The sequence below is a fragment of the Ranitomeya imitator genome, chromosome 1 (genome assembly GCF_032444005.1).
Source record: "Ranitomeya imitator isolate aRanImi1 chromosome 1, aRanImi1.pri, whole genome shotgun sequence".
NCBI classification, from domain to species: Eukaryota; Metazoa; Chordata; class Amphibia; order Anura; family Dendrobatidae; genus Ranitomeya; species Ranitomeya imitator.
Window position 1 is genome coordinate 13,270,086 of NC_091282.1, and position 72,089 is coordinate 13,342,174.

Here is a 72,089-nt window from a genome sequence, read left to right on the forward strand (position 1 = left end):
AGTCTTGGGAAACTTCAACGTCTATCCTTAAGGCCAATGTCGCTTCCACTTGTGTTGCCAGGGCCCTCTCCTGCTGGTTGGAGAAATTAGAGTCTCATATATCTCAGGGTACCCCGAGAGGTGAATTATTAGATTCACTTCCCATCCTGCATAGAGCCTCTGGGTTTCTGGCTGACGCTTCTCTGGAATCTGTTAGAGTGGCCGCCAGATCTCTCGTACTCTCCAACTCTGCTAGAAGAGCCCTCTGGCTTAAAATATGGAGCGGTGATATCACTTCAAAAGCCAAGTTGTGTGCTATACCTTTTAAGGGAGATTATGTTTTCGGTCCAGCCTTAGACGATATTCTTGACAAGGCTACTGACAAGAAAAAGGCACTCCCGGAGCAAAAACAACCGAGAAAACGGTTTTTTCGTGCCCCACAGTCTCAGCCCCCTCAAAGAGGGAAAGGCAAAACCGGCAGGTGGAGTTACGCCAAAGGTAGAGGGAAAAATATTTTTGTCCCCCAGCAGCAGCAGCAACAGTCCCAACAGGACAAGCAATGACTCCGACCCGGTAGGGGGGAGACTCTCAAAATATGTGGGTCAGTGGGAAAATATCACCAGTTCCCACTGGGTCCTCAATGTCATCAAGGAGGGCCTATTAATAGAGTTAATTTCTTCCCCCCCTCAGGGTCTGAAAGTTACTACCCTTACGTCTTCAAGAGATCACAATTTGTTGACATTGGGTCTCAGAGATCTTATGAAATCAAATGTGATCTCACCAGTTCCACATCTGGAACAAGGAAAAGGACATTATTCCCGTCTATTCTTAGTACCCAAACCCTCAGGGGACGTAAGAATTATTATAAACCTAAAAGGTCTAAACCGACATGTGAAATATCGCAAGTTCAAGATGGAGTCTGTAAGATCTGCAATTCCTCTGATAGGACATCAGTCCTTTATGGCAACCATCGACCTAAGGGATGCATATTTTCACATTCCTATCCACCCGAGACACAGAAAATACCTCAGGTTTGCGATACGGGGGAGTCATCGAGTGGAGCACTATCAGTATGGAGTCCTTCCCTTCGGCATTTCCTCAGCACCAAGGGTATTCTCCAAGATCATGGCAGAGGCAGTGTCATTTATCCGGAGTCAAGGTGTCTGTATAGTGCCCTACTTGGACGATCTACTGGTAGTTGCCCCCACCGAGATGACCCTGATAGCCCATGTGTCAACCACTTTGGAGATATTGAAGTCTCTGGGTTGGATTCCAAACATGAAGAAGTCTCAGCTTCAACCCTCAAGAACCAGAAAGTTCTTGGGGGTGGTTCTGGACTCAACAAAACAGATGTCCTTTCTCCCAGACGATCACAGGCTACCATTAGTAGCAAAAGTCAGAAAATTCAAGGAGGTGAGATGTCCTACTCTTCGAGAAGGAATGTCTCTCTTAGGCTCCATGACAGCCTGTATACAATCAGTGGCTTGGGCTCAAGCTCACTCCAGAATTCTCCAAACCCACATTTTAGACAGGTGGGATGGTCAACCTGGCACTCTAACAAGAAGGATTCACACACCAGGTCGAGTGAAAGCATCCTTAACATGGTGGATGAATTCCAGAAACCTCCTGAAGGGGGTGAGCTGGATTCAGCTCCCGATAACTACGATCAAGACAGATGCCAGCAGGAGAGGCTGGGGAGCCATAGTAAATCATGTTCCTTACCAAGGTCTTTGGAACCAGTCGATCAGCGAGAAATCGTCAAATTTCAGAGAACTCAAAGCTGTGGAAGAGGCCCTGTTAGCAGCAAGCCGTCAGATTTCCGGTCAACATGTCCAGATCTATTCAGACAACATGACCACGGTGGCGCATATCAGGCGTCAGGGCGGCACAAAATTCCTCAGTTTGAAAAAGATCTCCGCTCGAATTTTTTATTGGGCCGAGAAACACTTACTGTCACTGACAGCAATTCATCTAAAAGGGACTGCAAATATTCAAGCAGACTACCTGAGTCGCCAGGACATTCATCCTGGCGAGTGGAGCCTGGACCTTCAAACGTTCAATATGCTAGTACAAAAGTGGGGTCTTCCAGAAGTCGACCTCTTTGCCTCTCACCAGAACGCAAAAGTCAAAACCTTTTTTTCCTTGAACCCAAGAGGCAATCCCAGAGGAGTGGATGCCCTAGTCCAAGATTGGCACTTCCAGCTTGTCTACGCATTTCCACCAATCCCAATCCTGGCAAAGGTTCTAAGGAAGATACGAATAGAAGGAACTCCGACTATCCTGATAGCCCCTTTTTGGCCCAAAAGAAGTTGGTTCAACTTGATCATCCAACTACAAGTGGATGGACCAGTAATGTTACCTCTAAAAAACGATCTCCTCTCTCAGGGTCCTATTCTCCATGCAGACCCTCAGAAATGGAATTTAGCGGCGTGGTTACTGAAGCCCAAGTCTTGAAAGCAAAAGGACTATCGGACTCTGTCATAGCTACTCTCCAAAAATCGAGAAAGCCAGTAACCAACGCCATCTACAACAAAATCTGGAAAAAGTTTTCGTCTTTTTGTCTACCTAACCTTCCAGACCCTCTCAAGCCTAATATACCTAACATCTTAGATTTTTTGCAAAAAGGCTTAGGAATGGGTCTTAGGCCCAGTACTCTCAGAGTCCAGGTCTCGGCACTTAGCTCCTTTTTTGATCAAGATCTAGCAGGCCATCGCTGGATCAAAAGATTTTTAACATCAGCAACTAGGATGAATCCTAGAAAACAGATAATAGTTCCCCCATGGGATCTGAATGTGGTGCTTCAAGGTCTTACAGGCCCGCCTTTTGAACCTTTTTCCTCCTGCTCTCTTCAAAATCTTGCATACAAAACTGTGTTTTTGGTAGCCATAACTTCGGCTAGAAGAGTGGGTGAACTACAAGCCTTATCTATAAGAAAGCCGTATCTTCTAGTGAGAGATAACTCAATAGTACTTCGTCTAGATCCTTCTTTTCTTCCAAAGGTAGTCTCTGATTTTCATCGTTCCCAAGAGATTGTTCTACCAACCTTTTGCCATAGTCCTGCAAATTCGGAAGAAAGAAGATTCAACACTCTGGACGTCCGACGTATTGTGCTGCAATACTTAGATCAGACCCGTGCTTTCAGAATCGATCATAACCTCTTTGTCCATCCCTCTGGGCAAAATAAGGGTAAAAAAGTAGCTAAAAGTACCATTGCTACATGGATCAAAAAGGCTATAACGGAAGCCTACCTTGCTCAAAACAAAATACCTCCAGTAGGGATCAAGGCCCATTCAACAAGATCTACGTCAGTCTCCTGGGCAGAAAGAGCAGGTGCATCCCCAGAGCAGATCTGCAGGGCAGCAACGTGGTCTTCACTTCATACTTTCTCTAAACATTACAGATTAGATGTATTGTCCAATAAGGACTTAGTCTTCGGCCGTAAAGTTCTGCAGGCCGTTGTCCCTCCCTAGTGCCAAATTAGTTGGTATTCCTCCATATGCCGTCGTGGAAGGTGACTAGAGAAAATAGAATTATTCTTACCGTTAATTCGGTTTCTAGGAACCTTCCACGACGGCACTAATTTCCCACCCGATATATATTCCTGGATTAGTTCTGGGATTCGGAAGGTAAACCGGTGCTATGGGTTCAGTTGTAAGTCACTGGCAGGTGGGAGGTGGGAGGTCCTTTTAAACCTCTCTGTGTTTCCTGTTCCCCATTAGGGCAAAGAGACAACCTCCATATGCCGTCGTGGAAGGTTCCTAGAAACCGAATTAACGGTAAGAATAATTCTATTATTCTGAAAATAAAAATCTGAGATTAAAAATACCTTTCTTAAGAAAATTAGATTAAGAAATGAGAATAAAAAGGGCATATCAATAAAAACATGAAGGGGGGGAGGGAAAATGTATAAGGAAAAAATGTATAAGGAAAAAACTAATAAAAGTTTTCTGTAGTATGTATATGGATCGCCCCTGTAGGGCAGTGGGGTACTCGGATCCGGGCCCTTCGGTTCTCAAGGGGGATGTCACGGTGGCTGACCCGGTCTGTGGCCCGAGAGGACGTCCGTTAATAAATGGGGGGATAGGTCTTTAAAGGGATAGTGTTCGTGACGCCACCTGTGGTATTCGGACAGGGTGACCAACGCTGCTTAGGGGTCCACTGGGGTGATGTTATGGCAGCTAGATGGCATACCTTCCCACAGGTGAAGTGTGTCCCCAGGGCTTCCCAGAGTGTAGATGGTAGATGGTGTGAGGTGCAGTGAAGAACGAGGACACAAGGGTGCAGTCTCTTTACCTTTTTACTGAAGGCTTCAATGTCCTCAGTCCAGAGCACCAGATCACAGGGCAGGCAGAGTCCGGCCGGTCCAAAGGCAAATCCAGAGTCCCCTTATCCAGGTGGAAATCAGTAGCCTTCCTCTAGCGCCTGAGTGTTGTAGTCCCTCCCTGCTGAGCTTCTCGGTGAGGTCCTCACAACTATTGTAGATGTTAAGTCTCTTTCTCTCTGTCCCCCTGATGGATAGGACAAACCCGTATGACTGATGGCCTGAGACTTTTTACAGGGACCCTATCACGCCCCGACCCCCACAAGTTGCCACCGTGCCTTCTGGGTTTAAGGTCGGGCAGCCAACATGGAATTAACTGTCCTGCCAGTCTCTAAAGTAAAGCGTAGATATCCTTACTCCCCTGGTGTTCTGGCTACCGGAATCCTGCGCCTCAGAAAGGAGGCAGCCTTTTACAGGGCAGAACTCCTTCTGGTTTCCTCTCCTTTTGCTATGTCTTTGTTTCTCACTCACTACAAGACAATTCCCTTCTGATGTCTCTTTCTTAGGATGCTGCCGCCTGTGGGGCAGGCGCAGCTCCGTGGACCCTCTGTCTAGGCCTCTGACAGGATCCCACCCCTGTCATGGACCCACTACCCGAGAGGAGCTCAGATGGCAGTTAACTGGGTGAAGCCCAGCTCACTTCTGCCTCTCTTCCTGTCCAAACCACCAGTTTTACCTAATTGTGAGGAGTGCCTTAATAAATAGAAGCATGGCTCCCCCTGGCGGCCTGGAGTGTGAAGTGTGTTGTGTTGTTTGTGATACCTGGTAAAGAGATCTCCTTTATTGCCTTCAGATGTAATATCACTCCCCCTGGTGGATGAACGACATTACTGCAACGACCAGGACCCTGGGGCGCTGCATATAAAGTTGGGTCATTCTATGGGGGTGGCAGTAACGGTGCTTACTTGCTACTTGGAATAGTGTGCCCCCGGAAAAATACATGTATTAAGAAATGTATCGCCCGAATGTTTAAATATGTAGTTGCACTCCCCATTTATTTGTTTAGTTACTTTAGAACAGAAGAAACATAAAACTAAAACATGTCTGACCTTTTTGAAAAAAAGGTTGATAAAATTAATAAAGTTAATACTCAAAAATAAATAAATATTAAGTAGAAGCACCAAATAAGTGTATATTAAAAACGGGGGCCAAAAATGGTGGAATACAAGGGGCTCAAAATTGAAAATAAAGTGGTTTAAAATGCGTACAATTCGATTTCTTGATTGAATCCGTGTGGGGCTAGGGTGTCGAGGGTGAATATCCACTTGGATTCCACCCTCGACATGGCCTTAAGATAGTCGCCTCCTCTAGGGTTCTTTCTAACCGTCTGAATGCCCAGAAAAATGACACCCTTACATGATTTATTATGTTTACCTCGGAAATGTTTAGATAGCGGGTGTCCTTTAAATTAGTGTACAGCTCCTTCTGTATATGAGTTCGTGTACAGCATGGGCATCTCCCACAAGGGGAGAAGCCTGGTGATGGTGTTTTAAAAAAAAGTTTGTTTCATAGAGACAGTAGTATTTGACTTATTTGATTTTGTTGTTGGGGCCAGTAGAAGTCCCAGATTTTGGGCTCTGGTGTAGACAATCCTGTGTTTTTTTGGGAGCAGGTTGCCTACACTTATCGCCCTGTAAGGTAGACCAATGTTTGTGTATGATTTTAATAAATTGTTTGTAACCTGCATGAAATTGGGTAACTATTGGTAGTTGTGAAATTTGTTCCTGCAGAGTGTGTTGAGTGTACTCTTTTTTTGTGGTTTATATATGAGAGCTTCTCTAGATATAGTTTCTACCTCCTGTTTGGTTCCATCCAGGAATTGGGGGGTTATACCCCTTTTCCACAACTTTATCTATTAAATGTCCCGTTTCCTCATGATAATCCTCTAGATTAGTGCAATTTCTTCTTATTTGCGTATACTGACTTTTAGGGATATTGTTGAGCCAAATCGGAAGATGGCAGCTGCTTAGATGAATAAAACTGTTAGATTCTACATCTTTATGATACCCTTTGGTGATTAATCTGTTATCATCTACACAAATAGTAAGAACCAGGAAATTGACACTGATTCTACTGTAGGTTGGTGTGAACTCCAAACCGTAGTTATTATTAAGGCTAGATATGAAGGATTGCAGCTCTGATAGAGGTCCTTCCCATACGAAGAGGATATCGTCTATGAATCGACGCCAAAGTTTGAGGCCTTTGTATAAACGATTTTCCTTGTAAATGTTGCTTTGTTCCCACATGCCAACATACACATTTGCAAAACTTGGTGCGAACCGTGTGCCCATGGCGGTGCCATATGTCTGGAGGTATGTTGTGAATTCTGTGGTCGAGCTCCCTCCTGTGGTCACAAGTGGTACTTTGGCTGATTCTGTCTATGGGCTTCCGTTGGTGGAGGTGAGTGGTACTGCGGCTTCTGAGCTTCCTTCCTCAGGTGATGAGGTTAAGTCGTTAGGTGCCGCTCTACTTAACTCCACCTAGTGCTTTCATCCTGGCCTCCAGTCAATGTTCTTATGTTGGTCTGCTTCCTCCTGGATCGTTCCTGTGGCCAGTCTCTCCTGCATGAGCTAAGTTTGCTTGTGTTGTTTTTTGCTATTTTATCTGTCCAGCTTGCTATATTTGTTTTTCTTGCTTGCTGGAAGCTCTGGGACGCAGAGGGAGTACCTCCGTACCGTTAGTCGGTGCGGAGGGTCTTTTTGCCCCCTCTGCGTGGTTGTTTGTAGGGTTTTGTGTTGACCGCAAAGCAATCTTTCCTATCCTCGGTCTATTCAGAAAGTTGGGCCTCACTTTGCTAAATCTATTTCATCTCTGCGTTTGTACTTTCATCTCTACTCACAGTCATTATATGTGGGGGGCTGCCTTTACCTTTGGGGAATTTCTCTGAGGCAAGGTAGGCTTATTTTCCTCTTAGGGCTAGCTAGTTTCTCAGGCTGTGCCGAGTTGCATAGGGAGCGTTAGGCGCAATCCACGGCTGCCTCTAGTGTGGTTGGATAGGATTAGGGATTGCGGTCAGCAGAGTTTCCACGTCTCAGAGCTCGTCATATGTTTTTGGTTATGGTCAGGTCACTTTGTGTGCTCTGAACTTCAAGGTCCATTGCGGTTCTGAATTACCTTATCATAACAGAGGTAGTACTGACCATCATACATAATGTAGTTATGCTTGAGTATGAAGTTTCTGCTTTCAACAATAAATTGTATCATTGGAAATTTTTAGAGCATTGAGAAAAGTTTGTGCTGCTTGGCAGCCCTTTTGATGGTCAATGACTGTGTATAGGGACTTGATGTCCAGGGTACTTGGTTAAAAGAATTGTTCCATTCCAAGAAATCTAGAATTTGAAAGGTGTGGGCAGTGTCCTTAAGATGGCTGGGATTAACGTCATGCATTTCTGCAGGTGTGTGTCTATATAGTGTGATAGGTTTGCCGTAAGACAATTTATGCCGGATATGATTGGTCTACCCGGAGGTTTATGCACATTCTTGTGAATTTTAGGGATGTGGTAAAAAATAGCTATAGAAGGAGTTTTGTTGTAAATAAATTGGTATTCTTTCTTGTTAACAATCCCTGATGTTTTGCCTTTGGGGGCTGGTATTTGAAGTCATTTCATAAATCTCAACGTGGGGGTCAGAGGTTATTCGTTTGTATGTGACCGCATCATTGAAGAGACGTAATGATTTGCCATGATACATTGTGTTGTCCATTATTACAATTCCCCCGACTTTATCTGCCGGACGGATAACAATATTATTGTTATCTTGGAGTTGGATGATGAATTTCTTTTCCCCTTGATTGAGGTTATGCGTCATGAATCTGTAATTTTTTGGGGATTTTGTGTATATTTTTTTAATGTCATTAGTTACTATTGTCTCGAAGGTACGGAATGCATTTGAGTATTCATTAAAAGGATTGAATGTTGATGGTTGGGATAAATTAGTTTGTATGAACCCTTCTCGGTGTGGGATCGTAGTTGTATTATAGTCAAGTCGTTGATTGGCACCTTTTTTCAAAAAATACTTTCTTAGCGTAAGTATGTTTTTATACTAATATAAATTTTGAAGGGTTCGGTCTGACTGTGGGTGCAAACTTGAGACCTTTTTGAAGGAGAGCCTGATCGTAGGGTGTTAATTGGTAGGAGCTTAAATTAAAGTTTTTTTGTGAGTTAGAAGTTGGTGGAGATTGTGTTTCTAATTGCTTGTTTAATTTCTTTTTGGTGCGTGTCCCACCCCTTTTGCCTCTTTTGGTTTTATAGGTTTTATATATAACACACACTACTGAGCATCATTTCCTTGTCGTGAGGCATTTCCACTGAAGTTGAATCAGCCTGTTATTTGATTTTCCACTTTGATTTTGGGTATCATTCCAAATTCAGACCTCCATGGGATATTAATTTTGATTTACTGTACAGACCAAAAGTTTGGACACATCTTCTCATTTAAATTTTTTTTCTGTGTTTTCATGACTATGAAAATTGTACATTCACACTGAAGGCATCAAAACTATGTGGAATTATATACTTAACAAAAAAGTGTGAAACAACTGAAATTATGTCTTATATTTTAGGTTCTTCAAAGTAGCCACCTTTTGCTTTGATGACTGATTTGCACACTCTTAGCTGTAAGGATTAGCGGAACTCCTAGGGTGAACCTGGTAGACCACGCAATGAACCTCCTCAGGGTGAGCTGACCTGGTAGACCATCCCCTATACAGGGAGTGTCAGGGGCATGCCCAAAGGAGACTATCGCCATGGATGCTGATACCCAGGGAAAGGACGGAGAACACACTGGAGAGGATGGGAGAAACGGAATAAAGTGGGAATAGACACGGTAGGACTGAGGGCAAAAAGGGACGAAAGAGAGGAAACCTAGGAAGGAGAGCACAGGGCAGAGAGTGAGGAAGTATACAGAACAGACTGATGGAGAACCATGCAAGCTCAGAGAGGAGAGGGACCCGAGTCTAACGTGAAGTACAATAGACAAGCAGACAAAGGTCAGAGGAAGAGGCAAGCTAATAAAGGAAGCGTGCCTTAAATTTCCGGGTCAGGAAGCCACCGGCATTAAGAAAAGGAGGAACGGAGGGAGAGAAGGCCAACCAGTGGAAGTACGCGTGCGCTGCTGGAGCCGGAGGAAGGAGTGCGCATGCGCCACCGGGAACCAAGAGTCGGCGAGGAGACCAGAAGTGAGAAGTTCCGGCAGCAAGTAGACGGACCAGGAGCACGCAGGAGCGGACGGACACGTCGGGAGCCAGAGTAGGGACCAGCCGAAGCAGCAGCAAAAGAAGAAGCGCGCCGGGACTGGTAAGTAAGCTGCGAAGGAGATGGAGGTGCGGCAGGCGTAACATTGGCATTCTCTTGATGAGCTTCAAGAAATACTCACCGGGAATGGTTTTCACTTCACAGGTGGGCCCTGTCAGTTTTAATAAGTGGGATTTCTTGCCTTATAAATGGGGTTGGGACCATCAGTTGCCTTGTGCAGAAGTCTGGTGGACACACAGCTGATAGTCCCACTGAATAGACTGTTAGAATTTGTATTATGGCAAGAAAAAAGCAGCTAAGTCAAGAAAAACGAGTGGTCATCATTACTTTAAGAAATGAAGGTCAGTCAGTCCGAAAAATTGGGAAAACTTTGAAAGAGTCCCCAAGTGCAGTGGAAAAAACCATCAAGCGCTACAAAGAAACTGGCTCACATGAGGACCGTCCCAGGAAAGGAAGACCAAGAGTCACCTCTGCAGGTTAACAGCAGCTCAGATTAGAAACCAGGTCAATGCCACACAGAGTTCTAGCAGCAGACACATCTCCACAACAACTGTTAAGAGGAGACATTGTGCAGCAGGCCTTCATGGTAAAATAGCTGCCAGGAAACCACTGCCTGTCCTAGGCAACAAACAGAATAGACTCATTTGGGCTAAAGAACACAAGGAATGGACATTAGACCAGTGGAAATCTGTGCTTTTGTCTGATGAGTCCAAATTTGAGATCTTTGGTTCCAACCACCGTGTCTTTGTGTGATGCAGAAAAGGTGTGTCCAAACTTTTGGTCTGTACTGTATTTACATACAGCTGTAGCTTTGTCACCATAAAAGGAGGGGGGCCCAGACACATTTCCTGCACAGAGGCCCCAAGCTGTTTGTGTCTGCTCCTGTCCAAGAGGTCCCTTCCAACTATACCATTGTATGATTCTATGAAATATATTTAATAAATTAATAATTTTAGAGGAAATCTATGTTTTACAGAATTATAATCCCTCTTGGGTATCAGTTACGCCAAATACTTTATCTCCAGAAGTTACTTTTTTTATTGCGGCGACATTGCATCAAAATACAATAACGGGCGATCAAAAGAACGTATGTGCACCAAAATAGTATCATTAACCCCTTCATGACCCTGGGTATTTCCATTTTTCGCTCCCCTCCTTCCCAGAGCTATAACTTTTTATTTTTCCGTCACTATGGCCATGTGAGGGCTTATTTTTGCGGGACGAGTTGTACTTTTGACCGACACCATTGGTTTTACCATGTCATGTACTAGAAAACGGGAAAAAAATTCCAAGTGTGGTGAAATTGCAAACAAAGTGCAATCCCACACTTGTTTTTTGTTTGGCTTTTTTGCTAGGTTCACTAAATGCTATAACTGACCCGATATTATGATTCTCCAGGTCAGTACGAGTTCATAGACACCAAACATGTCTAGGTTCTTTCTTATCTAAGTGGTGTAAAAAAATTCCAAACTTTGCTAAAGAAAAAAAGTGTCATTTTCCGATACCTGTAGCGTCTCTATTTTTCGTGATCTGGGGTCAGGTGAGGGCTTATGTTTTGCCTGCTGAGCTGGCGTTTTTAATGATACCATTCTGGTGCAGATACGTTCTTTTGATCACCGGTTATTGCATTTTAATGCAATGTCGCGGCGACCAAAAAAATGAAATTCTGGAGTTTCAAATTTTTTTCTTGCTACGCCATTTAACGATCAGGTTAATCCTTTTTTTATTGATAGATCGGACGAGTCTGAATGCGCCGATACCAAATATGTGTAGGTTTGATTTTTTTTTATTATTGTTTTATTTTGAATGGGGCGAAAGGGGGGTGATTTAAACTTTTATATATTTTTTATTTTTTAAAACATTTTTTTTTTTACTTTTGCCATGCTTCAATAATCTCCATGGGAAGCTAGAAGCTGGCACAACTCGATCGGCTCTGCTACATACAGGTGATGCTCAGACGGCTCCTATTTAGTAGATTTACTGCATTGCTCTGAGCGCAGACCACAGGGTGGCGCTCACAGCAATACGGCATCAACAACCATAGAGATCTCAAGGAGACCTCTGGTTGTCATGTCGATGCATCGCTGACCCCTGATCCCTGATCATGTGGGCAGCACGGTGGCGCAGTGGTTAGCACTGCAGCCTTGCAGCACTGGGGTCCTGGGTTCTAATCCCACCCAGGACAACATCTGCAAAGAGTTTGTATGTTCTCTCCGTGTTTGCGTGGGTTTCCTCCGGGCACTCCGGTTTCCTCCCACATTCCAAAGACATACTGATAGGGATTCTAGATTGTGAGCCCCATCAGGGACAGTGATGATAATGTGTGCAAAACTGTAAAGCGCTGCGGAATATGTTAGCGCTATATAAAAATAAAGATTATTATTATTATGTGACGGGGGTCAGCGATGCGCTCATTTCCGGCCCAATGGCCGGAAAAGGTAGTTAAATGCCACTGTCTGCGGCATTTAACTAGTTAATAGCGGCGGGAGGATCACGATTCTACCCGCTGCTATTGGAGGCACATGTCAGCTGTTCAAAACAGCCGATATGTCACGGCTTTGATGCGGGCTCCGGCGCCCGCATCAAAGCAGGGGATCTGACCTTGGATGTACTATCCCGTCCGAGGTCAGAAAGGGGTTAAAAATGTCAGCTCGGCAAGCAAAAAATAATCCCTCACCCGACCCGAGATCCTGAAAATGGAGACGCTACGGGTATCGGAAAATGGCGCAATTTTTTTTTTAGCAAAGTTTTGAATTTTTTTTCTCCACTTAGATAAAAAAGAAACTAGACATATTTGGTGTCTATGAACTCGTAATGACCTGGAGAATCATAATGGCATGTACGTTTTCTAGTACATGACATGCTAAAACCAATGATGTTGTTCAAAAGTACAACTTGTCCAACAACAACAAAAAAGCCCTCGCATGGCCATATTGACGGAAAAATAAAAAAGTTATGGCTCTGGGAAGGGAGCGAAAAACGAAAACTGAAAAAAGCTTAAGTCGTGAAGGGGTTAATGAAGGAAGAAAAACCTAAAAACTCCAGAAGTGCGATGATTCGGCCTTTGCTGCTTCCCGGAGAACAAGCGATGAAAACCTGCGGATAAGAAAAGTAAAACCGCACAAAAGCTGCGGCTCAACGAGTGGAGACAACGCGGCTACGGGCGTCACCGGGGGATGATACCGCACCGCGAGGGCTGGGAGAACGGCGGTAATAAACCACGACAGCGCGGTGGAGGCGCTCACCAACGCTCCTCGTGTGACCGGCGTCATTCACAACTAAAAACAAGCGGAAAAGGCGATGGTGGAGGAGAAAGAAGGAAGAGATGGCTCCTGGAAGAAGGAAACATAAAACCTCGCCACGGAGGGAAGGGTTAATGGGGTTTATGGCCTCCCCTCAGACACAGGTGACGCAGAGCAGTTAGAGCCCCTCCCCCGCGACCTCTGAGGCAGCGCTGTGTCGGCAGAGTCTGAGGAGACGCACTCAGCACCTCACAGATTGTAACAAAAAGCTTTATTAACAAATATGTGTCAGACAAGAGCAGGACTATAATCACAGACACAACAAGGACACTGAGAGCAAAAGGACCTGCAGTGACGTCACCGTCATGTGATCAGTACAGAAGGGGGAGGGACAGGGAGAAGAGGACAATGTTAAGCTCCGCCTCTCTGATCACATGGTGCGATGACATCATCACAGGTCCTTCAGCGCTTGCAGTGTAGCAGGTCCTGGTTTTATTTGGCTACAGATCTCTGGTTCTCTCTGTTATCAGCCACTTTCCACAAAGCTGCAAACAACAAAGAACTACAGAGAAAGAAAACAGAAAACAATCACCTGAAACACGTGACGTCATCAGTGAGGTGAGAGACCAGAGCCTTAGTTACAGGATCCATCGGTCGTGGTCGGTGACGTCTTGTAGATGTGATCGGAGCCTTAGTTACAGGATCCATCGGTCGTGGTTGGTGACGTCTTGTAGATGTGATCGGAGCCTTAGTTACAGGATCCATCGGTCGTGGTCGGTGACGTCTTGTAGATGTGATCGGAGCCTTAGTTACAGGATCCATCGGTCGTGGTCGGTGATGTCTTGTAGATGTGATCGGAGCCTTAGTTACAGGATCCATCGGTCGTGGTCGGTGACGTCTTGTAGATGTGATCGGAGCCTTAGTTACAGGATCCATCAGTCACTGACGTCTTGTAGATGTGATCGGGGCCTTAGTTACAGGATCCATCGGTCGTGGTCGGTGACGTCTTGTAGATGTGATCGGAGCCTTAGTTACAGGATCCATCGGTCGTGGTCGGTGACGTCTTGTAGATGTGATCGGAGCCTTAGTTACAGGATCCATCGGTCGTGGTCGGTGACGCCTTGTAGATGTGATCGGAGCCTTAGTTACAGGATCTATCGGTCGTGGTCGGTGACGTCTTGTAGATGTGATCGGAGCCTTAGTTACAGGATCAATCGGTCGTGGTCGGTGACGTCTTGTAGATGTGATCGGAGCCTTAGTTACAGGATCAATCGGTCGTGGTCGGTGACGTCTTGTAGATGTGATCGGAGCCTTAGTTACAGGATCTATCGGTCGTGGTCGGTGACGTCTTGTAGATGTGATCGGAGCCTTAGTTACAGGAACCATTGGTCGTGCTCGGTGACGTCTTGTAGATGTGATCGGAGCCTTAGTTACAGGATACATCGGTCGTGGTCGGTGACGTCTTGTAGATGTGATCGGAGCCTTAGTTACAGGATCCATCGGTCGTGGTCACTGACGTCTTGTAGATGTGATCGGAGCCTTAGTTACAGGATCCATCGGTCGTGGTCGGTGACGTCTTGTAGATGTGATCGGAGCCTTAGTTACAGGATCCATCGGTCGTGGTCGGTGACGTCTTGTAGATGTGATCGGAGCCTTAGTTACAGGATCCATCGGTCGTGGTCGGTGACGTCTTGTAGATGTGATCGGAGCCTTAGTTACAGGATCCATCGGTCGTGGTCGGTGTCGTCTTGTAGATACCCAGATAGATTAGCGAAATTAAGATTATTTAGTCTAGAAAAAAGACGACTGAGGGGCGATCTAATAACCATGTATAAGTATATAAGGGGACAATACAAATATCTCGCTGAGGATCTGTTTATACCAAGGAAGGTGACGGGCACAAGGGGGCATTCTTTGCGTCTGGAGGAGAGAAGGTTTTTCCACCAACATAGAAGAGGATTCTTTACTGTTAGGGCAGTGAGAATCTGGAATTGCTTGCCTGAGGAGGTGGTGATGGCGAACTCAGTCGAGGGGTTCAAGAGAGGCCTGGATGTCTTCCTGGAGCAGAACAATATTGTATCATACAATTATTAGGTTCTGTAGAAGGACGTAGATCTGGGTATTTATTATGATGGAATATAGGCTGAACTGGATGGACAAATGTCTTTTTTCGGCCTTACTAACTATGTTACTATGTTACTATGTGATCGAAGCCTTAGTTACAGGATCCATCGGTCGTGGTCGATAACTTCTCGTAGATGTGATCGGAGCCTTAGTTACAGGATCCATCGGTCGTGGTTGGTGACGTCGTGTAGATGTGATCGGAGCCTTAGTTACAGGATCCATCGGTCGTGGTCGGTGACGTCTTGTAGATGTGATCGGAGTCTTAGTTACAGGATTCATCGGTCGTGGTCGGTGACGGTTTGTAGATGTGATCGGAGCCTTAGTTACAGGATCCATCGGTCGCGGTCTGTGACGTCTTGTAGATGTGATCGGAGCCTTAGTTACAGGATCCATCGGTCGTGGTCGGTGACGTCTTGTAGATGTGATCGGAGCCTTAGTTACAGGATCCATCGGTCGTGGTCGGTGACGTGTTGTAGATGTGATCGGAGCCTTAGTTACAGGATTCATCGGTCGTGGTCGGTGACGTCTTGTAGATGAGATCGGAGCCTTAGTTACAAGATCCATCGGTCGTGGTCGCTGACGTCTTGTAGATGTGATCGGAGCCTTAGTTACAGAATCCATCGGTCGTGGTCGGTGACGTCTTGTAGATGTGATCGGAGCCTTAGTTACAGGATCCATCGGTCGTGGTCGGTGACGTCTTGTAGATGTGATCGGAGCCTTAGTTACAGGATCCATCGGTCGTGGTCGGTGACGTCTTGTAGATGTGATCGGAGCCTTAGTTACAGGATCCATCGGTCGTGGTCGGTGACGTGTTGTAGATGTGATCGGAGCCTTAGTTACAGGATCCATCGGTCGTGGTCGGTGACGTCTTGTAGATGTGATCGGAGCCTTAGTTACAGGATCCATCGGTCGTGGTCGGTGACGTCTTGTAGATGTGATCGGAGCCTTAGTTACAGGATCCATCGGTCGTGGTCGGTGACGTCTTGTAGATGTGATCGGAGCCTTAGTTACAGGATCCATCGGTCGTGGTCGGTGACGTCTTGTAGATGTGATTGGAGCCTTAGTTACTGGATCCATCGGTCGTGGTCGGTGACGTCTTGTAGATGTGATCGGAGCCTTAGTTACAGGATCCATCGGTCGTGGTCATTGACGTCTTGTGGATGTGATCGGAAGTCATTTCTAGTGTCCTTCCCTTCAGCCACACTGATCCTGTGGCCCATATATTGCCTTTTTACTTTGCGGGTACTAGTGATATAAATACAACCCATTAAAAGTACCAAGGATCATCTTTGGAAAGGTACTTCTCAGGGCTGCAATCAAGAAATCGGAAAGATCAAGGAGAGCCAGAATTTGGTACCATCCATAATATTTGGGGTCATCTTGGGATGCTCACTGTGTGTTATCAGCATCATGTAAAAATCTAAGGATCAACCTTTAACATGCACCAGGACCATCAGGATGAGGTGTCAGACATCCATGTCCCCTTAGGCCCTAATTTCTTTGATAAACTGTAATTAATACAAGACATTACGATTTTGCAATCCCCACTGCGCCTACTGGGGTGAGAACTTCGACTCCCCTGCTGAATGTTACCTATGAGGTTACTAAGAATTTAATTTTGGAATAACAATTACATACTTACAGAGAATTTGTCACAAGGTGCTTACCCCCTAAGAGTAGAAAATGTAGACAAGCCCCTGATTCCAGCGATGTGTCACTTACTGGGCTGCTTATTGTAGTTTTGATGAACTCACTGTTTTGTCAGCAGAAGATTATCACGGGAGGACTAGTAATCCTGCTGACAGGTGGTCGTCCATATATATGAGGTCTGTAGAATGCTGCCCCCAAAACTGGCAGCTTTCTGCCTGAGCGCAGTGTACAGAGAGCTGCCAATCAGTGGTGTGGATGGGATTATACAGAGCTCAGCAGTCAGAGAACTGCTAGATCTGCAGCCCTGAAAACAGGGATTTTATCAAATAGGCAGCAAAGCAACCCAGTAAGTGACACATCAGAGTCTCTGTCCCAACATCATGCTGCTCTCAGATTCTATAGCAAAAACCTGCCAACAGATTCCCTTTAATGGGAAGTACTAGATAATCTCTACTACTGATATGGTTTACGTTGATCGCTGGTTTTGACAGGATTATGATGGTTCTGGTAATAGGTAGAGTTTTTAAATATCACATAATCTCTTTGATCTGCACAAAAACAGCCATGGTCACTGAATGACTCCACCTACTGGACTCCTAGACTTGGAAAAACTAGAGATTTAACCCCTTATGCCGAGTCTCTCGCCTCAATTCCCGGCACTGCCGCTGGGACAGGAGTGTGCGGATGCATGTATTTCTATGTAGCTGAACGCAACGTTCCTGAGAGCCGGTGGCAGTGACGGGAATTGAGGCGAGAGACTCGTGCGAGTTTCTCGCATTGCACTCGCAAGTGTGACCCCGGCCTTAAAGTTTGTATTGTCTCTATGATTTGTATCTTCTCCTTCATCATGAAGACGCCGGCAGGACGAGATCCCTCCAGCTGATCCAGTGCTCATCCCTCCTCCTCCTGAATGACCCCGAGGATGGACGAGGACAGGGATGAGACCACCAGAAGATTATTCCACTTCGCCCTGGAGATCATCTCCCTGCTGAGCGGAGAGGTAACTCCTCTACATTTCTATCAGCTTTATTGTGTTCTGTGACAAGTCCGACATCCAGAATAGAGAGAAGGATTCTTTACTGTAAGAGCAGTGATTGTGTGGAGCTCTCTGCCCGGAGGAGTTGTCATGGGGATTCCCTATAAGAGCTGTAGAGGGGCCGGGATGTCTGTCCGGAGGGGAATAATATTCCCGGTTATGGCCCCAGATTACTGGAGACGGTTATTGATCCCGGGATTTCTACTGATTGTCAGATCTGGAGTCGGGAAGGAATCTTCTCCCTAAGTGTCTCTCTCCATACACAGGATTACACCATAGTGAGGAAGACACCGGGGGACGGTGTGACTCCCATCATCCATCTCCAGGAGTCAGGAGGGCGGAGCCCGGGCCCCATCACAGAGCCTCCCCCGCACTCCCTGCTACATGAGAGGAACAAGAAGATCCTGGAGCTCAGCAACAAGATGATTGAGCTGCTGAGCGGAGAGGTGACTGCTGGGAGATTATACAGGACTGGAGGATTCTGGGTGATGAGCGGAGAGGTGACTGCTGGGACATTATACAGCACTGGAGGATTCTGGGTGATGAGCGGAGAGGTGACTGCTGGGAGATTATACAGGACAGCACTGGAGGATTCTGGGTGATGAGCGGAGAGGTGACTGCTGGGAGATTATACAGGACTGGAGGATTCTGGGTGATGAGTGGAGAGGTGACTGCTGGGACATTGTACAGCACTGGAGGATTCTGGGTGATGAGCGGAGAGGTGACTGCTGGGAGATTATACAGCACTGGAGGATTCTGGGTGATGACTGGAGAGGTGACTGCTGGGACATTATACAGCACTGGAGGATTCTGGGTGATGAGCGGAGAGGTGACTGCTGGGACATTATACAGGACTGGAGGATTCTGGGTGATGAGCGGAGAGGTGACTGCTGGGACATTATACAGCACTGGAGGATTCTGGGTGATGAGCGGAGAGGTGACTGCTGGGACATTATACAGCACTGGAGGATTCTGGGTGATGACCGGAGAGGTGACTGCTGGGACATTATACAGGACTGGAGGATTCTGGGTGATGACCGGAGAGGTGACTGCTGGGACATTATACAGCACTGGAGGATTCTGGGTGATGACCGGAGAGGTGACTGCTGGGACATTATACAGCACTGGAGGATTCTGGGTGATGACCGGAGAGGTGACTGCTGGGACATTATACAGCACTGGAGGATTCTGGGTGATGAGTGGAGAGGTGACTGCTGGGACATTATACAGGACTGGAGGATTCTGGGTGATGAGCGGAGAGGTGACTGCTGGGAGATTATACAGCACTGGAGGATTCTGGGTGATGAGCGGAGAGGTGACTGCTGGGACATTATACAGCACTGGAGGATTCTGGGTGATGAGCGGAGAGGTGACTGCTGGGAGATTATACAGGACTGGAGGATTCTGGGTGATGAGCAGAGAGGTGACTGCTGGGACATTATACAGCACTGGAGGATTCTGGGTGATGAGTGGAGAGGTGACTGCTGGGACATTATACAGGACTGAAGGATTCTGGGTGATGAGCAGAGAGGTGACTGCTGGGACATTATACAGCACTGGAGGATTCTGGGTGATGACCGGAGAGGTGACTGCTGGGACATTATACAGCACTGGAGGATTCTGGGTGATGAGTGGAGAGGTGACTGCTGGGACATTATACAGCACTGGAGGATTCTGGGTGATGAGCGGAGAGGGGACTGCTGGGACATTATACAGCACTGGAGGATTCTGGGTGATGAGCGGAGAGGTGACTGCTGGGACATTATACAGGACGGCACTGGAGCATTCTGGGTGATGAGCGGAGAGGTGACTGCTGGGACATTATACAGCACTGGAGGATTCTGGATGATGAGCGGAGAGGTGACTGCTGGGACATTATACAGCACTGGAGGATTCTGGGTGATGAGCGGAGAGGTGACTGCTGGGACATTATACAGGACTGGAGGATTCTGGGTGATGAGCGGAGAGGTGACTGCTGGGACATTATACAGCACTGGAGGATTCTGGATGATGAGCGGAGAGGTGACTGCTGGGATATTATACAGCACTGGAGGATTCTGGGTGATGAGTGGAGAGGTGACTGCTGGGACATTATACAGGACTGGAGGATTCTGGGTGATGAGCGGAGAGGTGACTGCTGGGATATTATACAGCACTGGAGGATTCTGGGTGATGAGCGGTGAGGTGACTGCTGGGACATTATACAGGACTGGAGGATTCTGGATGATGAGCGGAGAGGTGACTGCTGGGATATTATACAGCACTGGAGGATTCTGGGTGATGAGTGGAGAGGTGACTGCTGGGACATTATACAGGACTGGAGGATTCTGGATGATGAGCGGAGAGGTGACTGCTGGGATATTATACAGCACTGGAGGATTCTGGGTGATGAGCGGTGAGGTGACTGCTGGGACATTATACAGGAAGGCACTGGAGGATTCTGGGTGATGAGCGGAGAGGTGACTGCTGGGACATTATACAGGACGGCACTGGAGGATTCTGGGTGATGAGCGGAGAGGTGACTGTTGGGACATTATACAGGACTGGAGGATTCTGGGTGATGAGCGGAGAGGTGACTGCTGGGACATTATACAGGACTGGAGGATTCTGGGTGATGAGCGGAGAGGTGACTGTTGGGACATTATACAGGACTGGAGGATTCTGGGTGATGAGCGGAGAGGTGACTGCTGGGACATTATACAGCACTGGAGGATTCTGGGTGATGAGCGGAGAGGTGACTGTTGGGACATTATACAGGACTGGATGATTCTGGGTGATGAGCGGAGAGGTGACTGCTGGGACATTATACAGGACTGGAGGATTCTGGGTGATGAGCGGAGAGGTGACTGCTGGGACATTATACAGCACTGGAGGATTCTGGGTGATGAGCGGAGAGGTGACTGCTGGGACATTATACAGCACTGGAGGATTCTGGGTGATGAGCGGAGAGGTGACTACTGGGACATTATACAGCACTGGAGGATTCTGGGTGATGAGCGGAGAGGTGACTGCTGGGACATTATACAGCTCTGGAGGATTCTGGGTGATGAGCGGAGAGGTGACTGCTGGGAGATTATACAGGACTGGAGGATTCTGGGTGATGAGCAGAGAGGTGACTGCTGGGACATTATACAGCACTGGAGGATTCTGGGTGATGACCGGAGAGGTGACTGCTGGGACATTATACAGCACTGGAGGATTCTGGGTGATGAGCGGAGAGGTGACTGCTGGGAGATTATACAGGACTGGAGGATTCTGGGTGATGAGCAGAGAGGTGACTGCTGGGACATTATACAGGACTGGAGGATTCTGGGTGATGAGTGGAGAGGTGACTGCTGGGACATTATACAGCACTGGAGGATTCTGGGTGATGAGTGGAGAGGTGACTGCTGGGACATTATACAGCACTGGAGGATTCTGGGTGATGAGAGGAGAGGTGACTGCTGGGACATTATACAGGACTGGAGGATTCTGGGTGATGAGCGGAGAGGTGACTGCTGGGACATTATACAGGACTGAAGGATTCTGGGTGATGAGCAGAGAGGTGACTGCTGGGACATTATACAGCACTGGAGGATTCTGGGTGATGACCGGAGAGGTGACTGCTGGGACATTATACAGCACTGGAGGATTCTGGGTGATGAGCGGAGAGGTGACTGCTGGGAGATTATACAGGACTGGAGGATTCTGGGTGATGAGCAGAGAGGTGACTGCTGGGACATTATACAGGACTGAAGGATTCTGGGTGATGAGCGGAGAGGTGACTGCTGGGACATTATACAGGACGGCACTGGAGCATTCTGGGTGATGAGCGGAGAGGTGAGTGCTAGGACATTATACAGCACTGGAGGATTCTGGATGATGAGCGGAGAGGTGACTGCTGGGACATTATACAGCACTGGAGGATTCTGGGTGATAAGCGGAGAGGTGACTGCTGGGACATAATACAGGACTGGAGGATTCTGGGTGATGAGCGGAGAGGTGACTGCTGGGACATTATACAGGAAGGCACTGGAGGATTCTGGGTGATGAGCGGAGAGGTGACTGCTGGGACATTATACAGGAAGGCACTGGAGGATTCTGGGTGATGAGCGGAGAGGTGACTGTTGGGACATTATACAGGACTGGAGGATTCTGGGTGATGAGCGGAGAGGTGACTGCTGGGACATTATACAGCACTGGAGGATTCTGGGTGATGAGCGGAGAGGTGACTGCTGGGACATTATACAGGACTGGATGATTCTGGGTGATGAGCGGAGAGGTGACTGCTGGGACATTATACAGGACTGGAGGATTCTGGGTGATGAGCGGAGAGGTGACTGCTGGGACATTAAACAGCACTGGAGGATTCTGGGTGATGAGCGGAGAGGTGACTGCTGGGACATTATACAGCACTGGAGGATTCTGGGTGATGAGCGGAGAGGTGACTACTGGGACATTATACAGCACTGGAGGATTCTGGGTGATGAGCGGAGAGGTGACTGCTGGGACATTATACAGCACTGGAGGATTCTGGGTGATGAGCGGAGAGGTGACTGCTGGGACATTATACAGCACTGGAGGATTCTGGGTGATGAGCGGAGAGGTGACTGCTGGGACATTATACAGGACTGGAGGATTCTGGGTGATGAGCGGAGAGGTGACTGCTGGGACATTATACAGGACCGGAGGATTCTGGGTGATGAGAGGAGAGGTGACTGCTGGGACATTATACAGCACTGGAGGATTCTGGGTGTTGAGCAGAGAGGTGACTGCTGGGACATTATACAGGACTGGAGGATTCTGGGTGATGAGCGGAGAGGTGACTGTTGGGACATTATACAGGACTGGAGGATTCTGGGTGATGAGCGGAGAGGTGACTGCTGGGACATTATACAGGACTGGAGGATTCTGGGTGATGAGCGGAGAGGTGACTGCTGGGACATTATACAGCACTGGAGGATTCTGGGTGTTGAGCAGAGAGGTGACTGCTGGGACATTATACAGGACTGGAGGATTCTGGGTGATGAGCGGAGAGGTGACTGCTGGGAGATTATACAGGACTGGAGGATTCTGGGTGATGAGCGGAGAGGTGACTGCTGGGAGATTATACAGGACTGGAGGATTCTGGGTGATGAGCGGAGAGGTGACTGCTGGGACATTATACAGGACTGGAGGATTCTGGGTGATGAGCGGAGAGGTGACTGCTGGGATATTATACAGCACTGGAGGATTCTGGGTGATGAGCGGAGAGGTGACTGCTGGGACATTATACAGCACTGGAGGATTCTGGGTGATGAGCGGAGAGGTGACTGCTGGGACATTATACAGCACTGGAGGATTCTGGGTGATGAGAGGAGAGGTGACTGCTGGGACATTATACAGGACTGGAGGATTCTGGGTGATGAGCGGAGAGGTGACTGCTGGGACATTATACAGGACTGAAGGATTCTGGGTGATGAGCAGAGAGGTGACTGCTGGGACATTATACAGCACTGGAGGATTCTGGGTGATGACCGGAGAGGTGACTGCTGGGACATTATACAGCACTGGAGGATTCTGGGTGATGAGCGGAGAGGTGACTGCTGGGAGATTATACAGGACTGGAGGATTCTGGGTGATGAGCAGAGAGGTGACTGCTGGGACATTATACAGGACTGAAGGATTCTGGGTGATGAGCGGAGAGGTGACTGCTGGGACATTATACAGGACGGCACTGGAGCATTCTGGGTGATGAGCGGAGAGGTGAGTGCTGGGACATTATACAGCACTGGAGGATTCTGGATGATGAGCGGAGAGGTGACTGCTGGGACATTATACAGCACTGGAGGATTCTGGGTGATAAGCGGAGAGGTGACTGCTGGGACATAATACAGGACTGGAGGATTCTGGGTGATGAGCGGAGAGGTGACTGCTGGGACATTATACAGGAAGGCACTGGAGGATTCTGGGTGATGAGCGGAGAGGTGACTGCTGGGACATTATACAGGAAGGCACTGGAGGATTCTGGGTGATGAGCGGAGAGGTGACTGTTGGGACATTATACAGGACTGGAGGATTCTGGGTGATGAGCGGAGAGGTGACTGCTGGGACATTATACAGCACTGGAGGATTCTGGGTGATGAGCGGAGAGGTGACTGCTGGGACATTATACAGGACTGGATGATTCTGGGTGATGAGCGGAGAGGTGACTGCTGGGACATTATACAGGACTGGAGGATTCTGGGTGATGAGCGGAGAGGTGACTGCTGGGACATTAAACAGCACTGGAGGATTCTGGGTGATGAGCGGAGAGGTGACTGCTGGGACATTATACAGCACTGGAGGATTCTGGGTGATGAGCGGAGAGGTGACTGCTGGGACATTATACAGCACTGGAGGATTCTGGGTGATGAGCGGAGAGGTGACTGCTGGGACATTATACAGCACTGGAGGATTCTGGGTGATGAGCGGAGAGGTGACTGCTGGGACATTATACAGGACGGCACTGGAGGATTCTGGGTGATGAGCGGAGAGGTGACTGTTGGGACATTATACAGGACTGGAGGATTCTGGGTGATGAGCGGAGAGGTGACTGCTGGGACATTATACAGGACTGGAGGATTCTGGGTGATGAGCGGAGAGGTGACTGCTGGGACATTATACAGCACTGGAGGATTCTGGGTGTTGAGCAGAGAGGTGACTGCTGGGACATTATACAGGACTGGAGGATTCTGGGTGATGAGCGGAGAGGTGACTGCTGGGAGATTATACAGGACTGGAGGATTCTGGGTGATGAGCGGAGAGGTGACTGCTGGGAGATTATACAGGACTGGAGGATTCTGGGTGATGAGCGGAGAGGTGACTGCTGGGACATTATACAGGACTGGAGGATTCTGGGTGATGAGCGGAGAGGTGACTGCTGGGATATTATACAGCACTGGAGGATTCTGGGTGATGAGCGGAGAGGTGACTGCTGGGACATTATACAGGACTGGAGGATTCTGGGTGATGAGCGGAGAGGTGACTGCTGGGATATTATACAGCACTGGAGGATTCTGGGTGATGAGCGGAGAGGTGACTGCTGGGACATTATACAGCACTGGAGGATTCTGGGTGATGAGCGGAGAGGTGACTGCTGGGACATTATACAGCACTGGAGGATTCTGGGTGATGAGCGGAGAGGTGACTGCTGGGAGATCATACAGCACTGGAGGATTCTGGGTGATGAGCGGAGAGGTGACTGCTGGGACATTATACAGGACGGCACTGGAGGATTCTGGGTGATGAGCGGAGAGGTGACTGTTGGGACATTATACAGGACTGGAGGATTCTGGGTGATGAGCGGAGAGGTGACTGCTGGGACATTATACAGGACTGGAGGATTCTGGGTGATGAGCGGAGAGGTGACTGCTGGGAGATTATACAGCACTGGAGGATTCTGGGTGATGAGCAGAGAGGTGACTGCTGGGACATTATACAGCACTGGAGGATTCTGGGTGATGAGCGGAGAGGTGACTGCTGGGACATTATACAGCACTGGAGGATTCTGGGTGATGAGCGGAGAGGTGACTGCTGGGACATTATACAGCACTGGAGGATTCTGGGTGATGAGCGGAGAGGTGACTGCTGGGAGATTATACTGCACTGGAGGATTCTGGGTGATGAGCGGAGAGGTGACTGCTGGGAGATTATACAGGACTGGAGGATTCTGGGTGATGAGCAGAGAGGTGACTGCTGGGACATTATACAGCACTGGAGGATTCTGGGTGATGAGCGGAGAGGTGACTGCTGGGACATTATACAGCACTGGAGGATTCTGGGTGATGAGCGGAGAGGTGACTGCTGGGACATTATACAGCACTGGAGGATTCTGGGTGATGAGCAGAGAGGTGACTGCTGGGACATTATACAGGACTGGAGGATTCTGGGTGATGAGCGGAGAGGTGACTGCTGGGAGATTATACAGGACTGGAGGATTCTGGGTGATGAGCGGAGAGGTGACTGCTGGGACATTATACAGGACTGGAGGATTCTGGGTGATGAGCGGAGAGGTGACTGCTGGGACATTATACAGGACTGGAGGATTCTGGGTGATGAGCGGAGAGGTGACTGCTGGGACATTATACAGCACTGGAGGATTCTGGGTGATGAGCGGAGAGGTGACTGCTGGGACATTATACAGCACTGGAGGATTCTGGGTGATGAGCGGAGAGGTGACTGCTGGGACGTTATACCGGACTGGAGGATTCTGGGTGATGAGCGGAGAGGTGACTGCTGGGACATTATACCGCACTGGAGGATTCTGGGTGATGAGCGGAGAGGTGACTGCTGGGACATTATACAGCACTGGAGGATTCTGGGTGATGAGCGGAGAGGTGACTGCTGGGACGTTATACCGGACTGGAGGATTCTGGGTGATGAGCGGAGAGGTGACTGCTGGGACATTATACCGGACTGGAGGATTCTGGGTGATGAGCGGAGAGGTGACTGCTGGGACATTATACAGCACTGGAGGATTCTGGGTGATGAGCGGAGAGGTGACTGCTGGGACGTTATACCGGACTGGAGGATTCTGGGTGATGAGCGGAGAGGTGACTGCTGGGACATTATACAGGACGGCACTGGAGGATTCTGGGTGATGAGCGGAGAGGTGACTGCTGGGACATTATACAGGACTGGAGGATTCTGGGTGATGAACGGAGAAGTGACTGCTGGGAGATTATACAGCACTGGAGGATTCTGGGTGATGAGCAGAGAGGTGACTGCTGGAACATTATACAGCACTGGAGGATTCTGGGTGATGAGCAGAGAGGTGACTGCTGGAACATTATACAGGACTGGGGGATTCTGGGTGATGAGCGGAGAGGTGACTGCTGGGAGATTATACAGCACTGGAGGATTCTGGGTGATGAGCGGAGAGGTGACTGCTGGGACATTATACAGGATGACACTGGAGGATTCTGGGTGATGAGCGGAGAGGTGACTGCTGGGACATTATACAGCACTGGAGGATTCTGGGTGATGAGCGGAGAGGTGACTGCTGGGACATTATACAGCACTGGAGGATTCTGGGTGATGAGTGGAGAGGTGACTGCTGGGACATTATACAGCACTGGAGGATTCTGGGTGATGAGCGGAGAGGTGACTGCTGGGACATTATACAGGACCGGAGGATTCTGGGTGATGAGCAGAGAGGTGACTGCTGGGACATTATACAGGACTGGAGGATTCTGGGTGATGAGCGGAGAGGTGACTGCTGGGACATTATACAGCACTGGAGGATTCTGGGTGATGAGCGGAGAGGTGACTGCTGGGACATTATACAGGACTGGAGGATTCTGGGTGATGAGCGGAGAGGTGACTGCTGGGACATTATACAGCCCTGGAGGATTCTGGGTGATGAGCGGAGAGGTGACTGCTGGGACATTATACAGCACTGGAGGATTCTGGGTGATGAACGGAGAGGTGACTGCTGGGACATTATACAGGACTGGAGGATTCTGGGTGATGAGTGGAGAGGTGACTGCTGGGACATTATACAGCACTGGAGGATTCTGGGTGATGAGCGGAGAGGTGACTGCTGGGGCATTACACAGCACTGGAGGATTCTGGGTGATGAACGGAGAGGTGACTGCTGGGACATTATACAGGACTGGAGGATTCTGGGTGATGAGCGGAGAGGTGACTGCTGGGACATTATACAGCACTGGAGGATTCTGGGTGATGAGCGAAGAGGTGACTGCTGGGACATAATACAGGACTGGAGGATTCTGGGTGATGAGCGGAGAGGTGACTGCTGGGACATTATACAGGACTGGAGGATTCTGGGTGATGAGCGGAGAGGTGACTGCTGGGACATTATACAGGACTGGAGGATTCTGGGTGATGAGCGGAGAGGTGACTGCTGGGACATTATACAGGACTGAAGGATTCTGGGTGATGAGCGGAGAGGTGACTGCTGGGACATTATACAGCACTGGAGGATTCTGGGTGATGAGCGGAGAGGTGACTGCTGGGACATTATACAGGACTGGAGGATTCTGGGTGATGAGCGGAGAGGTGACTGCTGGGACATTATACAGCACTGGAGGATTCTGGGTGATGAGCGGAGAGGTGACTGCTGGGACATTATACAGGACTGGAGGATTCTGGGTGGTGAGCGGAGAGGTGACTGCTGGGACATTATACAGGACTGGAGGATTCTGGGTGATGAGCGGAGAGGTGACTGCTGGGACATTATACAGCACTGGAGGATTCTGGGTGATGAGCGGAGAGGTGACTGCTGGGACATTATACAGGACTGGAGGATTCTGGGTGATGAGCGGAGAGGTGACTGCTGGGACATTATACAGCACTGGAGGATTCTGGGTGATGAGCGGAGAGGTGACTGCTGGGACATTATACAGGACTGGAGGATTCTGGGTGGTGAGCGGAGAGGTGACTGCTGGGACATTATACAGGACTGGAGGATTCTGGGTGATGAGCGGAGAGGTGACTGCTGGGACATTATACAGCACTGGAGGATTCTGGGTGATGAGCGGAGAGGTGACTGCTGGGACATAATAGAGCACTGGAGGATTCTGGGTGATGAGCGGAGAGGTGACTGCTGGGAGATTATACAGCACTGGAGGATTCTGGGTGATGAGCGGAGAGGTGACTGCTGGGACATAATAGAGCACTGGAGGATTCTGGGTGATGAGCGGAGAGGTGACTGCTGGGACATTATACAGCACTGGAGGATTCTGGGTGATGAGCGGAGAGGTGACTGCTGGGACATAATAGAGCACTGGAGGATTCTGGGTGATGAGCGGAGAGGTGACTGCTGGGAGATTATACAGCACTGGAGGATTCTGGGTGATGAGCGGAGAGGTGACTGCTGGGACATAATAGAGCACTGGAGGATTCTGGGTGATGAGCGGAGAGGTGACTGCTGGGACATTATACAGCATTGGAGGATTCTGGGTGATGAGCGGAGAGGTGACTGCTGGGACATTATACAGCACTGGAGGATTCTGGGTGATGAGCGGAGAGGTGACTGCTGGGACATTATACAGGACTGGAGGATTCTGGGTGATGAGCGGAGAGGTGACTGCTGGGACATTATACAGGACTGGAGGATTCTGGGTGATGAGCAGAGAGGTGACTGCTGGGAGATTATACAGGACTGGAGGATTCTGGGTGATGAGCGGAGAGGTGACTGCTGGGACATTATACAGCACTGGAGGATTCTGGGTGATGAGCGGAGAGGTGACTGCTGGGACATTATACAGCACTGGAGGATTCTGGGTGATGAGCGGAGAGGTGACTGCTGGGACATTATACAGCACTGGAGGATTCTGGGTGATGAGCGGAGAGGTGACTGCTGGGACATTATACAGCACTGGAGGATTCTGGGTGATGAGCGGAGAGGTGACTGCTGGGACATTATACAGGACGGCACTGGAGGATTCTGGGTGATGAGCGGAGAGGTGACTGTTGGGACATTATACAGGACTGGAGGATTCTGGGTGATGAGCGGAGAGGTGACTGCTGGGACATTATACAGGACTGGAGGATTCTGGGTGATGAGCGGAGAGGTGACTGCTGGGAGATTATACAGCACTGGAGGATTCTGGGTGATGAGCAGAGAGGTGACTGCTGGGACATTATACAGCACTGGAGGATTCTGGGTGATGAGCAGAGAGGTGACTGCTGGGACATTATACAGCACTGGAGGATTCTGGGTGATGAGCGGAGAGGTGACTGCTGGGAGATTATACAGGACTGGAGGATTCTGGGTGATGAGCGGAGAGGTGACTGCTGGGAGATTATACAGCACTGGAGGATTCTGGGTGATGAGCGGAGAGGTGACTGCTGGGAGATTATACAGGACTGGAGGATTCTGGGTGATGAGCGGAGAGGTGACTGCTGGGACATTATACAGGACTGGAGGATTCTGGGTGATGAGCGGAGAGGTGACTGCTGGGAGATTATACAGGACTGGAGGATTCTGGGTGATGAGCGGAGAGGTGACTGCTGGGACATTATACAGCACTGGAGGATTCTGGGTGATGAGCGGAGAGGTGACTGCTGGGACATTATACAGCACTGGAGGATTCTGGGTGATGAGCGGAGAGGTGACTGCTGGGACATTATACAGCACTGGGGGATTCTGGGTGATAAGCGGAGAGGTGACTGCTGGGACATTATACAGCACTGGAGGATTCTGGGTGATGAGCAGAGAGGTGACTGCTGGGACATTATACAGCACTGGAGGATTCTGGGTGATGAGCGGAGAGGTGACTGCTGGGACATAATACAAGACTGGAGGATTCTGGGTGATGAGCGGAGAGGTGACTGCTGGGACATTATACAGCACTGGAGGATTCTGGGTGATGAGCGGAGAGGTGACTGCTGGGACATTATACAGGACGGCACTGGAGGATTCTGGGTGATGAGCGGAGAGGTGACTGCTGGGACATTATACAGGACTGGAGGATTCTGGGTGATGAGCGGAGAGGTGACTGCTGGGACATTATACAGGACTGGAGGATTCTGGGTGATGAGCGGAGAGGTGACTGCTGGGACATTATACAGCACTGGAGGATTCTGGGTGATGAGCGGAGAGGTGACTGCTGGGAGATTATACAGGACTGGAGGATTCTGGGTGATGAGCGGAGAGGTGACTGCTGGGACATTATACAGCACTGGAGGATTCTGGGTGATGAGCAGAGAGGTGACTGCTGGGACATTATACAGGACTGGAGGATTCTGGGTGATGAGCGGAGAGGTGACTGCTGGGACATAATACAAGACTGGAGGATTCTGGGTGATGAGCGGAGAGGTGACTGCTGGGACATTATACAGCACTGGAGGATTCTGGGTGATGAGCGGAGAGGTGACTGCTGGGACATTATACAGGACGGCACTGGAGGATTCTGGGTGATGAGCGGAGAGGTGACTGCTGGGACATTATACAGGACTGGAGGATTCTGGGTGATGAGCGGAGAGGTGACTGCTGGGACATTATACAGGACTGGAGGATTCTGGGTGATGAGCGGAGAGGTGACTGCTGGGACATTATACAGGACCGGAGGATTCTGGGTGATGAGCGGAGAGGTGACTGCTGGGACATTATACCGGACTGGAGGATTCTGGGTGATGAGCGGAGAGGTGACTGCTGGGACATTATACAGCACTGGAGGATTCTGGGTGATGAGCGGAGAGGTGACTGCTGGGACATTAGACAGGACTGGAGGATTCTGGGTGATGAGCGGAGAGGTGACTGCTGGGAGATTATACAGCACTGGAGGATTCTGGGTGATGAGCGGAGAGGTGACTGCTGGGACATTATACAGGACTGGAGGATTCTGGGTGATGAGCGGAGAGGTGACTGCTGGGACATTATACAGGACTGGAGGATTCTGGGTGATGAACGGAGAAGTGACTGCTGGGAGATTATACAGCACTGGAGGATTCTGGGTGATGAGCAGAGAGGTGACTGCTGGAACATTATACAGCACTGGAGGATTCTGGGTGATGAGCGGAGAGGTGACTGCTGGGACATTATACAGCACTGGAGGATTCTGGTTGAGTGGAGCGGTGACTGCTGGGACGTTATACAGGATGACACTGGAGGATTCTGGGTGATGAGCGGAGAGGTGACTGCTGGGACATTATACAGGACTGGAGGATTCTGGGTGATGAGCGGAGAGGTGACTGCTGGGACATTATACAGCACTGGAGGATTCTGGGGGATGAGCGGAGAGGTGACTGCTGGGACATTATACAGGACTGGAGGATTCTGGGTGATGAGCGGAGAGGTGACTGCTGGGACATTATACAGCACTGGAGGATTCTGGGTGATGAGTGGAGAGGTGACTGCTGGGACATTATACAGCACTGGAGGATTCTGGGTGATGAGTGGAGAGGTGACTGCTGGGACATTATACAGCACTGGAGGATTCTGGGTGATGAGCGGAGAGGTGACTGCTGGGACATTATACAGCACTGGAGGATTCTGGGTGATGAGCGGAGAGGTGACTGCTGGGACATTATACTGCACTGGAGGATTCTGGGTGATGAGCGGAGAGGTGACTGCTGGGACATTATACAGGACTGGAGGATTCTGGGTGATGAGCGGAGAGGTGACTGCTGGGACATTATACAGGATGACACTGGAGGATTCTGGGTGATGAGCGGAGAGGTGACTGCTGGGACATTATACAGCATTGGAGGATTCTGGGTGATGAGCGGAGAGGTGACTGCTGGGACATTATACAGCACTGGAGGATTCTGGGTGATGAGCGGAGAGGTGACTGCTGGGACATTATACAGGACTGGAGGATTCTGGGTGATGAGCGGAGAGGTGACTGCTGGGACATAATACAGGACTGGAGGATTCTGGGTGATGAGCGGAGAGGTGACTGCTGGGACATTATACAGGACTGGAGGATTCTGGGTGATGAGCGGAGAGGTGACTGCTGGGACATTATACAGGACTGGAGGATTCTGGGTGATGAGCGGAGAGGTGACTGCTGGGACATTATACAGCACTGGAGGATTCTGGGTGATGAGCGGAGAGGTGACTGCTGGGACATTATACAGGACTGGAGGATTCTGGGGGATGAGCGGACAGGTGACTGCTGGGAGATTATTCAGCACTGGAGGATTCTGGGTGATGAGCGGAGAGGTGACTGCTGGGACATAATACAGGACTGGAGGATTCTGGGTGATGAGCGGAGAGGTGACTGCTGGGACATTATACAGCACTGGAGGATTCTGGGTGATGAGCGGAGAGGTGACTGCTGGGACATTATACAGCACTGGAGGATTCTGGGTGATGAGCGGAGAGGTGACTGCTGGGACATTGTACAGGACTGGAGGATTCTGGGTGATGAGCGGAGAGGTGACTGCTGGGACATTATACAGGACTGAAGGATTCTGGGTGATGAGCGGAGAGGTGACTGCTGGGACATTATACAGGAAGGCACTGGAGGATTCTGGGTGATGAGCGGAGAGGTGACTGCTGGGACATTATACAGGACAGCACTGGAGCATTCTGGGTGATGAGCGGAGAGGTGACTGCTGGGACATTATACAGGACTGGATGATTCTGGGTGATGAGCGGAGAGGTGACTGCTGGGACATTATACAGGACTGGAGGATTCTGGGTGATGAGAGGAGAGGTGACTGCTGGGACATTATACAGCACTAGAGGATTCTGGGTGATGAGCGGAGAGGTGACTGCTGGGACATTATACAGCACTAGAGGATTCTGGGTGATGAGCGGAGAGGTGACTGCTGGGACATTATACAGGACTGGAGGATTCTGGGTGATGAGCGGAGAGGTGACTGCTGGGACATTATACAGGACTGGAGGATTCTGGGTGATGAACGGAGAGGAGACTGCTGGGAGATTATACAGCACTGGAGGATTCTGGGTGATGAGCGGAGAGGTGACTGCTGGGACATTATACAGGACTGGAGGATTCTGGGTGATGAGCGGAGAGGTGACTGCTGGGAGATTATACAGGACTGGAGGATTCTGGGTGATGAGCGGAGAGGTGACTGCTGGGAGATTATACAGGACTGGAGGATTCTGGGTGATGAGCGGAGAGGTGACTGCTGGGAGATTATACAGGACTGGAGGATTCTGGGTGATGAGCGGAGAGGTGACTGCTGGGAGATTATACAGCACTGGAGGATTCTGGGTGATGAGCGGAGAGGTGACTGCTGGGACATTATACAGGACTGGAGGATTCTGGGTGATGAGCGGAGAGGTGACTGCTGGGACATTATACAGGACTGGAGGATTCTGGGTGATGAGCGGAGAGGTGACTGCTGGGACATTATACAGGACTGGAGGATTCTGGGTGGTGAGCGGAGAGGTGACTGCTGGGACATTATACAGCACTGGAGGATTCTGGGTGATGAGCGGAGAGGTGACTGCTGGGACATTATACAGGACTGGAGGATTCTGGGTGGTGAGCGGAGAGGTGACTGCTGGGACATTATACAGGACTGGAGGATTCTGGGTGATGAGCGGAGAGGTGACTGCTGGGACATTATACAGCACTGGAGGATTATGGGTGATGAGCGGAGAGGTGACTGCTGGGACATTATACAGCACTGGAGGATTCTGGGTGATGAGTGGAGAGGTGACTGCTGGGACATTATACAGGACTGGAGGATTCTGGGTGATGAGCGGAGAGGTGACTGCTGGGACATTATACAGGACTGGAGGATTCTGGGTGATGAGCGGAGAGGTGACTGCTGGGACATTATACAGGACTGGAGGATTCTGGGTGATGAGTGGAGAGGTGACTGCTGGAACATTATACAGCACTGGAGGATTCTGGGTGATGAGCGGAGAGGTGACTGCTGGGACATTATACAGGACTGGAGGATTCTGGGTGATGAGCAGAGAGGTGACTGCTGGGAGATTATACAGGACTGGAGGATTCTGGGTGATGAGTGGAGAGGTGACTGCTGGGACATTATACAGCACTGGAGGATTCTGGGTGATGAGTGGAGAGGTGACTGCTGGAACATTATACAGCACTGGAGGATTCTGGGTGATGAGCGGAGAGGTGACTGCTGGGACATTATACAGCACTGGAGGATTCTGGGTGATGAGCGGAGAGGTGACTGCTGGGACATTATACAGCACTGGAGGATTCTGGGTGATGAGCGGAGAGGTGACTGCTGGGAAATTATACAGCACTGGAGGATTCTGGGTGATGAGCGGAGAGGTGACTGCTGGGACATTATACAGCACTGGAGGATTCTGGGTGATGAGTGGAGAGGTGACTGCTGGGACATTATACAGGACTGGAGGATTCTGGGTGATGAGCGGAGAGGTGACTGCTGGGACATTATACAGGACTGGAGGATTCTGGGTGATGAGCGGAGAGGTGACTGCTGGGACATTATACAGGACTGGAGGATTCTGGGTGATGAGCGGAGAGGTGACTGCTGGGAGATTATACAGGACTGGAGGATTCTGGGTGATGAGCGGAGAGGTGACTGCTGGGACATTATACAGCACTGGAGGATTCTGGGTGATGAGCGGAGAGGTGACTGCTGGGACATTATACAGCACTGGAGGATTCTGGGTGATGAGCGGAGAGGTGACTGCTGGGACATTATACAGCACTGGAGGATTCTGGGTGATGAGTGGAGAGGTGACTGCTGGGACATTATACAGCACTGGAGGATTCTGGGTGATGAGCGGAGAGGTGACTGCTGGGACATTATACAGCACTGGAGGATTCTGGGTGATGAGTGGAGAGGTGACTGCTGGGACATTATACAGCACTGGAGGATTCTGGGTGATGAGTGGAGAGGTGACTGCTGGGAGATTATACAGGACTGGAGGATTCTGGGTGATGAGCAGAGAGGTGACTGCTGGGACATTATACAGCACTGGAGGATTCTGGGTGATGAGCGGAGAGGTGACTGCTGGGACATTATACAGGACTGGAGGATTCTGGGTGATGAGCAGAGAGGTGACTGCTGGGACATTATACAGCACTGGAGGATTCTGGGTGATGAGCGGAGAGGTGACTGCTGGGACATTATACAGCACTGGAGGATTCTGGGTGATGAGCGGAGAGGTGACTGCTGGGACATTATACAGCACTGGAGGATTCTGGGTGATGAGCGGAGAGGTGACTGCTGGGACATTATACAGCACTGGAGGATTCTGGGTGATGAGTGGAGAGGTGACTGCTGGGACATTATACAGGACTGGAGGATTCTGGGGGATGAGCGGAGAGGTGACTGCTGGGACATTATACAGGACTGGAGGATTCTGGGTGATGAGCGGAGAGGTGACTGCTGGGACATTATACAGCACTGGAGGATTCTGGGTGATGAGCGGAGAGGTGACTGCTGGGACATTATACAGCACTGGAGGATTCTGGGTGATGAGCGGAGAGGTGACTGCTGGGACATTATACAGGACGGCACTGGAGGATTCTGGGTGATGAGCGGAGAGGTGACTGCTGGGACATTATACAGGACTGGAGGATTCTGGGTGATGAGCGGAGAGGTGACTGCTGGGACATTATACAGCACTGGAGGATTCTGGGTGATGAGCGGAGAGGTGACTGCTGGGACATTATACAGCACTGGAGGATTCTGGGTGATGAGCGGAGAGGTGACTGCTGGGACATTATACAGCACTGGAGGATTCTGGGTGATGAGTGGAGAGGTGACTGCTGGGACATTATACAGGACTGGGGGATTCTGGGCGATGAGTGGAGAGGTGACTGCTGGGACATTATACAGGACTGGAGGATTCTGGGTGATGAGCGGAGAGGTGACTGCTGGGACATTATACAGCACTGGAGGATTCTGGGTGATGAGCGGAGAGGTGACTGCTGGGACATTATACAGCACTGGAGGATTCTGGGTGATGAGCGGAGAGGTGACTGCTGGGAGATTATACAGCACTGGAGGATTCTGGGTGATGAGCGGAGAGGTGACTGCTGGGACATTATACAGGACTGGAGGATTCTGGGTGATGAGCGGAGAGGTGACTGCTGGGACATTATACAGCACTGGAGGATTCTGGGTGATGAGCGGAGAGGTGACTGCTGGGACATTATACAGGACTGGAGGATTCTGGGTGATGAGTGGAGAGGTGACTGCTGGGACATTATACAGGACTGGAGGATTCTGGGTGATGAGCGGAGAGGTGACTGCTGGGACATTATACAGCACTGGAGGATTCTGGCTGATGAGCGGAGAGGTGACTGCTGGGACATTATACAGGACTGGAGGATTCTGGGTGATGAGCGGAGAGGTGACTGCTGGGACATAATACAGGACTGGAGGATTCTGGGTGATGAGCGGAGAGGTGACTGCTGGGACATTATACAGCACTGGAGGATTCTGGGTGATGAGCGGAGAGGTGACTGCTGGGACATAATAGAGCACTGGAGGATTCTGGGTGTTGAGTGGAGAGGTGACTGCTGGGACATTATACAGGACTGGAGGATTCTGGGTGATGAGCGGAGAGGTGACTGCTGGGACATTATACAGCACTGGAGGATTCTGGGTGATGAGCGGAGAGGTGACTGCTGGGACATTATACAGGACTGGAGGATTCTGGGTGATGAGCGGAGAGGTGACTGCTGGGACATTATACAGCACTGGAGGATTCTGGGTGATGAGCGGAGAGGTGACTGCTGGGACATTATACAGCACTGGAGGATTCTGGGTGATGAGCGGAGAGGTGACTGCTGGGACATTATACAGGACTGGAGGATTCTGGGTGATGAGCGGAGAGGTGACTGCTGGGACATAATAGAGCACTGGAGGATTCTGGGTGTTGAGTGGAGAGGTGACTGCTGGGACATTATACAGGACTGGAGGATTCTGGGTGATGAGCGGAGAGGTGACTGCTGGGACATTATACAGCACTGGAGGATTCTGGGTGATGAGCGGAGAGGTGACTGCTGGGACATTATACAGGACTGGAGGATTCTGGGTGATGAGCGGAGAGGTGACTGCTGGGACATTATACAGCACTGGAGGATTCTGGGTGATGAGCGGAGAGGTGACTGCTGGGACATTATACAGCACTGGAGGATTCTGGGTGATGAGCGGAGAGGTGACTGCTGGGACATTATACAGGACTGGAGGATTCTGGGTGATGAGCGGAGAGGTGACTGCTGGGACATTATACAGCACTGGAGGATTCTGGGTGATGAGCGGAGAGGTGACTGCTGGGACATTATACAGCACTGGAGGATTCTGGGTGATGAGCGGAGAGGTGACTGCTGGGACATTATACAGGACTGGAGGATTCTGGGTGATGAGCGGAGAGGTGACTGCTGGGACATTATACAGGACTGGAGGATTCTGGGTGATGAGCGGAGAGGTGACTGCTGGGACATTATACAGCACTGGAGGATTCTGGGTGATGAGCGGAGAGGTGACTGCTGGGAGATTATACAGGACTGGAGGATTCTGGGTGATGAGTGGAGAGGTGACTGCTGGAACATTATACAGCACTGGAGGATTCTGGGTGATGAGCAGAGAGGTGACTGCTGGGAGATTATACAGGACTGGAGGATTCTGGGTGAAGAGTGGAGAGGTGACTGCTGGAACATTATACAGCACTGGAGGATTCTGGGTGATGAGCGGAGAGGTGACTGCTGGGAGATTATACAGGACTGGAGGATTCTGGGTGATGAGTGGAGAGGTGACTGCTGGAACATTATACAGCACTGGAGGATTCTGGGTGATGAGCGGAGAGGTGACTGCTGGGACATTATACAGCACTGGAGGATTCTGGGTGATGAGTGGAGAGGTGACTGCTGGGACATTATACAGCACTGGAGGATTCTGGGTGATGAGTGGAGAGGTGACTGCTGGGACATTATACAGCACTGGAGGATTCTGGGTGATGAGTGGAGAGGTGACTGCTGGGACATTATACAGGACTGGAGGATTCTGGGTGATGAGTGGAGAGGTGACTGCTGGGACATTATACAGCACTGGAGGATTCTGGGTGATGAGCGGAGAGGTGACTGCTGGGACATTATACAGCACTGGAGGATTCTGGGTGATGAGCGGAGAGGTGACTGCTGGGACATTATACAGGACTGGAGGATTCTGGGTGATGAGCGGAGAGGTGACTGCTGGGACATTATACAGGACCGGAGGATTCTGGGAGATGAGCGGAGAGGTGACTGCTGGGACATTATACAGCACTGGAGGATTCTGGGAGATGAGCGGAGAGGTGACTGCTGGGACATTATACAGGACCGGAGGATTCTGGGAGATGAGCGGAGAGGTGACTGCTGGGACATTATACAGCACTGGAGGATTCTGGGTGATGAGCGGAGAGGTGACTGCTGGGACATTATACAGCACTGGAGGATTCTGGGTGATGAGCGGAGAGGTGACTGCTGGGAGATTATACAGCACTGGAGGATTCTGGGTGATGAGCGGAGAGGTGACTGCTGGGACATTATACAGCACTGGAGGATTCTGGGAGATGAGCGGAGAGGTGACTGCTGGGACATTATACAGCACTGGAGGATTCTGGGTGATGAGCGGAGAGGTGACTGCTGGGACATTATACAGCACTGGACGATTCTGGGTGATGAGCGGAGAGGTGACTGCTGGGACATTATACAGCACTGGAGGATTCTGGGTGATGAGCGGAGAGGTGACTGCTGGGACATTATACAGCACTGGAGGATTCTGGGTGATGAGCAGAGAGGTGACTGCTGGGACATTATACAGCACTGGAGGATTCTGGGAGATGAGCGGAGAGGTGACTGCTGGGACATTATACAGGACCGGAGGATTCTGGGAGATGAGCGGAGAGGTGACTGCTGGGACATTATACAGGACCGGAGGATTCTGGGAGATGAGCGGAGAGGTGACTGCTGGGACATTATACAGCACTGGAGGATTCTGGGTGATGAGCGGAGAGGTGACTGCTGGGACATTATACAGGACTGGAGGATTCTGGGTGATGAGCGGAGATGTGACTGCTGGGACATTATACAGCACTGGAGGATTCTGGGTGATGAGCGGAGAGGTGACTGCTGGGACATAATACAGGACTGGAGGATTCTGGGTGATGGGCGGAGAGGTGACTGCTGGGACATTATACAGGACTGGAGGATTCTGTGTGATGAGCGGAGAGGTGACTGCTGGGACATTATACAGCACTGGAGGATTCTGGGTGATGAGCGGAGAGGTGACTGCTGGGACATAATACAGGACTGGAGGATTCTGGGTGATGAGCGGAGAGGTGACTGCTGGGACATTATACAGGACTGGAGGATTCTGGGTGATGAGCGGAGAGGTGACTGCTGGGACATTATACAGGACTGGAGGATTCTGGGTGATGAGCGGAGAGGTGACTGCTGGGACATTATACAGGACTGGAGGATTCTGGGTGATGAGCGGAGAGGTGACTGCTGGGACATTATACAGGACTGGAGCATTCTGGGTGATGAGCGGAGAGGTGACTGCTGGGACATTATACAGGACTGGAGGATTCTGGGTGATGAGCGGAGAGGTGACTGCTGGGACATTATACAGGACTGGAGGATTCTGGGTGATGAGCGGAGAGGTGACTGCTGGGACATTATACAGGACTGGAGGATTCTGGGTGATGAGCGGAGAGGTGACTGCTGGGACATTATACAGCACTGGAGGATTCTGGGTGATGAGCGGAGAGGTGACTGCTGGGACATTATACAGGACAGCACTGGAGGATTCTGGGTGATGAGCGGAGAGGTGACTGCTGGGACATTATACAGGACTGGAGGATTCTGGGTGATGAGTGGAGAGGTGACTGCTGGGACATTATACAGCACTGGAGGATTCTGGGTGATGAGCGGAGAGGTGACTGCTGGGACATAATAGAGCACTGGAGGATTCTGGGTGATGAGTGGAGAGGTGACTGCTGGGACATTATACAGGACTGGAGGATTCTGGGTGATGAGCGGAGAGGTGACTGCTGGGACATTATACAGCACTGGAGGATTCTGGGTGATGAGCGGAGAGGTGACTGCTGGGACATTATACAGGACTGGAGGATTCTGGGTGATGAGCGGAGAGGTGACTGCTGGAACATTATACAGCACTGGAGGATTCTGGGTGATGAGTGGAGAGGTGACTGCTGGGACATTATACAGGACTGGAGGATTCTGGGTGATGAGCAGAGAGGTGACTGCTGGGACATTATACAGGACTGGAGGATTCTGGGTGATGAGCGGAGAGGTGACTGCTGGGACATTATACAGCACTGGAGGATTCTGGGTGATGAGCGGAGAGGTGACTGCTGGGACATTATACAGGACTGGAGGATTCTGGGTGATGAGCGGAGAGGTGACTGCTGGGACATTATACAGCACTGGAGGATTCTGGGTGATGAGCGGAGAGGTGACTGCTGGGACATTATACAGGACTGGAGGATTCTGGGTGATGAGTGGAGAGGTGACTGCTGGGACATTATACAGCACTGGAGGATTCTGGGTGATGAGCGGAGAGGTGACTGCTGGGACATTATACAGCACTGGAAGATTCTGGGTGATGAGCGGAGAGGTGACTGCTGGGACATTATACAGGACTGGAGGATTCTGGGTGATGAGCGGAGAGGTGACTGCTGGGAGATTATACAGGACCGGAGGATTCTGGGTGATGAGCAGAGAGGTGACTGCTGGGACATTATACAGCACTGGAGGATTCTGGGAGATGAGCGGAGAGGTGACTGCTGGGAGATTATACAGGACTGGAGGATTCTGGGGGATGAGCGGAGAGGTGACTGCTGGGAGATTATACAGTACTGGAGGATTCTGGGTGATGAGCGGAGAGGTGACTGCTGGGACATTATACAGGACCGGAGGATTCTGGGTGATGAGCAGAGAGGTGACTGCTGGGACATTATACAGCACTGGAGGATTCTGGGTGATGAGCGGAGAGGTGACTGCTGGGAGATTATACAGGACTGGAGGATTCTGGGAGATGAGCGGAGAGGTGACTGCTGGGACATTATACAGCACTGGAGGATTCTGGGAGATGAGCGGAGAGGTGACTGCTGGGACATTATACAGCACTGGAGGATTCTGGGTGATGAGCGGAGAGGTGACTGCTGGGACATTATACAGCACTGGAGGATTCTGGGAGATGAGCGGAGAGGTGACTGCTGGGACATTATACAGCACTGGAGGATTCTGGGAGATGAGCGGAGAGGTGACTGCTGGGACATTATACAGCACTGGAGGATTCTGGGAGATGAGCGGAGAGGTGACTGCTGGGACATTATACAGCACTGGAGGATTCTGGGAGATGAGCGGAGAGGTGACTGCTGGGACATTATACAGCACTGGAGGATTCTGGGAGATGAGCGGAGAGGTGACTGCTGGGACATTATACAGGACTGGAGGATTCTGGGTGATGAGCGGAGAGGTGACTGCTGGAACATTATACAGGACTGGAGGATTCTGGGTGATGAGCGGAGAGGTGACTGCTGGGACATTATACAGCACTGGAGGATTCTGGGTGATGAGCGGAGAGGTGACTGCTGGGACATTATACAGCACTGGAGGATTCTGGGAGATGAGCGGAGAGGTGACTGCTGGGACATTATACAGCACTGGAGGATTCTGGGTGATGAGCGGAGAGGTGACTGCTGGGACATTATACAGGACTGGAGGATTCTGGGTGATGAGCGGAGATGTGACTGCTGGGACATTATACAGGACTGGAGGATTCTGGGTGATGAGCGTAGAGGTGACTGCTGGGACATTATACAGCACTGGAGGATTCTGGGTGATGAGCGGAGAGGTGACTGCTGGGACATTATACAGCACTGGAGGATTCTGGGTGATGAGCGGAGAGGTGACTGCTGGGACATTATACAGGACTGGAGGATTCTGGGTGATGACCGGAGAGGTGACTGCTGGAACATTATACAGGACTGGAGGATTCTGGGTGATGACCGGAGAGGTGACTGCTGGAACATTATACAGGACTGGAGGATTCTGGGTGATGAGCGGAGAGGTGACTGCTGGGACATTATACAGCACTGGAGGATTCTGGGTGATGAGCGGAGAGGTGACTGCTGGGACATTATACAGGACTGGAGGATTCTGGGTGATGACCGGAGAGGTGACTGCTGGAACATTATACAGGACTGGAGGATTCTGGGTGATGAGCGGAGAGGTGACTGCTGGGAGATTATACAGCACTGGAGGATTCTGGGTGATGAGCGGAGAGGTGACTGCTGGGACATTATACAGGACTGGAGGATTCTGGGTGATGAGCAGAGAGGTGACTGCTGGGACATTATACAGGACTGGAGGATTCTGGGTGATGAGCGGACAGGTGACTGCTGGGAGATTATACAGCACTGGAGGATTCTGGGTGATGAGCGGAGAGGTGACTGCTGGGATATTATACAGCACTGGAGGATTCTGGGTGATGAGCAGAGAGGTGACTGCTGGGACATTATACAGCACTGGAGGATTCTGGGTGATGAGCGGAGAGGTGACTGCTGGGACATTATACAGGACTGGAGGATTCTGGGTGATGAGCGGAGAGGTGACTGCTGGGATATTATACAGCACTGGAGGATTCTGGGTGATGAGCAGAGAGGTGACTGCTGGGACATTATACAGCACTGGAGGATTCTGGGTGATGAGCGGAGAGGTGACTGCTGGGATATTATACAGGACTGGAGGATTCTGGGTGATGAGCGGACAGGTGACTGCTGGGAGATTATACAGCACTGGAGGATTCTGGGTGATGAGCGGAGAGGTGACTGCTGGGATATTATACAGCACTGGAGGATTCTGGGTGATGAGCGGAGAGGTGACTGCTGGGATATTATACAGCACTGGAGGATTCTGGGTGATGAGCAGAGAGGTGACTGCTGGGACATTATACAGGACTGGAGGATTCTGGGTGATGAGCGGAGAGGTGACTGCTGGGATATTATACAGCACTGGAGGATTCTGGGTGATGAGCAGAGAGGTGACTGCTGGGACATTATACAGCACTGGAGGATTCTGGGTGATGAGCGGAGAGGTGACTGCTGGGACATTATACAGCACTGGAGGATTCTGGGTGATGAGCGGAGAGGTGACTGCTGGGACATTATACAGCACTGGAGGATTCTGGGTGATGAGCGGAGAGGTGACTGCTGGGACATTATACGGCACTGGAGGATTCTGGGTGATGACGGTGTGGCTGTTGTCAGGTTCCTATAAGGTGTCAGGACGTCGCTGTCTATCTCTCCATGGAGGAGTGGGAGTATCTAGAAGGACACCAGGATCGGTACCAGGATGTGATGATGGAGGAGCTCCGGCCTCTTACACCACGAGGTGAGAGGAAACCTTCCCCTGACATCAGATTGTCTCTTCAGCGTTGGTCGGTTGCTATTAGTGATGCAGACACAGATATTTCCGTGTTTTCTCTGTGGGATGAGTCTCTCCTATAACGGCTGATCGGACCTCACATTTGGTACGTGGAGAGATCCGCTGCTGGTGGAGCCTTCACACATCGTTGATACAGGCAGTTTTTCATTTTTGCCCTTTGTTTATTGTTCTTATCTTTCTCTCTAGAGCGATGACATTTTCGTTTTCCCGTCCCCTCAGCAGTATGAGGACTTGTTTCTTTTGGTTGTAGTTTTGGATGACACAATTCCTTTTATATTAGGCCGGGTTCACACTGCGTTAGGAGCAGCAGCCCGTTCAGCACATACGCTAACGGGCTGCTGTTAACGCGAGTGCCGACGTTTACATCGTGCTAGCGCAGATGGAGAATCTCCTAGCTCTATCTGCGCTAGCAGTGACGGACCCGGAAACGCTGCAGCCCGCGTCTCAGGGTCCGTCACTCAATGACGGCACATCGCTAGCGCACGACCATTGTGGGCGTGCGCTAGCGATGCATCCGACATTGCTTTCAATGGCGGCGTTAACGGACTACGTTCTGCCGCAGTGTAACGTAGTCCGTTTAACGGAGGCGATGAACGCAATGTGAACCCAGCCTTATACAGCTCTGGCAAAAATGAAGAGAACACTGTAAAATGTTCAGTTTGTCTGATTTTTCTCTTTATATTTTTTGAGTAAAATGTAAATTGTTCTTTTATTCTATAAACTTCTGACAACGTCTCCGAAGTTCCAAGCAATAAATTTTGTATTTCTTTTCTGAAAATGAGAAATGGTCAAAATAACAACAAAAAAATGACCAGCGCTTTCAGACCTCAAATAATGCAAAGAAAACAAGCTCATAATCACTTAGAAACAACAATACTAATGTTTTACCTCAGGAAGAGTTCAGAGATCAATATTTTGTGAAATAACCATGATTTTTAATCCCAGCTTTCATGTGTCTTGGCAGCTTTCCACCAGTCTTTCGGGTGACCTCATGCCACTCCTGGTACAATAATGTCAGCAGTGTTTGATGGCTCGTGACTATCCATCATCCTCTTGATTACATTCCAGAAGTTTTCTATGGGGTTCAGGTCTGAAGATTACGCTGGCCATGACAGGGATTTGATGTGGTGGTCCTTCATCCACACCTTGATTGCCCTAGCTGTGTGGCATGGCACATTATCCTGCTGGAAATACAGTCCTCAGAGTTGGGGAACATTGTCTGAGCAGAAGGAATCAACTGTTTTTCCAGGATAGCCTTGTATGCGGCTTGATTCATACGTCCTTCACAAAGATTAACCTTTCCAATTCCAGTGTTGCTGATGCATCCCCAGATCATCACTGATCCTCCACCAGATTTCACAGTGGGTGCAGACACTGTGGCTTGTACGCCTCTCCAGGTCTCCGTCTAACCATTAGGCGACCAGGTGTTGGGCAAAGCTGAAAATTAGACTTATCAGAGAAGATTACCTTACTCCAGTCCTCTATGGTCCAATCCTTATGGTCTTTGGTAAACTTCAGCCTGGCTCTCCTTTGCTTCTCATTGATGAAAGGCTTTTTTCTAGCTTTACATGACTTGAGTCCTGCCTCTAGGAGCCTGTTACGAAATGTTCTTGCCGTGCACTTCACCCCACCTGCCATTTACCATTCCTTTTATAGGTCACTTGATGTCATCCTGCGGTTGCTGAGTGACATTCAAATAAGGTGATAGTCATCCCGGTCAGTGGAGAGTCGTTTCCGCCCTCTGCCGGTCTGTAGCTTTGTTCAAAATTTTAAAGATGGAGGCAACATGACTCTCACTGTGTCCCTCTGCTAGTAAAGCCAGAATTGAGCCCTTCTTTTCCTCACTCAAGACTTTTCTTTTTAACTCCTTTGATATGGTTAAACGTTTTTTTTTTTTATTCAAATTAATTTTGGCCTATTCCTAGCACTTGTTTTGCCATCCAGCTTGTCCTATTGCAGAAGGATTGTGAACACCACAGCAGGGTTTTTTAATACTTTCCTTCATTATATAAGATTTGGTTCAGGTGATCACCTAATCAGAAGCACATTAAGTAGAATGAGGCGTCCTCTGGTGGGAATTCAACTGACACAGGAATGGAATGGCTGTCAGATATGTAGAGATGGTGATTTTTTAGAAAACTGTGCAGTGGTCTCTTAATTTTTGCCAGAGCTGTATATTGAGGCAGCAGAGTTACTCTGGACTCCGTCTGTTCAGCGGCCTCCTTCTTTTCAGAAGTGAACAAAACAGACACCACTGGATCATAGGCCAGACGTCGTCCACAGTGTCTTCATCTGCCTCAATATGGGAAATTTTCCACCAGAGGCTCCATTTGAATTACGTATTTCAGAGATTGACAGAGAAACCTCAATGCAAGCGCTCAGCGCAGAGAGCAGGATAAATGTGCGCCGAGCCTTACTGCGATCTTTGGGAGGCAGAATGAAAAAATCAACAGCAGGTGAAGAATTTGTTTTATTTATTTTTTACACCGTTCCTCGTGTGGTATAAGTGATTAGACGACTTTATTCTTTCAGTCGGTGCGATTACAGCGATACCAGATTTATATCAGATTTTTACGTTTGGCTTCTGTCACACACTAAAAGACGCTTTATATTGCAAAAACAAGTTTTGCATCCCCATATTTTGAGAGCTATAATTTTCCTATATTTCTGCCAACAGAGTCTTTTTAGGACGAGTTCATGTTTTTATTGGTACCATTTTTGGGCACATGACATTTTTTAATCGCTTTCCATTACCATGTTTGGGAGGCAAAGTGAACAAACGCCAGAAATTCAGAGAGTTTTTTTTTTTTTACGCAATTCCACGTGTGGTAAAATTGATGAGGCAGCTTTATTCTTCAGGTCCGTACGATTACAGATATACCTCTTTGAGATCATTTTTTTATGTTTTGGCTTTTACATAATAAAAAAAATGTTATCGTCAAAAAATAGTTTTTCGCCTAATTCTGAGAGCTATAACGTTTTTATTTTTCTGGAGATGGAGCTGAATGAAGGTTTGTTTTTTGTAGGACAAGATGACCTTTTTAGCGGTACCATATTTATTTGCATTTGTTTTTTTGTTCGCGTTTTATTCCACTTTTTGTTCTGCAGTATGATGAAAAAGCATAGTTTTTTGCCTCGTATTTTATTTATTAACGGTGTTCACTGAAGGGTTAACTGTGGTGACAGTTTTATAGGTCGGGTTGTTCTGGACGCGGTGATTCCAGATATATGTGCTTTTTGTTTATTGTTGTTTTTACATAAAAAAACGTATTTATGGGTATAATATACATTTTATTTTACCGTTTTTTTCGCTTTATAAGACGCACCTCGATTTTAGAGAGAAAACTAAGAAATAAATATTTTGAGCTAAATAGTGTGCAAAAACCTTTAATAAAATATGTGGATGACGCTCTATTATGGGGCATCTGTGAATTACAGTACAGTGCCTGCGTGTATTGTGACTACCAACCCCGTCATCCTCAGGAATACACCCACTTACTATATACATGGATGTATTCTGAAAGATGAGGGAGGTGGTAGTCACATTTGCATATTACTCGTTGGACACCACATTACATTGTATATTTATACTAAATATGGCTAGAATCCCCATCATCCTTCATAATACACCCATTGATGCAGTATATTCTGAAGGATGATGGGGGTTGTTTGCTCACCTTTCCTAAAAGGATCTCGGACTTGTGAGTACTGTAGTTGCAACATTAAATAGTGTGCAGGGACCGATATGTGATTGGTGGAGGTAGCTCAGCAACAGTTCCCTCCACCAATCACGATCCATCCCTGCAGAGGAGGAGGAGAATTGCTCTTCTCCCCCCTCCTCAGCTTTAGGCTTCTTTCACCCGTACCGGAGACACTGACACACGTAGACCCATTCAAATGAATGGGTCTGTGCACATGTCAGTGTGTTTCCACGGACCGTGTGTCTGTGTGCCCCACACGTAGATATGTCCATTTTTTACCGTCAGCACGGGCGTCAAAACTTCCTGCACATGTGCATACGGGGAACACACATGGATGTCATCCATGTGATATGCATCGGTGCTGGGGAAGAAGTGCTACAGTAAGCGCTGTTCCCCAGCGTCGGGTGCTGAAGACGGCTCTCCTCATTCTCTGCTCTACCGGCGATCAGTGCAAGCAGAGGAGAATGATGAGAGTTATATTCAATTCAGAACAATGACAGCAGGTGGGGGCTTTTTGGACTATTTCTTCCATCAACCTACACCTTCTGCCGCTAATAACAGTGACAGCGGGAACAGATGATGGGGGTGTTCCTCACCCACTGCCTGCGATATAACTAAATGAATGAAAAACCCGGCGTGGTTTCCCCCATATTTTCTATAGCCAGCCAGGCAAAACGTACAGCTGGGGGCTGCAACCCTCGGCTGTGAGCTTCAGCAAGGCTGGTTATCAAGAATAGAGGGGTTTCCAAGAATTTTTTTTTTTTAATTATTTAAATAATTTAAAAAAATGGCAGGGGTCCCCATTTCTGACAACTAGCATTGCTAAAGCTCATACATGTTGGCTGGTATTCTCAGGCTGGTAAGGGGCCGTGCATATAGCCCCCCCCCAGCCTAAAAATATCAGCCCACAGCTGCCCAGAAAAGGCACAGCTACTGTATTAGATGCGCCAATTCTGGCGCTTTGCTGGCTCTTCCTGCTTGCTCTGTATTGGTGGCAAGTGGGGTTCATATTTGTGCGGTTGATGTCACCTTTGTATTGTCAGGTGACATCAAGCCCATGGTTTAGTAATGGAGAGGTGTCTATAAGACACCTCTCCATAACTAATTCTATAGCTATATGGTAAATAAAGACACAGCCAGAATAAAGTCCTTTAATAGTCTCAATTAAACCGTACTTACAACCTCGCCTAATTCCACCGAAGTCCTCGATCTCCTGGAATAAAAGTAAAATAAAAAACAACAATATACCATACCTGTCCATCGTTCTGTCCCACGCCGTAATCAATGTCTGGGGAGAAACAGTTTTCAACCTGGACGGTGTCAAGTTCCGACTGTCCAGGCTGAGAACCACTGGTGAATGAACTGCTGACCAGCTGACTGATCATTGACCAGCGGTGACGTCATCGAGGCCGGGCCAAGAGCTCCATCTGTGTCTGCGTCGCGGCCATTTTCCTGTAGACATCGTGTAGAGGCAGGCGCAGATAGAGATCTCGGCTTTCCTCCATCTGCGCCGATGGGGAAGCCAGAAGCCAGACACTGGACCCCAGAAGAAGAATCGCGGCCATCATATGCCACCACCACTCACCTCCGTACAACCACCACTCACCACCATACCACCACTGCAGGACCACCGCTCGCCACCGTACCACCACCGCACACTGCAGGAATACCGCACCACCACAACACCCCCTAGCTTCGGGCCCGCAGCATCTGTAAGAACAGTGTTCAGTTTATAAGATGCACCCCCATTTTCCCCCTAATTTGGGGGATCATAAAAATACATCTTATAAAGCGAAAAATAGGGTATTTTTTTTTCTTTTTACTTTTTTCTTAGTCTCTTTATGGGACTTTAACTTTCATGGCTGTGCTTGCTAGTATAATTACAGTGGATTATACCTGTTCATGTTGCACTGACAGAAGCCTCTTAGGCCATGCTCTGACCATGGTCTAACAGGCTTTCCGTACATTGAGGACCCGGATGCCGTTGACCTTGGGATGCCATGAGGACTATCGGGCCCTTGCGATGACTTTGCATGGGTGCTGATCGGATAGGAGAGGGAGCCCCATCCCTCAGCCTACTAAATATTGTAATCGGATACGATTGCGGTATTTTGGGGGTTAAACAACCTGGGGCAGTGCGCACACCGCTACTGGCTGTGAGAGCCTGGTCATGTAAGCCAAGCTACTGGCGACGATCGTGCGGGCACAGCTCCTGTGCCACTCATGAATGCATGACGTACTTATATGTCATTGGTCGAGAACCCCTATCGAACCATAACGTATAGGTACGTCATATGTCGTGAAGAAGATAAAATAGCAGGAATAATTAAAACCAGTATATAAAGTTATAAAGTGTCCAGAATAACTTTCTAAACGGCACCATAATGAATCTAAACCGCAAGCACCAGCAATGTGGACATTACAGTTTCCATGTAGGTTCATACGGATGCCTGAACCTGCCGCTCTTCTAAGACTCCACTCTTCTTTTCTATGCAGTATTTATGAGGAAGCTGGACTTAGGCTACTTTCACACATCAGGTTTTTTGCATCAGGCACAATGTTGGAAAAAACGGATCCTGCGCAGATTGTGAAAAAATGATACGACGGATCTGTTTTTGTTGACGGATCAGACTAGCATAGCCAGATAATTGGATAAAAAAAAAATTGAAGCATGCTCAGTTTGAAAAAACGGAATCTGGCACCGGAATCTGTCATTTTCCGGATCCGGCGCTTCCGGCTTTTTCGCCGGAGACAAAAAAACATTGCTGTGGATGTTTTTTCCAGAAACTGGAAACGACAGATTTGCCGGATCTGATGAAAACCGGACGAAACGCAAGGTCATCTGGCGCAATCCAGCACTAATACAAGTCTATGGGAAAAAAACAGATCCGGCGGCAATATTCGCCGCATCCGGTTTTTTGAGAATTAGCCGGATTGAGCCTGACAGCGAAAACCTGATGTGTCAAAGTAGCCTTAGATGATTCCAGTGTTGGGGTGAAAATCGGTGGAGGCATCAGCACTCTGACATATGGAGAAGATACCACCCTGCTGACAACGAGTGATATCGCTGTGTGGTTATACAAGAGAATTATACTCTCACCAGACTTTGTGTAAATCAATAATACCAGAGAATATAAGAAACTTTGTAATATAGTAATATATCTTATCCGAAAATTCACTTGAGATCTTCTTACCGGAAAACACTTATCTTTTCTTTCTAGGAAGATGGGACCAGCTGTGCGGCTTTAATAACGTTTTATTCTGTTACTCACTACGATTTAATTGATCTCATACATTAATCTTTTCACCTAACATTAGTTGTATGTAATAAAAGTACTTAATGTTGTACTACATCACCCCTGACCGAGCTAATGGTGTCGCTATTTTCCTCCATTCCAACATGTACTGGTTTTCCACAGCGCAATTATATAGTTTTAATCTTTACTTACCTTATAATACTAATGTCCCATCCTGGTCCTCATCTTATAGTAATGCCCCATTCTGTTCCCCTTCTTATAGTAATGCCCCATCCTGGTCCTCATCTTATAGTAATGCCCCATCCTGGTCCTCATCTTATAGTCATGCCCCATCCTGGTCCTCATCTTTATAGTCATGCCCCATCCTGGTCCTCATCTTATAGTCATGCCCCATCCTGGTCCTCATCTTATAGTCATGCCCCATCCTGGTCCTCATCTTTATAGTCATGCCCCATCCTGGTCCTCATCTTATAGTCATGCCCCATCCTGGTCCTCATCTTATAGTCATGCCCCATCCTGGTCCTCATCTTGTAGTAATGCCCCATCCTGGTCCTCATCTTATAGTCATGCCCCATCCTGGTCCTCATCTTTATAGTCATGCCCCATCCTGGTCCTCATCTTATAGTCATACCCCATCCTGGTCCTCATCTTGCAGTAATGCCCCATCCTGGTCCTCATCTTATAGTCATGCCCCATCCTGGTCCTCATCTTTATAGTCATGCCCCATCCTGGTCCTCATCTTATAGTCATGCCCCATCCTGGTCCTCATCTTTATAGTCATGCCACATCCTGGTCCTCATCTTGTAGTAATGCCCCATCCTGGTCCTCATCTTATAGTCATGCCCCATCATGGTCCTCATCTTTATAGTCATGCCCCATCCTGGTCCTCATCTTGTAGTAATGCCCCATCCTGGTCCTCATCTTATAGTCATGCCCCATCCTGGTCCTCATCTTTATAGTCATGCCCCATCCTGGTCCTCATCTTATAGTCATGCCCTATCCTGGTCCTCATCTTATAGTCATGCCCCATCCTGGTCCTGGTCCTGGTCCATTTTTTTAAATGGTATTCATCGTATGGGTTATGGTCCAGCTTTATAGCTTATGGATGTGGCGATAACAAACATTCACTTTTTTGTTAACTTTTTAATATATATAACAGCATTTTTAGTGGCAAAATAGTTTATAATGCTTTATTTTGAATTTTTTTTTTTTTTATATTTTTCCAATTTTGTTTCTCTCAATTGGCCCACACAGTAATTTTGTCTTACAATTAGCACCATACAGTAATTCTGGCAAACATCTTGTGCCCCATCCTGATCCCCATCTTGAAGTGACGCCTTATCGTGGTCCCGTTCTTGTAGTAATTCCCCATCCTGATTTTCTTTTTATACTAATTATTTCTATAGCACCATTGATACCATGGTCTGTACATGAGAAGGGGTTACATACAAATTACAGATATCACTTACAGTAAACAAACTAACAATGACAGACTGGTACAGAGGGGCGAGGACCCTGCCCTTGCGGGCTTACATTCTACAGGATTATGGGGAAGGAGACAGTAGGTTGGGGGTTGCAGGAGATCCGGTGTTGGTGAGGTGGTAGCTCCAGTAGTGGTGAGAAGGCAGCTGGGTCAGTGCAGGTTGTAGGCTTTCCTGAAGAGATGGGTTTTCAGGTTCCGTCTGAAGGATCCGAATGTGGTTGATAGCCGGACGTGTTGGGGCAAAGAATTCCAGAGGATGGGGGATATTCAGGAGAAGTCTTGAAGGCGGTTGGAGGGGAGGAGCGAATAAATTTGGAGGAGAGAAGGAGGTCTTGGGAGGACTGGAGATTACGTGAGGGAACATATTGGGAGATTAGGTCAGAGATATATGGAGGAGACCGGTTGTGGATGGCTTTGTAGGTCAGTATTAGTAATTTGAACTGGATAAGCTGAGTGATTGGGAGCCAGTGAAGAGATTTGCAGAGGGAAGAAGCGGAGGAGTAGCGAGGAGAGAGATGAATTAGTCAGGCAGCAGAGTTAAGGATGGACTGGAGAGGTGCGAGAGTGTTAGCAGGGAGGCCACAGAAAAGGATGTTGCAGTAGTCAAGGCGGGAGATGATGAGGGCATGCACAAGCATTTTAGTGGATTGAGGGTTGAGGAAAGGACGGGTTCTGGAGATATTTTTGATCTGGAGGCGACAGGAGGTGGAAAGAGCTTGGATGTGCGGTTTGAAGGACAGGGCAGAGTTATGGGTTACTCCTAGGAAGCGGACTTCCGGTACGGGGGAAAGCGTGATGTCATTTATTGTGATAGATAGATCAGGTAAGGAAGATCTGTGAGATGAAGGAAAGATGATGAGTTCAGATTTGTCCACATTGAGTTTGAGGAAGCGAGAGGAGAAGGAGGAGGATATGGCTGATAGACACACCGGGATTCTGGACAGCAGAGAGGTGATGTCTGGGCCAGAAAGGTAGATCTGAGTGTCATCAGCATAAAGGTGGTACTCAAATCCATGGGACTTTGAGTTGTCCCAGGCCAAGTGTATAGATTGAGAATAGTAAGGGACCTAGAGCAGAGCCTTATGTCCCCATCCTGGTCCCCATATTGTAGTAATATCCCATCCTTATCCCCTTCTTCTAGTAATGTCCCCTCCTGGTCCCCTTCTTGTAGTAGCATCCCATCCTGATTCCCCTTCTTATAGTAACGTCCCATCATGGTCCCCTTCTTATAGTAATTTCCCCATCCTGGTCCCCTTCTTTATAGTAGTGTTCCATCCCCCTCTTATAGTAGTGTCTCATGCTGGTCCCTTTTGTTATAGTAATGACCCATCCTGGTCCTCTTCTTATTGTAATGCCCCATGTTGGTACCCTTCTCGTAGTAATGTCCCATCCTGATCCCCTTCTTATACTAATGTCCCATCCTGGTCCCCTTCTTATAGTAATGTCCGATCCTGGTCCTCTTCTTATAGTAATATCCCATCCTGGTCCTCTTCTTATTGTAATGCCTCATCCTGGTCCCCTTCTTATAGTAATGTCCCATTCTAGTCATCATCTTATTGTAATGCCCCATCCTGGTCCCCATCTTGTAGTGATGCCTTATCATGGTCCCCTTCGTGTAGTAATGCCCCATCCTCATTTCCCATATTGTAGTAATGTCCTCATACTGGTCCTCATCTTGGAGTATGTCCCCATCTTATAGTAATGTCCCCATCCTGGTCTCCTTCTTATAGTAATGTCCCCATCCTGGTCCCTTTCTTATGGTGGTGTCCCATCCCGATCCCCCTTTTAGGCCTTTTCTCTGCACGGCAACACGTTTCAATAGAATGTGCATCCAAGGATGCACATTCAACTGATATAAAGCACTCAAATTGGTAACTCCTGCACCAGGCCGCGATCATCAAGGAGTCTACAATGCCTTTGTGCCCCATGAAGCCGACCCAGGGCTGTGGGCCGCCTGCTTGAGAGCCCTGATCTATTCTGTAACTGTGTTTCATACAGATGGACTCATGGAAAGCAGTCCCCATCCTCTGTATTCCCAGGACTGCCCAGAGGAAAGTCACAATGTCCCGGAAAGTCATCAGGTAGGTGGCACAGAGCCCTGTATCAGATCTGTATCGGAGGGTGCAGTACACTCATAGATGTTCTACACTTTTGGTTGTTTCTTATTTGAATGTGATTTTTGCTTTTAAACCATTTTCTGTATGGTAGTGAATTGGTTTATTGATCAAATCAGGGTGAAGATCTGACTAAAATAAAAGCAGAGTTTGAAGCAGAAGATATTATGAGTGGCAGTCTGTTATGTATGAGAGATATGAAGGCGGAGATTCTAGTTGATACCATTACAGGTATGTCATATTGCATTTTAAAAGTGAACTCATTTTTCCAGGTGATTTTTTTTTTCAACGTAATCCAATTTTATAGATTCACAATTATATTTATTTATAATGAATTATTTCACATTTATTTAATGTATATGCCGCTGTTTTAGTTTACAATTTACATAATCTATTTTTAATGCTAACAGAAAATTTCTGGGGGAATTCTGAGGAAAACGCCGTGTCATCGCTAAACTATAAAATGGAAGATGAACATATCAAGCGGCGCACTTTAGAAGAAAACCTCATTACTACTGATGTAAATTCGGGACTTCACAGTTCAAATCTGTTATATAATCCCCCCAATCGTAAGGAACCTTATCCTGACCAATCTCAGGTTGATACTATAAGCACAGATCTGAGATGGGGTAATATGTTTCAATGTGGTAAGCAGTTCATAAAAAGCTCATGTCTTTTTACTCATGAAGGAACACATACAGGTGAGAAGTCATACTCCTGTTCAGAATGTGGGAAATGCTTTACAAATAAATCAAGTCTTGTTAAACATGAGAGAATACATACAGGGGAGAAGCCATATTCATGTTCAGAATGTGGAAAGTGTTTTGCACGTCAATCGGGTCTCGTTAAACATCGAAGAAGTCATACAGGTGAGAAGCCATACTCTTGTTCAGAATGTGGGAAATGTTTTTCAGATCAGTCAAATTTTGTTAAACATAGGAGAATTCACACAGGAGAGAAGCCGTATTTATGTTCAGAATGTGGAAAGTGCTTTGCGTATCATTCATATCTTGATAAACATCAAAGAATCCATACAGGGGAGAAACCATACACCTGTTCTGAATGTGGGAAATGTTTTTCAGATAAGTTAAGTCCTGTTAGACATGAGAGAAGTCAAACAGGAGACAAGCTGTATTCATGTTCAGAATGTGGAAAGTTTTTTACTCATCAGTCAGGTCTTGTTAAACATCAGAGAAGTCACACTGGGGAAAAGCCATACTCCTGTTTAGAATGTGGGAAATGTTTTTCAGATCAATCAAATTTTGTTAAACATAGGAGAATTCACGCAGGGGAGATGCCGTATTCATGTTCAGAATGTGGAAAAAACTTTACTGATAAATCAAATTTTGTTAGTCATCAGAGAATCCACACAGGAGAGAAACCATATTCATGTTTAGAATGTGGAAATTGTTTTGCACATCAATCAGGCCTTGTTAAACATCAGAGAATCCACACAGAGGAGAAACCATATTCCTGTTTAGAATGCGGGAAATGTTTTTCTGATAAATCAAGTCTTCTTAGACATGAGAGAAGGCACACAGAGAAAAAGACGCACTCGTGTTCAGAATGTGGAAAGTGTTTTGCACGTGAATTAGCTCTTGTTAAACATCAGAGAATCCACACAGGGGAAAAGCCATACTCCTGTTTAGAATGTGGGAAATGTTTTTCAGATAAGTCAAGTTTTGTTAAGCACATGAGAATTCACACAGGGGAGAAGCCGTATTCATGTTCAGAATGTGGGAAAAACTTTACAGATAAATCAAGTTTTGCTAATCATCAGAGAATCCACACAGGAGAAAAACCATATTCATGTTCAGAATGTGGAAAGTGCTTTATTACAAAAACCAAGCTTAGAGATCATCATCGAAGTCACACAGGAGAGAAGCCATTTTTATGTTTGCTGTGTGGAAAATGTTTTCTAAGTAAACCAAATCTTCTTACACATCAGAGACTTCATAAGAGAATTCTGACTGGAGAGAAACCGTATTCATGTTCAGAATGTGGAAAGTGTTTTACACATAAATCAAGTTTTGTTACTCATCAGCGAATTCACACAGGAGATAAGCCGTTTTCATGTACAGAATGTGGAAAATGCTTTATTACTAAAACAAAACTTAGGGATCATCAACGTAGTCACACAGGTGAGAGACCTTATTTATGTTCACAGTGTGGAAAATGTTTTCTAAGTAAACCAAATCTTCTTACACACAAGAGAATTCACACAGGAGAAAAGCCGTACTCTTGTTCACAGTGTGAGAAGTGTTTTACAGATAAATCAAATCTTGTTAAGCATCAACGAATTCACACAGCAGAGAAGCCATTTTGATCAATATGTGTGAAATATTTAAATAAATGTCAAATTTTAAGGCTTATTAGGTAAATTATAAAGAAGAAACCCTGTAATTGTTTGTCATGTGGAAAATGGTTTAAGAGCAAAAAAATAAAATAAATAAATAAACTACATTTTAACACGTGGTTTAATGACTTGAAGTTATGTCTTTTATTTACCTTAATAACTCAGTTTGTTTATTTTTTTCCATTATCATATTCCAACAGCCAAGTTTTTTTTTAATTTTTTTGTGTCTACAGTTTATCTTTAATTTTGGAGTGAATTTGATAAACAACATAAAATCTGTCTTTGATTTTTACATATGATATCTTACTGTTTTAACACTCAGGAAATATTACATGTTCTATGCATTGGTGGTTTTTGGGAAATACCAAATATGTATTTTTTTTTTTTCCAATCAGTTTTACTTCAATTTTATATATATATATATATATATATATATATATATATATATATATATATATATATATATATATATATGTTTTTGCAATAGTGCCATTTTGTTGTACATAGAATTTACTGGCTAAGCTTTCATTAAATTATTTTTTGTGGGATTCTCCTCTATGGTTTCTGCATTTTTGTTACAAATTGGGCCATGCAGTCTAACTAAAAATGTATCTGTTTTCCATGTGTTGTTTTGATTATTATTTAAGGTGAAAATAAAATGTTTTTTAAAGAAATGTGGTAGACCGGAGGGAATTGATTCACAGGACCCTTGTCTAGCAACCATGTGAATATGCTGAGGCTGTTGGATGGGATCCCTGCAAACAGTCTCCTACTTGCCGGGATCCCTGGCGTCACTATTTATTAGTAGGCCCAGTGCGATCTGTGTGCTTCATTGTGCAATGATAACGTAACGACGGGCCAACAAATAAGGAGAAGTCGGAAGAGAAGTGATTACAGTAGGTAGGAGGTACACAGAGTTCCTGTCTGATAGCTGCTATTACAGTTGATATTTTATACCTTGCTTTGATATTCATTTGAACAATGTATATTTAATATTTGTGTTTTTGTATACTCAAGCATTGTTTTGATTTTAGCAATAAACTGAGAAGTTGCTTAAAACCATTGGTGACCAGTTTATACAGGATTTGATGGAATATGTGCCTTCTGCTGATATGCTGACCTTTTTTTGTAATGTACTGTAACTTCTCTCTTTTTCTGAAAAACACTAAAACCCTCCATGATTCTGAGGGTCTAGCAGACAAGCTTTATACTCAATATAACACAATTGTAACCAAATAGTGGGTCGAATACGGAAAAGATCCATGACAAAAATTTAAAGGGTGGTTTGCACGTTAATGACCGGGCCAATTTTTACAATTCTGACCACTGTCCCTTTATGAGGTTATAACTCTGGAACGCTTCAACGGATCCTGGTGATTCTGACATTGTTTTCTCGTGACATATTGTACTTCATGATAGTGGTAACATTTCTTTGATATACCTGCGTTTATTTGTGAAAAAAAAAACGGAAATTTGGCAAAAATTTTGAAAATTTCGCAATTTTCCAACTTTGAATTTTTATGCAATTAAATCACAGAGATATGTCACACAAAATAGTTAATAAGTAACATTTCCCACATGTCTACTTTACATCAGCACAATTTTGGAACCAAATTTTTTTTTTGTTAGGGAGTTATAAGGGTTAAAAGTTGACCAGCAATTTCTCATTTTTACAACACCATTTTTTTTTTAGGAACCACATCTCATTTGAAGTCATTTTGAGGGGTCTATATGATAGAAAATACCCAAGTGTGACACCATTCTAAAAACTGCACCTTTCAAGGTGCTCAAAACCACAATCTAGAAGTTTATTTTCCCTTCAGGTGTTTCACAGGAATATTTGGAATGTTTAAATAAAAATGAACATTTAACTTTTTTTCACACAAAATTTATTTCAGCTCCAATTTGTTTTATTTTACCAAGGGTAACAGGAGAAAATGGACCCCAAAAGTTGTTGTACAATTTGTCCTGAGTACACCGATACCCCATATGTGCGGGTAAACCACTGTTTGGGCGCATGACAGAGCTCGGAAGCGAAGGAGCGCCATTTGACTTTTCAATGCAAAATTGACAGTAATTGAGATGGGACGCCATGTTGCATTTGGAGAGCCACTGATGTGCCTAAACATTGAAACCCCACACAAGTGACACCATTTTGCAAAGTAGACCCCCTAAGGAACTTATCTAGAGGCTTGGTGAGCACTTTGACCCACCAAGGGCTTCACAGAAGTTTATAATGCAGAGCTGTAAAAATAAAACAAAAATTTTTTCCCACAAAAATTATTTTTTAGCCCCTAGTTTTGTATTTTCCCGAGGGTAACAGGAGAAATTGGACCCCAAAAGTTGTTGTCCAATTTGTCCTGAGTACGATGATACCCCATATGTGGGGGGGACCACCATTTGGGTGCATGGGAGGGCTCGGAAGGGAAGGAGGGCCATTTGGAATGCAGACTTAGATGGAATGGTGTGCAGGCGTCACATTGCGTTTGCAGAGCCCCTAATGTACCTAAAAACAGTAGAAACCCCCCACAAGTGACACTATTTTGGAAAGTGGACCCCCTAAGGAACTCATCTAGATGTGTTGTGAGAGCTTTGAACCCCCAAGTGTTTCACTACAGTTTATAACGCAGAGCCGTGCAAATAAAAAATATTTTTTTTCCCCAAAAAATTATTTTTTAGCCCCCAGTTTTGTATTTTCCCAAGGGTAACAGGAGAAATTGGACGCCAAAAGTTGACACCATTTTGCAAAGTAGACCCCCTAAGGAACTTATCTAGAGGCGTGGTGAGCACTTTGACCCACCAAGTGCTTCACAGAAGTTTATAATGCAGAACTGTAAAAATAAAAAATATTTTTTCACAAAAATTATTTTTTGCCCCCAATTTTTTATTTTCCCAAGGGTAAGAGAAGAAATTGGACCCCAAAAGTTGTTGTACAATTTGTACTGAGAACACTGATACCCCATATGCGGGGGTAAACCACTGTTTGGGCACACGGGAGAGCTCGGAAGGGAAGGAGCACTGTTTTACTTTTTCAACGCAGAATTGGCTGGAATTGAGATCGCCATGTCGCCTTTGGAGAGCCCCTGATGTGCCTAAACAGTGGAAACCCCCCAATTATAACTGAAACCCTAATCCAAACACACCCCTAATCCCAACGGTAACCCTAACCACACGTCTAACCCAGACACCCCTAATCCCAACCCTATTCCCAACCGTAAATGTAATCCAAACCCTAACTTTAGCCCGAAACCTAACCCTAATGGGAAAATGGAAATAAATACATTTTTTAAATTTTTTACTTTTTCCCTAACTAAGGGGGTGATGAAGGGGGGTTTGATTTACTTTTATAGCGGGTTTTTTAGCGGATTTTTATGATTGGCAGCCGTCACACACTGAAAGACGCTTTTTATTGCAAAAAATATTTTTTGCGTTACCACATTTTGAGAGCTATAATTTTTCCATATTTTGGTCCACAGAGTCATGTGAGGTCTTGTTTTTTGCGGGACGAGTTGACGTTTTTATTGGTAACATTTTCGGGCACGTGACATTTTTTGTTCGCTTTTTACTCCGATTTTTGTGAGGCAGAATGATCAAAAGCCAGCTATTCATGAATTTCTTTTGGGGGAGGCGTTTATATTGTTCCGCGTTTGGTAAAATTGATAAAGCAGTTTTATTCTTCGGGTCAGTATGATTACAGCGATACCTCATTTATATCATTTTTTTATGTTTTGGCGCTTTTATATGATAAAAACTATTTTATAGAAAAAATAATTATTTTGGCATCGCTTTATTCTGAGGACTATAACTTTTCATTTTTTTGCTGATGATGGTGTATGGCAGCTCGTTTTTTGTGGGACAAGATGACGTTTTCAGCGGTATCATGGTTATTTATATCTGTCTTTTTGATCGCTTGTTATTCCACTTTTTGTTCGGCGGTATGATAATAAAGCCTCGTTTTCTTTTTTTCTTACGGTGTTTACTGAAGGGGTTAACTAGTGGGGCAGTTTTATAGGTTGGGTCGTTAAGGACGCTGCGATACTAAATATGTGTACTTTTATTGTTTGGTTTTTTTATTTAAAGAAATGTATTTATGGGAAAAATATTTTTTTTTCTTTATTTAGGAATTTTTTATTTTATTTTATTTTACACATGTGGAACATTTTTTTTTTAAACTTTTTTACTTTGTCCCGGGGGGGACATCACAGATCGCTGATCTGACAGTTTGCACAGCACTCTGTCAGATCAGCGATCTGACTTACAGCGCTGCAGGCTTACCAAGCGCCTGCTCTGAGCAGGCTCTGTGAAGCCACCTCCCTCCCTGCAGGACCCGGATGCCGCGGCCATTTTGGATCCGGGCCTGCAGCGAGGAAGGAGGTAGGAGACCCTCAGAGCAACGCGATCACATCGCGTTGCTGCGGGGGTCTCAGGGAAGTCCGCAGGGAGCCCCCTCCCTACGCGATGCTTCCCTATACCGCCAGCACACCGCGATCATGTTTGATCGCGGTGTGCCGGAGGTTAATGTGTCGGGGCGGTCCGTGACCGCTCCTGGCACATGGTGCCGGATGTCAGTTGCGATAGGCAGCTGACACCCAGCCGCGATCGGCCGCGCTCCCCCCGTGAGTGCGGCCGATCGCGTATGACGTACTATCCCGTCGGTGGTCATACGGGCTCACCCCACCTCGACGGGATAGTACGTCATATGTCAGAAAGGGGTTAAATTCCAATTCTTCATGAAGCAGCAAATTGCTTAAATGATACAGATAATGCACAAAAGTTAAATGAACACTAGTGTTATTTTTTTCATATTTATAGTAACTTTGGCAAAAAGGTCTAAAAAATGATGTTGTAGCATAAGTTAAAGGGTAGGTGCTGTCATTAGAATATATAGTGTGAGTAAATCAAAATGAAGACCTGGCCCATATGCTAATCACACAGACAAATAAAATTTATGTGTCAGTATTCTACCATTAAAAAGATGGTAATATTAGCTGTAGCAAAGTGCTTTGTGCTGTTTTGTTACCTGAATATAGAGAGGCTATGGAAGCTCCTCTAATGGAGGTCACCTCGGTGTCCCCTCACCCCGACGCATGTTTCGCCTCCAGCTTCTTCCGGGGGCATGTCAGAAGGAGAGGCTGCTGGGTTCTTAACAGCTGAATGGACCTATCGGCGTGGGGACACTGAGCGTGATGTAATCGGCGCATGTCATTTCCGCCGCTCTCACGTAATTGAGCTTCCTGATGTCACTCCTGACTTGCAAGCTTTATACTCAGACTCCTGTATATGCTTTTTCTCCCTGATCGATCGGCAACCTACTTTGGTCAAAAGTTGAAAACTTGTTGAGATCCCTAGCATCTCCCCCAATCTCACTAGAGAGGGGTTTCCATGATACCATCAACTAGTGATTTATTTTCTCTTTAGGAGGGAATTTTCTTTTTTATAAATACATTTTATTTGCCCCAGTAGGTGACGCAAAGTGGTAGAACACCTGATAATCCAGGGCATCGCAGAGATATGTCACACAAAATAGTGAAATAACATTCATTTCTCACATGTCTACTTTACATCAGCACAATTTTGGAACCAACATTTTTTTTTGTTAGGAAGCAGGGGCTGGCTGGCAAATTTTCGTCTGGGGGGCAAGCATACAACAGTGGCCCACGAGTTGCGGCGGCCTATCTTTAACCTACATACCTCAGGTTGCTGCAGAAAACAGCAACCGAGTTTGCTAAATAGATACGGGAACAAAACAAAGCTTTCTACATAGTTACATGATAAAAAGCCGGTTTACTCACCGGTAATACTCTTTTAGTGAGTCCACGACAGCACCCTACAGGAGAGAGGGATCCGCCCCACAGGAACAGGAAACCTACAGAAAGATAAAGGGGGGCGGTCCGCCTTTCCTCCTCAGTTTTGATTTCAGAGTACCCGGAGGACCGCCAGTATTAGGCAAAATATCATTATTTAAGTTTAAACTTATTTGCACTATATTTAGTAAGAGGATTTTTTTACTTTATTAGTATATACTATATTAACCTAGGGAGGGATGTAATAGGCTGCTGTCGTGGACTCACTAAAAGAGTATTACCGGTGAGTAATCCGGCTTTTTACCCCTCGCCACGACAGCACCCTACAGGAGATCTTTCAGAGACCATCACCTAGAGGGGGGACCACCGTGCTGAGGACAGTCCTGCCAAAGTCTAGGTCAGAAGTAGACGATAGGTCAAGCCTATAGTGGTTATAGAAAGTAGAAGGATCTGACCAAGTTGCCGCCTTACATATGGTTTCTATTGGGACGTCTCCTCTTTCAGCCCAGGAGGATGCCATAGCTCTAGTAGAGTGTGCCGTTATGCCTTCCGGAGGGTTTTCTTTCCTCGCGGAGTAAGCCAGTGTGATAGACTCCCTGATCCACCGGGATAAGGTGCTTTTTGTGACTGCATGACCCTTCTTGTGACCCTGAAAGGATATAAACAGAGCCCTACACTGTCGCCAGCTCCTAGTCCTTTCAATGTATTTTAGAACTACTCTTTTAACGTCTAGAGTGTGATATTTACATTCCTCAGGAGTGGAAGGGTTACTGTAAAAGGTGGGCAGGACTATTTCTTGTGACCTATGGAATTTTTTCGCTACCTTGGGGAGGTAGGAAGGGTCTGATTTAAGAATCAACTTATCCTGAAAAGTTAGCAGGAAAGGTGGATCTATAGAAAGAGCTTGGATGCCACCGATTCTCCTAGCTGAAGTCAGTGCTACTAACAGGGCCGTTTTTTGTATAAATCATTTTATTGGTCACAGCAATAAAGATTAAAGGTAAACAGTACAAACTGGTAAATCTGTGCAATGGTAGGCAGTAATTACAAGTCGAACAAGAGGAGCATTGTTACATCAATAAAATCTTATAATTTAACTGTCTGGTTAATAATGCTATTGGCTGTCCCGAGAATATGAGATAATAATAATAGAAAACATCCGGGATAGTTGGTAACCATTGATATGTTCTTTTGTATTCATTTAAAATACTATATATATAATCAAACTGGATGTCGGGAAGACAAACATAGAAAGTCAGAAAGGGGAAAGAAAGAAGGACAGGAAGAAGAAGAGAGGGATGGAGGAGGGTGGGGGAAATTCAGTGAAGGAGTGTGGCTGCCTCCGTACCCCAGCGGACAGAACGCACGTCAAGAAACGGCCCGGAAGTACACGAAAACAGGCTATACAATGTGTCGGGTTCTGGAAACCCAGAGGTCTAGTTCATGAGTTTCCCTAAAAGCGATCCAGGGGGCCCAAACGTTGTAAGTTTTTTCTGCGTTACCTGGTGACTGGTTTATCAGCTGCTCCATTCTATAGATGTTATTAAGTTCTGCCACAAATTCTGTACGGGAAGGAAATTTTTCTTGTTTCCAAAACCGAGGAAAGAGGGCCGTTTTTAGTGATAGGTATTTAATGGATATTGAATCTATTGGTTCAAATGGAGAGTCTGTTAGGGCTTGTAAAACTAAATTTAGATCCCAGGGTGGAATTCTAGGTATATTAACAGGATTTATCCTTTCACAAGCCGTGATAAATCGGGATACCCATCTATTTCCTGCAATATTATGGCCATAGAGGGCTCCTAGTGCTGATACGTGAACTTTTAACGTATTTACAGCTAAACCTAGTTCCCTCCCCTTTTGAAGGAATTCCAATATAGATTGTATTGGAATTTCTGATGTGTTGGGAGATTTATGGAACTGTATGAATTTTTTCCAAATTTTTGTATAAATTTTTGTGGTAGAAAGTTTTCTACTTTGGAGGAGTGTGTCAATTAGTCCCTCGGAAAATCCCCTTAGTTTTAGCATCTGCCTCTCAAATTCCAGGCCGTCAGATGGAGATTGTCCACCTGGGGGTGGAGAAACGGACCCTGGAAGAGAAGGTTTGGTGTCGAGGGGAGGACCCAAGGGTCCGAAACCGACATGGCTTGTAGGCATGAGAACCATGGCCTTTTGGGCCAGAATGGTGCTATTAGTACAACTCTCGCTCCATCCTCCCTGATCTTCCGAATAACCTGTGGTAATAATATTGCTAGACATATGCTAGACTGTATTGCCAAGGGGTTTGGAGAGCGTCTAGAATGTCCGGATGATCTGCTAACGATAGGGAGGCAAATTTCCGGACCTGCCTGTTTTTTCTCGTGGCGAAGAGGTCTATTTGCGGACAACCCCATAGGGATACTATCCATTGGAAGATATGATGATTTAAGCACCACTCTCCCTGCCTTAGGGTATGTCGACTTAAGAAGTCTGCTTGCTGGTTGTTTTTCCCCTTTATGTGAACTGCAGTGAGGGATAATAGATGTTTTTCTGCCAAATCCAGAATTTTCCCAGCGGAAGACATCAGAGTCTCTGATTGAGTACCTCCTTGTCTGTTTATATAAGCCACTGTGGTGGTGTTGTCGGAAAGGATTCGGACGTCTTTTTCCCGGAGCTGTGGGAGAAAATGACATAAGGCGTATCTTACTGCATTTAGTTCTTTCAGATTAGATGAGTTGTGGCATTCTTCCGTGTCCCATAACCCTTGGTAAAAATCATTCCCCATATGAGCGCCCCATCCATGAGGACTGGCGTCAGTGGTTATAATATGAGATGGTGTTATTACCCATGGAACACCACTCATCAAATGGTTAGAATCCAGCCACCACGTTAAAGAAGATAAAACTTCCTGGGACAACGTTATCTTTGCATTTAGGCTAAGCAGCCATCTTTCCTCTTGGAGGATTTGGTGCTGCAGTGTCCGGGTATGGTATTGTGCCCATTGGACTGCAGGGATTCAGAAAATAAGAGATCCCAGTAATGACATGGCTTTTCTTAGGGTCATGTGAGGATTATTTATTGCTGTTGTGACTTTATGTCTGATGAGTGAGATTTTTACCTGAGGGAGCAGACATTTTTGAGTTATGGAGTCTAGATGGAACCCCAGAAACGCTTGGAGTGACAGTGGAGCCAGTCTGGATTTGTCGATATTGATTATCCAACCTAGATCCTGTAGAGATGAAATTGCATGAGCTAAACGGTCAGCACACTTAGAAACTGAATTTCCGATGACTAAAAAGTCATCTAAGTAGGGCACAATTAATGTCTCTTTTTGGCAAAGATAAGCCATCACCTCTAGAATCACTTTGGTGAAAATCCTTAGCGCTGTAGAAAGGCCGAAGGGCATGGCTGCATACTGGAAATGACAAATCTTGCCTTTGATTGCCACCGCTACCCTGAAGAACTTCTGGTATCTGTCATGAATAGGGAGATGGTAGTAAGCATCTTTTAGATCAATGCCCCGCATCATACAGTTTGGAAAGAGTAGCTTTATGGTGGATTTTATAGACTCCATTTTAAATGTATTATTTTTAATAAATGAATTAAGCTTTTTGAGGTTTAGGATTGTTCTGAATGAACCATCGGGTTTGGAAATTAAGAATAGAGGAGAATAGAATCCTCTAGTTTCTTGTCCTTTCGGAACTTGGACTAAAACCCTTTTTGATAATAGGGTTTGGATTTCACTCTCAAGGGCCTCCTGTTGTATAGGCGAGCTGAGTGATGTTATAATGTATTATTCGTGGGGAAAGCGAGAGAATTGTAATTTTATTTCATCTCTGATTATATTTAAAATCCACGAACTAGTTGTAATTTTTTCCCACTGGCGAGTGAAAAATTTTAATCTGCCCCCTACTGGAATGGTTATATCCTCAGTATTTGCTTTCTTTTGGGGGGTTGGGTCTTCTGAACATGGTACCTCTTTGTTTATCTTCTTTAGGGAACCATGTTGCCGACCTGTCCGTCTGCCTTCTCTTGCCGAATGGCCTTCTCTTAAAGGCTCTCCTATAAAAGGGAATAGAAGTATCAGGAAAAGCTTTTTTCCTGTCTTTTGCCTTCTGGAGTATGTCGTCTAAGGTTTCGCCAAAGAGGAACTCACCCTCACATGGGATTGCGCATATCTTAGATTTTGATTGTGCGTCCCCTCTCCAGCTCTTCATCCATAACGCCCGTCTTGCATTGTTTACCAGACCTGCGGATCTAGCCGCTAGGCGGAGAGAATCTGCGGACGCGTCCGCCATGAAGGCTGCTGCACCTCGTATTAAGGGAATAGCAGCTCGTAATTTTTCCCGTGAAATTTTATTCTCAATACTTTGGTCTAGCTGGTCAATCCAGATGAGCATTGACCTGGCGATACAAGTGCTCGCTATTGCTGGCTTAAATATGCCTGTAGTTGCCTCCCAGGATCTTTTAAGGGACGACTCGGCTTTGCGATCTAGAGGGTCTGAGAGTAATCCCGCATCTTCAACAGGCAATGTGGACGGCTTGGAGGTAGAGGGAACCGCTGCGTCAACCTTAGGGATTTTGGTCCACGTAAGTAACTCATCGTCACTAAACAGGTATTTCCGTTTTGACACAGAGGGCAAAATACCTCTCTGATCTTGTTTCTCCCACTCTCTTTTTATTAATGCTTTCACTGCTGGAATGACTGGAAAGCATTTCCTTTTTCTCTCCGCCAAACCCGCAAACATTATATCCTGCGTGGTTTGTGCGCCCTTTGTCTCCTCACACCCCATAGTGTCTCTTATTGATTTCACTAGATTATCCACACTATCTAAGGGGAAACATGAACGTCCCTCAATTTCTGAAGATGATGATTATGATGAAGAGGCTATAGAGATATCTGAGAGTACAGCTTGTTCACTATCAGAGTCTGATGAGGGCGTTGGCCTTTTGGATTTACTTTTTTGTGGTTTATCATGTGACATAGCCTTTAACTCCTCTCTTATAATGGCGCGTAAGTCCGTAATAGACACCGCTGCTCCTTGTGTGGTTTCTGCTATACAATATTTGCAGAGTTTTTTTGGGTATGAGTCTGGTAGGGGCTGGCTGCATAAGGCGCATTCCTTATGTTTAGTTTTTTGTCGTTTTTTTGGCCTGATCAAAATTAAGACATAGCGAGAGAAGGAGAAAGAGAGAGAAAGGAGGGGAGACGGCGTCAGCTTAATAGGCAGAGTTATAAACTCACCCAGTGAAGCTTTTTATTACTGGATCAGACGGCCGAGATCCTTTGGATTTATCCACCGTGTCGCTCTTTCGACCGGCATCTGATGATCCTCTGCTGGAGCGGTCCTTGGTGGGAACTGGGTCTCCTGCTGCAGGATCCATGGCACCTGGAGATGACATCTTGCATCGCAGGTAAGAGTGGTTAGCCGGTTTAAATAGAGCGCCATTTTTTTTTTTTTTAGCGGTACTGCGCATGCGCGAACTCACGCTTCCCCCACCGCTGATCTCGGCCTGCTTACCCCAGAAGTTTAACATCTACTTCCGGGGTGAACTCACTTATGGCGGTCAGCGCACGCGCGGTGTTGCCTTCCAGCCCCGGACCGCCATGCCGGAAGCTCCTCTCACTCACCCCTCCAGGAGAGGATTTCCACCGCTGAAGCCGCCGCATAATGCAGATGCCGGGCGGCTTTCTCCGGACCCGGCCATCTGTATGCCTCCCAGACGAGGAGGGAGCCGTCTAGCGGAACTCCCCCGACGCTGCTTCCAGGCTGCAGCCCCTGCCGTTCCGAAGAGACTGCACAGGTGGCGTGCATGCCCAGGTACATCTGTAGCTTCCAGAGTCCTGTCGTTCCCGCAGGAACAGGAAACCAAAACTGAGGAGGAAAGGCGGACCGCCCCCCTTTATCTTTCTGTAGGTTTCCTGTTCCTGTGGGGCGGATCCCTCTCTCCTGTAGGGTGCTGTCGTGGCGAGGGGTAAAAACTAAGCTTAATACATGTATATATTAACAGAACCAAGCTTACTATATAGATATGGGAGCCAAAGGTAGCTTACTGCATATATATATATGTTAACAAAACCGAGCTTACTACAGTATGGAAACACACCCAAGATAAATGCAATACAGTAGTGAAAAAAAGTATTCAGTCAGCCACCAATTGTTCAAGTTCTCCCAGATGAGAGAGACCTGTAATTGACATCATAGGTAGACCACAACTATTAGAGTCAAAATGAGAAAACAAATCCAGAAAATCACCTTGCCTGATTTGGCAAGATTTATTTAGCAAATTAAGGTGGAAAATAAGTATTTGGTCACATAAAAACATGCAAGATTTCTGGCTCTCACAGCCCTGTCACTTCTTTAAGAGGATCCTCTGTCCTCCACTCATTACCTGTAGTAATTCCGCCTATTTGAACTTGATATCAGTATAAAAGACACCTATCCACAACCTCAGTCGCACGCCAAACTCCACTATGGTGAAGACCAAAGAGCTGTCGAAGGACACCAGAAACAAAATTGTAGCCCTGCACCAGGCTGGGAAGACTGAATCTGCAATAGGCAAGCAGCTTTGTGTGATGAAATCAACTGTGGGAGCAATAATAAGAAAATGGAAGACATACAAGACCACTGATAATCTCTCTCAATCTGGGGCTCCATGCAAGATCTCACTCCATGGGGTCAAAGTGATCACAAGAACAGTGAACAAAAATCCCAGAACCACAAAGGGGGACATAGTGAACTACCTGTATAGAGCTGGGACCACCATAACAAAGGCTACCATCAGTAACACGCTACGCCGCCAGGGACTCAGATCCTGCAGTGCCAGACGTGTCCCCCTGCTTAAGCCAGTACATGTCCGGGCCCATCTGAAGTTTGCTAGAGAGCATTTGGATTATCCAGAAGTGTATTGGAGACTGTCATATGATCTGATGAAACCAAAGTAGAACTGTTTGTTAGAAACTAAACTCGTGTTTGGAGGAGACAGAATGCTGAGCTGCATCCAAAGAACACCATACCTACTGTGAAGCATGGGTGTGGCAACATCATGCTTTGCACACCGCCAGGGCCACGAAGGAGTGGCTTCGTAGGAAGCATATGAAGGGTCCTGGAGTGGCCTAGCCAGTCTCTGGATCTCAACCCCATAGAAAACCTTTGGAGGGAGTTGAAAGTCCGTTTTGCCCAGCGACAAGCCCAAAACATCGCTGTTCTAGAGGAGACGTGCATGAAGGAATGGGCCAACATACCACCAACAGTGTGTGCCAACCTTGTGAAGACTTACAGAAAACGTCTGACCTCTGTCATTGCCAACAAAGCATATATAACAAAATATTAAGATAAACTTTTGTTAACCCCTTAATCCCATATGACGTACTATCCCGTCGAGGTGGGGTGGGCCTTAATTCCCACCGACGGGATAGTACGTCATAGCGATCGGCCACGCTCACAGGGGGAGCGCGGCCGATCGCGGCCGGGTGTCAGCTGACTATCGCAGCTGACATCCGGCACTATGTGCCAGGAGCGGTCACGGACCGCTCCTGGCACATTAAACCCCGGCACACCGTGATCAAACATGATCGTGGTGTGCCGGCGGTACAGGGAAGCATCGCGCAGGGAGAGGGCTCCCTGCGGGCTTCCCTGAGACGATCGGTCCAAGGTGATGTGCTCACCTTGTACCGAGCGTCTTCTCCCTCCAGTCCCCGGATCCAAAATGGCCACGGGGCTGCATCCGGGTCCTGCAGGGAGTACTTCCGGGTCGACTGCAGGCGCTGGTAAGCCTGCAGTGATGTCAGTGAGATTGCCGGTCTTACAGAGTGCTATGCAAACTGTAAGATCGGCGATCTGTGATGTCCCTCCCTGGGACAAAGTAAAAAAGTAAAAAAAAAAAATGTCCACATGTGTAAAAAAAAAAAAAAAAAAAAAAATCCTAAATAAATAAATAAAAAAATATTCCCATAAATACATTTCTTTATCAAAAAAACAAAACAAAAAAAGTACACATATTTAGTATTGCCGCGTCCGTAACGACCCAACCTATAAAACTGTCCCACTAGTTAACCCCTTCAGTGAACACCATAAGAAAAAAAAAAAAAAAACGCCCAACAAAAAGTGGAATAACACACGATCAAAAAGACGCATATAAATAACCATGGTACCGCTGAAACGTCATCTTGTCCCGCAAAAAACGAGCCACCATACAGCATCATCAGCAAAAAATGAAAAAAGTTATAGTCCTCAGAATAAAGCGATGCCAAAATAATTATTTTTTCTATAAAATAGCTTTTATCGTATAAAAGCGCCAAAACATTAAAAAAATGATTTAAATTAGATATCGCTGTAATCGTACTGACCCGACGAATAAAACTGCTTTATCAATTTTACCAAACGCGGAACGGTATAAACGCCTCCCCCAAAAGAAATTCATGAATAGCTGGTTTTTGGTCATTCTGCCTCACAAAAATCGGAATTAAAAGCGATCAAAAACTGTCATGTGTCCAAAAACGTTACCAATAAAAACGTCAACTCGTTCCTCAAAAAACAAGACCTCAGATGACTCTGTGGACCAAAATATGGAAAAATTATATGTCTCAAAATGTGGAGACGCAAAAACTTTTTTGCTATAAAAAGCGTCTTTTAGTGTGTGACAGCTGCCAATCATAAAAATCCGATATAAAAAATGCTATAAAAGTAAATCAAACCCCCTTTCATCACCCCCTTAGTTAGGGAAAAATAAAATTAAAAAAATGTATTTATTTCCATTTTCCCATTAGGGTTAGGGCTAGGGTTGGGGCTAGGGTTAGGGTTGGGGCTAGGGTTGGAGCTAGGGTTAGGGTTGGGGCTAGGGTTGGAGCTAAAGTTAGGGTTGGGGCTAAAGTTAGGTTTAGGGCTAAAGTTAGGGTTAGGGTTTGGATTACATTTACGGTTGGGATGAGGGTTGGGATTAGAATTAGGGGTGTGTCAGGGTTAGGGGTGTGGTTAGGGTTACCGTTGGGATTAGGGTTAGGGGTGTGTTTGGATTAGGGTTTCAGGTAGAATTGGGGAGTTTCCACTGTTTAGGCACATCAGGGGCTCTCCAAACGCGACATGGCGTCCGATCTCAATTCCAGCCAATTCTGCGTTGAAAAAGTAAAACAGTGCTCCTTCCCTTCCGAGCTCTCCGGTGCGCCCAAACAGGGGTTTACCCCAACATATGGGGTATCAGCGTACTCGGGACAAATTGGACAACAACTTTTGGGGTCCAAGTTCTCTTGTTATCCTTGGGAAAAAAAATTGGGGGGGCTAAAAATAATTTTTGTGGGAAAAATAAGATTTTTTTATTTTCACGTCTCTGCGTTATAAACTGTAGTGAAACACTTGGGGGTTCAAAGTTCTCACAACACATCTAGATAAGTTCCTTGGGAGGTCTAGTTTCTAATATGGGGTCACATGTGGGGGGTTTGTACTGTTTGGGTACATCAGGGGCTCTGCAAATGCAACGTGACACCTGCAGACCAATCCATCTAAGTCTGTATTCCAAATGGCGCTCCTTCCCTTCCGAGCTCTGCCATGCGCCCAAACGGTGGTTCCCCCCCCCCCCCCACATATGTGGTATCAGCGTACTCAGGACAAATTGGACAACAACGTTTGGGGTCCAATTTATCCTGTTACCCTTGTGAAAATACAAAACCGGGGGCTAAAAAATAATTATTGTGAAAAAATTTTTTTTTTATTTTCACAGCTCTGCGTTATAAACTGTAGTGAAACACTTGGGGGTTCAAAGCTCTCAAAACACATCTAGATAAGTTCCTTAGGGGGTCTACTTTCCAAAATGGTGTCACTTGTGGGGGGGATTTAATGTTTAGGCACATCAGGGGCTCTCCAAACGCAACATGGCGTCCCATCTTAATTCCAGTCAATTTTGCATTGAAAAGTAAAATGGCGCTCCTTCCCTTCCGA

General features: G+C 47.2%; 1 protein-coding gene across 3 annotated transcripts; it reads left to right on the top strand.

Moving 5' to 3' along the window:
* Window positions 1-13,226: 13,226 nt before the first annotated feature.
* On the top strand, window positions 13,227-57,430 carry LOC138657430 (oocyte zinc finger protein XlCOF7.1-like). Of its 3 annotated transcripts, XM_069745219.1 has the most exons (7): window positions 13,227-13,412; window positions 17,422-17,568; window positions 17,871-18,050; window positions 43,283-43,586; window positions 53,900-53,982; window positions 54,135-54,246; window positions 54,426-57,430. In XM_069745219.1, the coding sequence occupies exons 5-7, from the start codon at window positions 53,908-53,910 to the stop codon at window positions 56,339-56,341; spliced, it is 2,103 nt and encodes a 700-aa protein (XP_069601320.1). In that variant the 5' UTR covers window positions 13,227-13,412; window positions 17,422-17,568; window positions 17,871-18,050; window positions 43,283-43,586; window positions 53,900-53,907; the 3' UTR covers window positions 56,342-57,430. The 3 variants fall into 3 exon arrangements, with proteins under 3 accessions (XP_069601320.1, XP_069601319.1, XP_069601321.1); XM_069745218.1 differs by lacking the exons at window positions 13,227-13,412; window positions 17,422-17,568; window positions 17,871-18,050 and having other exon boundaries at window positions 43,099-43,406; XM_069745220.1 differs by lacking the exons at window positions 13,227-13,412; window positions 17,422-17,568; window positions 17,871-18,050; window positions 53,900-53,982 and having other exon boundaries at window positions 43,274-43,406.
* The last annotated feature ends 14,659 nt before the right edge of the window (window positions 57,431-72,089 follow it).

Excerpts from the sequence above, each read along its gene's own strand:
- LOC138657430 (XM_069745218.1), top strand. The coding sequence starts at position 43,322 with ATGGAGGAGTGGGAGTATCTAGAAGGACACCAGGATCGGTACCAGGAT. Across the intron at positions 53,983-54,134 it reads ATGTCCCGGAAAGTCATCAG|GGTGAAGATCTGACTAAAAT; the intron begins GTAGGTGGCACA and ends TGATCAAATCAG. Across the intron at positions 54,247-54,425 it reads TCTAGTTGATACCATTACAG|AAAATTTCTGGGGGAATTCT; the intron begins GTATGTCATATT and ends TAATGCTAACAG.